This window comes from Atractosteus spatula, chromosome 18, assembly GCF_055471065.1.
Source record: "Atractosteus spatula isolate fAtrSpa1 chromosome 18, fAtrSpa1.hap1, whole genome shotgun sequence".
NCBI classification, from domain to species: domain Eukaryota; kingdom Metazoa; phylum Chordata; class Actinopteri; order Semionotiformes; family Lepisosteidae; genus Atractosteus; species Atractosteus spatula.
In genome coordinates this window covers 11,416,017-11,488,105 of record NC_142723.1, presented here as the reverse complement: position 1 = coordinate 11,488,105, position 72,089 = coordinate 11,416,017, and the positions used below count along the sequence as shown (strand labels likewise).

The 72,089-nt window shown below is 38.1% G+C and overlaps 1 long non-coding RNA gene and 2 pseudogenes across 2 annotated transcripts; all 3 read left to right on the top strand.

The window, feature by feature from the left end:
• Nucleotides 1-54,450: 54,450 nt before the first annotated feature.
• Nucleotides 54,451-62,858, top strand: LOC148818562 (uncharacterized). 2 transcript variants are annotated; one of them, XR_016094384.1, is made up of 3 exons: nt 54,451-54,534; nt 57,577-61,889; nt 62,349-62,858. It is a non-coding gene; the product is annotated as an uncharacterized LOC148818562 (long non-coding RNA). The 2 variants fall into 2 exon arrangements; XR_016094383.1 differs by having other exon boundaries at nt 54,467-54,534; nt 57,266-61,889.
• A 4,950-nt stretch (nt 62,859-67,808) lies between these two features.
• On the top strand, nt 67,809-69,633 carry LOC148818561 (uncharacterized; annotated as a pseudogene).
• A 156-nt stretch (nt 69,634-69,789) lies between these two features.
• Nucleotides 69,790-71,061, top strand: LOC148818560 (uncharacterized; annotated as a pseudogene).
• Nucleotides 71,062-72,089: the final 1,028 nt, after the last annotated feature.

The window sequence follows — 72,089 nt, the reverse complement described above, 5'->3', positions numbered from 1 at the left end:
GATCATGTAATTTGTTACATAACTTCTCTTTTTTATCACAAAGTGCACTTCACCATAGAAAATACTGAGACACTTACAGCTTATAGGATGTGATTTCCATGTTGCACAGGGTGACAACTGCGTCAGAGACAGAATGTGGCCAATTAATGAGGAATGCATTGTTAGTGGTACAGTACAAAGTTGAAGAAGGAATTTGTTTGCACAGGTGGAATGACAACAAACCACTTTATTTTTATTGACTGTGAGGGAATTTCACTACTATAAAGAAGATTTATGATCTGATATTAAAGACAGTAGCCCGTATGGAGTTGCTGTAAATTTTGCTAATGGGGAACACTCCACTGGTTGTAATGAAGATATCAGGGGAAGCTATAATCCACAGGCCCTGGTGGATTTGGAAGGTTATTAGATAGCAAGGGAAGAACATATTTATTCTGTTTGAACCAAGGGGAACTGAAACATTTATAGGAAACTGTAAGAAAACTAAATTATTACCTTAATTAATTTGAAGTTATGTAGTAATTACACCTTAGTGTTCACAGTGTTCAATCTGGAGGGATTATTCCCCAGGTAAATGCTGTAGATGTTTAGGGTTAGTAACTGTGCTGTGGTCTCCTACTGCATCCAATTATGCATCATTGTGCTTTCCCACAATGAACCATGGGAATACTGTGGTGAACTCTTAGAAACATTACTACAGTCTATTATGGTAGTTGCTAAAGTCCTAGGAAACTATAAAACATCCAAATCAAAACCACAGTATACTGAGGTGAATCTTCCAAGATAAAGTTTCACAAGTAATTGTATTGATGTACCATTTACCAAAGAGCTCATTTGGGTATTTGTTTTTCCAAGATGGAAAGAACGCAGTTGCAGCTTTAAGCAACAACAAAAAAGATGACCTTTTCCATATTTTTCATTTCAAATGCCTGAGCATCACAATGTCTTTACACACAGAGCCGCTGAAAGTACGATAAGCTACAGTATATGCTGAATTTGTACAGTGTGTTCTGTTCCCGTCTTCCTGGGGCTCTCAAATTCCAGCAAATGCCCTATTTGCTGGAATTAAATAGGTTTTAAACAGGCTTGGGACTATAACTCACATACAGCCCTTTTCAAAAAGTCAGAAGATAAATGCAATTGCAGCATCTGAATCCCCCCCCCCACCCTAAAGTTCCAAATCAAATCTGCCTCATAACCCTTAGCGTAACGCATTCCTAAATCACTGAAAGCAGTGACACCTGCACATTAGAAGCTGGGCCCACACACTGTGGCTTCCTTTTGTCTCACAAAATTGATTTTCTTCCACATTAAGTTGTTTTATTTGCTGCCACAGGCGAACATCAGAAGTGGCTCCGCTCACACCCGGCAGAGTGGAGTGGGTGCAGATATGAATTTGAAAATGGCCTCGGTTTTTCCTTTTAACAAGATCTGTGCACTCTAGCGCAAAAAGCAAGAGTGGTGGCGATTCTCTATTACTCAAATTGACCTTTGTGTCTTAGCTTAATATCCTCCCGTTGTTTCTGTTTCAGCCTTTAATTTTGTACTGTGAAGTGTCTCTGCTCAATGATTCATATAGTCCCTTAGGCAAAGTGTACTGTAATTGGGTTTTAACTTCCTGGAATGCCAAAGTACGAATTGAAATTCTCCAAACTACTTTCCTAATTCAATATGAACTGTAATAATGGCATTTATTAAAGGTGGGGAAGTTTACAGCTTTGCAGTACTGTAATCACATTTCTGGGCCCATCTGAAATAATTCCTAAGGCTGGGAGTTTGCATTGATATGCATCTGCCATGGCATCACTGGAATTCACATGCAAATCACCACATTGCTGCTCTGAACACACTGAAGCTTCCACCTGCAGATTTTCAGAACCATTTTTTTCCTTTTTGTTAAGGGAGAATATATCAAGCATAACAGAGAAGTATGTAATTAGATTCTATAAGACCACAGGTTTGTGCATTTGCTATTCAGTGAAAATTTCCACATAAGCAGGTTGCCTACATTCGACTTAGAAGGCTAAAGTCAAGCTCCCTAAATAACAATCTAAACAAAAAAAAACATTGTTATATATCAAAAAGGGTGAGTTGTAGCAGCTCATGCTACTTTATAGGAGTTGCTCATTATTTTTTAACTTTTTCCTTTCCTTTCCTATTAGGTATAATCTTAATCCTTCAATGTTCTTGTTGTTCCTGTTCTAAGCAATGGAAGCAGCCAAGCAGGTGGCCTGAAAACTATAAAGTTGTAGTGTACCAGGCATTTTCTTCCGACTAACATGCTATGGAAAAGGGATACAATGAAAGCTTACTTCACAAGAGGAATAATTGCTGGTGCATGTGTCTCTGATCCACTGTTGAAGGCAACAGCAAACCTGACTAATTTGTCAATTCAGACAGCCTCAAGGGTCTACAGGCAGTGTTGGCAGTTGGAAAAGGCACCAACTAGAAGTGTAGCTTAGGGTACAATAAGCTACTGAGCTGAAGGAACAGATGGCAGGTTTCATGCTGTGCAAAAAGACTACTGAGCAGTTCCATTTCTCTGTACACACTGGCGACCATCCAGTGAAATTAATACTGTGACATGTTGAAGCTGTAATCAACCACTTCAGTCTAAGAGTTGTTTTCTAATATTTTGGTAGGGCAGCATTCAGCTTCAAGTAACACAACAACTGTTTCAAACTTCCCTCAGCCAAGTAGTCCTGATAAAGCCATCTTTCTCACAGGGAGCAGAATGAAGCTATAAGCCTACTGTATGTACATATACTGTAACTAACACTTCAGGACACATTCACACCCTTATTTTGTTTGAAAGATATTTTTGTCCAAACAAAGAAAAAAGCATCACTTGAGAAACAAAAAGTCTTAAGACTAATAAACAGTTTCATACTTGTTTATTTGTTGTGCAATTGGAATACAACTGAAGTGCAAACAAACAAACAAATGCCACCAAACTTTTCCCAGTGTCTCTATGTACAGTATAATGATCCATGAAGGTACAATTTATGTAACTTTGACAGAAATGTTATTTGTACCAAATGTTATCTTTAAACTAAATATAAATATAAATTTTCAGCCAATATACTGTATTTACGCTTCTAGTGTTATACAGTTCCATATTCACTTGTTTGTTCTTACTTTGAAATCACCCAACACCTAGTTTCAAATCATTTCTTCAGAATTAGTTTTCAAACTTCCCATAAACTTCCTTGAACTTTGGGAATTTTTTTTGGGGGGGATTGCGAATTGTTTCTCCCTTACCAGTCAGTGGAATGGCGTCTCCCACAGTCTAACACTGCAATAAAGCAGGTCCAGGTTTTTGGACTTTATCCCATTACAACGGCTCAGGTCTCTCACAGGTCCCTACCTAACAGCAGCTGTTACAGCAAATAGACCTGCCTGTAAGAATGTGCTATCCTTTGGAACGAGCACTGTGAGAGGCATCTGCTGTTTTTCACACTGCCTGCAGGAGAGTTAACATCAGTGAGTGACTTGGCTCTCGTGGACAATACTGCATGCTTAAAGGCTCCTGATGAGTTGCAGGGGTGGCTGCCATTGTCCAAATCAAGTTCACCAAACCTGAAGTGCTTGTTCAATTGGGTGCCACTGCCAGGTGATTTTCAGTCACAGTAGGTCAGTGATTGCATTTCTACACCTCAGTTCATTTTGTGTAGCTGTCTGGCTTTGTTAAGGTGTTGTGTGCTTTTTAATAACCCGCTGACTGTATGTTAAGTATATTAGACTTTCAAAAATCAGATAGAGTATATGTGAGTACTACAGAACACGTCTAAAAGCAATTGTTCACTTAGTCTATGCAATTAATATTAAAGATTGTCTTAATAACAACACAATTAAATAGCAACACAACTTTGTTAATGGAATGGATAAAGAATAAAGGAATGTGTTTATACTGCATTTTTGAATACTAGTAAGATACCGTCTTTATTTATTTGCTTCACCTCATGTCAGTTTCACATTTAAGTTTAGTGACTTGTGGTGCTTTTGTCACGAAAAGGCAACCCACCTCTGTGAAAGTGAGTGTTCCCTGCAAAGAACCGATGACCTGCCTTTAGGTAAATGCCTGCTGGGTTAGGATCTGCCTCAATGAGAACCTTTAAGGATAAATCATATATGCAGAAAGCAGAAAATGGATTTTCTTCTTATTGAGGTCAGCAGACAAACCTATTTATTTTTAAATAACACAGGAACAATCATGCAAAATTCAATATAATATAAATTCAATATAATGAATATAAAATATAATGTATATAGACCCACAGGTTGCACAAGCTGGCTTGGGCATCTTCCACACTGTCTGTCTGAGAGCTGCTGAGCAGCTGCTATTGCTGGTGTGTGAACTTTTCCATTGATTTTAGACTTTGCCATATGCACAGTACATTTTTTCCATGGTGATAGGATTATATTGATTCAATTTTTCACAGCAAATCTGAAGAGCTAAGCCCAATGTAAAACCTTAATGTTTAATTCTAGCTAATTGTTTGTTATGTAGGTTCTTTTTTCCACTTCATATGCATGTTGTGTTTGAATTACACACTGAGATACTGAGGTTTTATAATTGAACCACTTGGGCTCTGGCGTTTCTTATGTATTCAGCTTTCAAGAGAAATTTACACTTTTCACTACATGATAAACATAGAGAACATTCTTCATGAACCTTCTGCTCTCTCACCCCAAAATTGCCTGTTGTGCTGCCTCTCCAGGCTAAGGATTCTTCCTAAATCATTGATTCTGAACTGATAGCTCATAACTGATAGTCATAACTAATCTGGCAGATTGCATATGCTCATGTGAAAGCTGGAATGTTTACACTTTATCTGCAGTTTTCCAACAATTTGACCAGTTTTAAGACATACTTCCATCCATCCATTGAGTATTAGGGTGAGCGGTCAGTCCAACGTAGGTCAGAACCTGTTCAACTTGTTCAACACTGATGCAGCCTGTGGCACAAGGGAAATTTAACCCTCTGCTCATATGAATCTATAGTTAAATAATTAAATATACAAGTGTTAAATTAGTTGTCACATCTACTACCCAGCACTTATACTTCAACTGTTTTGCAATTATATAAATCATTTTTAGTGTGAATGAAGAAGTGTTCAAAATATTTTTGGCCTTTAACCTTTAAAATAAAGCTAGCAGGAGTGATAAACGTTCAAATCTGAATCGGATTCTTGGTCCACTGCATTCATTCAGTCATTTCACAGAAAATTAAGCATACCCCATGCTACCTAAGCCTAGTGTGCTCTGAAATGACTCCAGTACATTTTAAGTCTGTTACCTGTTTCAGAGGTAGTTTTCCCCTCAAGCATTATTTGTTTCTCAAGTGATGCTTTTTTCTTTGCTTGGAGAAAAATAAAAAGGGCAGACAAATCATGCACCCAGACAACACTATGGGCATGTTGTTCTCAACCTCCATAATCCATTGGAACAAAACAATGGACTTCCACGCAGAAGACCAAGGAGTTTCAGAATTTCAGAGTGAGGATACTTCAGCAATTGGGGAGTTTCCTTCCTGAAGGACCCAGTTTCTCTTTGTTAGTCCAAGGACATCATCAAGGAGACCTTTTATACAAGGGAACCCTGATAACATGTGAATATATTAATCCGATTCTCTGTGAGGAAATATATCTTGCTTCTGACAAGTAGCCAGACAAAGTATAAATATTAAAGAAGTCTCTGAAGAAAGCTTTCATGTGGTCTGTAGCTGTATGGAGTCCACTCATGGTCTTAGCTATTATAAGGTTTAGTAGCAATTACTTGGGGTTAAGAAAGGTTAATAAGTTCAGCCCCAACCAGTGCAATTGAATTAAACAATGTCTCTTTACTGCCTGCTCTGGCTGGATGGCCCTGGTATGTCCAATCAAGAAGTGACAAAACACTTTTGTGTTACTACCAAAATGTTAGTAGTCTGACCTGTCTCTCAATTCTCTGACTGACAAGAGCTATTAAGGTGAGTGATGCTTACAGTAGAGCTGTAGAAGCCTGCTCCAAGGCATACATATTTATAACAGCACTGAGGTCTTACTTCTGTGTCTGAGGTAGATATTGAAAGGTGTTTGAATGTCAAGTGAAAGGGAAATACAAGTTTATTGATGCAAAGTTTTTTTCTTTAATGTTATGTTTCTGGCTATGGACTAGGTTGTTTCAAAAGCACCTACCTGTACAATGTATTTTTTGGACTTCCTTCAAAAGGAAGCCATTATACCCTCATTGAAGAGCAAGAGGGTTGAGGACTGAGCTTGGCCTCCTCTGAAATAGTCTGCTAAGACACCTGGTCCCTCACCTTATCCAGACTAGAATCATATGGTCTTCAAATGACTGCGGAGCTCTTCCATTTGAAATAGTGCTTTTCAACTCTTTGTACAGTATGCCTTCACTTGGGGAATCTCAGGTGGAATCATAAACAGGTAATCTGTATGTGTGGGTTACTGGACTATACAGTAACAGGCTATACAGTAACCTAATGTCTGCTCAGGGGCCTGGACCATTTTTTTTGTCTTCTGTGAGACCCAGGAGCTAGCAAACTTGAAGTCTTGCTATGTAATAATAATAATTGCTTACACTTATGTAGCGCTTTTCTGGACACTCCACTTAAATTACTTTACAGGTAATGGGGACTCCCCTCCACCACCACCAATGTGCAGTTCCACCTGGATGATGCAACAGCAGCCATAGTGCACCAGTACACTCCCCACACATCAGCTCTCAGTTGGGAGGCGAACAGAGTGATGACACCAATTTATAGATGGGGATTATTAGGAGGCCATGATTGGTTAAGGACAATGAGAAATTTGGCCAGGATGCTGGGGCTACACCCCTACTCTTTTCAAGAAACACCCTGGGATTTTTAATGATCACAGAGAGTCAAGACCTCAGTTCTATGTCTCATCTGAAGGACAGCACCTTTTTACGGTATATTGTCCCCATCGTAGACTGCAGGGTGAGCGCCCCCTGCTGGCTCTGCTAACAGCTCCTACAGCAGCATCCTTAGTTTTTCCAATGAGGTCTCCCATCCAGGTACTGACCAGGTCCACACCAGTTTAGCTTCAGTGGGCTGCCAGTTGTGAATTGCAGGGTGATATGGTTGCTGGCTATGTGCAGTATATATGTTCTTAGTTTACATTAGGAAGAATATCCAATGACATGCTTGGTCTCAAATCGCGGTCAATTTGAATTCTTAAGCAATGCTTCAATATGCAGTGGAGCTCTGGGTCTTACTGTGTTTGAAAAAATCAACTTGGTTACAACAGTACTTGTTAAAACCTCTATATCTTTTGAATAGACTGATGATTCCATTAGCTTTCCTAAACATTCTTTGAAGTCTGACAAGTGAAAAGCTGTTTTTCCTTTCTGCTGAGCAGTGATTGTCAAACCTGGACTGCCTCCCATCCCTTTGCATTATGTTACGATTGATCTCTTAATCAGGGTTATAGATCTTTAATTGATTAAGATTTTTTTCTTAAGATGTTGGATGAGGTTACAAAATAGCACCATCCCTGAAAAAACATTTTTTGAGAGTCACGCCTACAGACCTCATTCAAGAGTGTGGGATATTAGTTCCTGGAGAACTCAGACATGGAGAACACAGACCTTTGTTTGGTGAAAATGTGCCTAGACAGAATTAATTGGTCAAGAGCTAGTATGATCAGTTTAATTAGAAATAAGGAAGTGGATTTAATTAGTAAGCTGAAGAGATAAAGGATGGAACTTTGCTTTAAAGATATCTTTAAGATGATGTTTTTGCAGCAACACTACTTGAGCAGGGTATTTTGTAATCCAAAATAAATTATTCTCAGTGACTAAGAGCTCTGTTGGGACACAAACAGGGACAGGGACAGGACCAACACCAATTGTTGGAGAAGGCTTATAGAACTGGCAGTGCCAGACTGCCCAAAACATCATCTGTCCTATTGAAATCTTGACTGGTCTCAGCAGCTGGAACAAGCTGGATGTGGAGTTCTGTCTGGCCTCTGACTCAGTGGATGTACAGTATGTTGGGAGGGTAGACACTAGATACAGTATGCATATTACTTCCACAATGATTCCCTGTTAAGACCAATTCTCATGTGATTAATCTTCCCAAAATGAGCTAAGGGTGCATGGAGCATCATTTATCATCACCCTGAGAACACAAATAATTCCTGAATCTGTTGAATAAGCAAATATGCAATATATGTGAATTTGACCAATTGTTTTGCTTTGAAAAACAATATGTACGCTAACCAAAATATTAGGAACCCTCCACCAAAAGAATGGTGTCTTTCAGTGGTAAGAAATATGTTTGGCTTGAGGTGAATAAGACTGACTTCTACATCTTCTGTGACTGGATCAATATGCAGATCTCAGTCCTGCTAAGAAATGGTGCAGCCAGATAATAGTGCCAGAAATATTGCAGCCAGGAAAGTTCCATTCAGTCCCCCACGCTGTTATGCCAAACACATTGATAGAGGTTCCCTGTAATTTAGACAGTGAGTGGATGACCAGTTCAGTCAGCTTTTTTCAGTTCAGTTAGCTAAAGTAAATTGTGTGCCTCTGTAGAAATAGCATAAATAAGGGGGGGGTAAATTCTGAGGATCTGGTGAGAGATGTGTAAACAGATTTTATAAACAGCAGCAAAGAATTAGATGCGACAGATAGAGTTTCATAATGATCTCTAAGCTTCTGTGTTGGACTCCAGCAAAGTCACTGACTATATTACAGGGGAAGCTCCTATTGACAATTTGGTTGACGTAAGATGTTACCTCTACCATGTAGAGGCGAGCAATTAATATTGCAATGAAAGTTTAATTGCTTTCCTGCTTAATCAGTGCAGTAAGACGGATTTTGTGCTGAAATCAACAGTGAAATCATTTGCGTCATTGAAGTCAGATATGTATCCTCCATTGCACTGTTAAAAGGAATACACTCTAATAGGCACACAATGTTTAAATATGCAGCTTGGATCCCCAGAATTACCAATTTCAAAGCCTAGTGCTGCATCTCTTTTCCTTTTAGTCTCCAGTGACATGTAGGCAAATGTCTTAGAAAAGCAATTGTATCAAAGCTCTTGTCTTAGTGCGAGCCCCAAGGGGAGCTCAAGGAATATCTAATTAAACCCAGGAACCTAAAAGAGTGGAAACACTACTGCACAAAATCTCCAGGTTACTTTGTTTGCAAATGGGGAGCAGCTGGTGGCTGGATTTGCTATACAGCTGTTCCTTCCCCTTCTTAACTGTTCCTTCCCTTTCTTCCATTCGAAACCTTGCACATTCTAACTGGGTATTGCTTGCAAGATCTACAAACAGTGCCAGTTAGATTTCACTGCTGGTATTGACATAGTTACCAGATATCTGTGATAAATATCTTTAATGTTAGAGTGTAGTAGATAGTGACTGTTCTTCTTGGTTTGTAAACCGAATTTATGAAGAATTTATGGAGCATACCAAAACATTAAGTCTTCCATTAGATAGCTTAAAGTCATAGTTCTTGGTGGCATTACAAATCTCCATGTGGTATGACGGTATAATTGTTCTTATCATCCCATTGGATTTTGAGCAAGTCCTCTCCTAGTGTTTCAAGGAGACTGCTGTCCGTGGTGCTGAATTTCCTCCACTTCGCTGCTACAGTGGAGCAGTAAAGCTCATTGCTAGAATGCCCATCTCTTCTCAATTGCAATTTTTAATGTTTTGCTGGTAGCGTATTTCAACAAGATCCCACAGATTCATTCCTTCTTACCATAGTCATCATTTTCCTCAGTGTCATTCCCTGTTGTAATTTCTAAAAACTAATGGTGTTCAATAGTTGCCTTTATACAGCACCTCTCAATTAGTTGGATTTATAAAATGGATTAGATTGAGGTATAATTCTTTCTCTTCTTCCTTGCTGATAGCAGATGCGAGCTCCCCCTCCCCCTCTCTTCCCCTCTCTCTCATTTTCAAACTTTATAAGTGAATCGTATCAGATTCATCTTTAGCAGAGTCTGTATATACCATGAATCATCTGAAATTGACCACGAATTGCAGTTTTGCCACAGTCCAGGGAAGAGAAAACTGGCAAGGGAAATGAGTGATTTCAGCTGTTTCTAGAAGCTCATCTGATACTGCACTGAAATGTGCACTTACGAGGCTCTAAAACTGTGGAATAAATTGTTCTTCTCCAATAAAAACTATAATATCAATTTTGCTATATTGGATCTTTCGTAGGGAGATCTAGTGGGGAATTATTTTAAACTGCTTTCTCTCTGCATGTTTCAGTCTAAACAGGAAAGTTCAAAGCTGTAAGAATAGCTTGTGTACTGTGGGAATTTGACAAGTACAAATAATATATAGTACCTTTGATTTTGGTCCTGCACCTTTTATCATAACATCATTTAGTTAATTTGATGTCGTTGACAGGACTTTTGGACAGTGTTGTACAGCGGTTAGTGCTACGGCTTCACAGCTCCTGGGTCCTAGGTTCAATTCCAGACTGGGGTGCCATCTGTGTGATGTGACAGAAGAAGAATTGATAAGGACTTTGAACAGTAAGACAAGTTCAAGCCTTACTGTTCAAAATCTTGCATTCTACGTATGCCAAATAATCAGGCATTAGAAAAACAGACTGTGTATATGCTACCTTAGGGAAACAGTTAATTACACTGTATGCCTGACATTAAAGGATGTTACTGTATATTTCAGACTTGTATGCTTACACATACAATATTAGTGCCAAATGATGAAAAACATTTCAAATGCTGCAATGATTAAAAAAAATGAGTTTCTTCCTTTGATTCTTGTGTTACCAGTGATCATTCTAACTTCACTACATTCTGCATTCCTAAGTCCTAATACAGTGTTTCTCACTGCTCTAGTATTGTGATATGCTGTATGTTTGTGCTGGTGCCCCTCACAGTTGAACCTAATATCCATGTAAGACTCATATATTTGTGTAGTTGTGTAGTAAATAAATATTATCATGAGGCTGCCTGGGAAACGGAATGGTGGTGATGATGATTGCAGTGTGTTTCTCCAGTGTGTGACAATGGAACTCTTTCCATCCGTCTGGTGCTTCGCGATTACCAGAGTTCGTTTGTTTCAAAAGAGGAAGACCACATCCCCTTTCCGATTGTCCTCTGAGGGCAAAGTCATCACATCCGGGCCAATTTAGTCCTGCAAAATCCAATTGTAAAAACAGCTCATGGTTTGGGTGCAGATTAGTTATGTTTGTGGCTACAGCTCAATATTATCATCAAAATACTACTTCTGTGTCTGTATATGTATCCCCCTGCCAGCTGCCCTCTGAACTCTTTTCATGTCTAGGTTTGAGCTGCCAATACCATGAAAACAGCAACAAACATGGGTTTAAAAAATCAGACCGTGTATGGTTCTGAGACCATATTGATTTTTTCCCCTCGTCTCAGGCTCACTTTCAATAGTACTTTATTTATTTAAAATGGTTTTCAAGAATTAATGAGGTGTTTGGACATCACTGTGTGCATTTATATTGTATCTTTATCTCTGTTTTTGACACAAAACTTGCACAGTTAAGGTGCACGAATCAGGATTGTTGTTATTCACCGACTCAGCTCAAAAAGAACTTGAAGATGAAGAGAATGCTTTTGAGCCAAGCTGGCAGATTCTCTTGTGTTAGTTTTCACTTGGCATTGCCCACTGCTTGCTTTCACATGGTTTCTACACGGCCCAAACAGAGGAGCCTGCAGTGAATTGGCACACCTACCATCCATTTCAGTGCCCCTGTCTGTGCCCTTTGCATGAAACCCGCTGACTGATCAATGATGCTCTCATTGGCTTGTCACAATTTATTCTCTTTCCTTCTGATTCCTTCCCCTCTTCCCCTCCCACAACAACAGAAAAATCCAAAGAAAAGTGCCATGAAAGAAATTTTAACTTTTGTCAATCTAATGTTTTCTATCATTTCAGCCAATGCAAGAGATGCTGCCCAGCAATATATCTCTACGTTCCTTGACAGCCAGAGGATTATATTAGTTCTTTTCACAAGTTGATGTGCACCCATACTATTGTGTTCTGCACAGAAAAGAATTTCTCTTCTCTGACTTATAGTGGTTAAATTAATGTAGAGGTAGTGTTTTCAAGGCTGCAGAAAACAGCATTTTAAGAAAACAAACACCTTATATTACTGAAGACTCTTGGTTGTTTCCATTTTGACTCAAAACGAATGAAAATTTACTGTTAAACAAAAAAAATTGCGCTACCATTTTTTCAGCACTCCACAACGATGAATGGTGGCAAGATGAGCCCATTTTCAAACTATGTTTTTATGAACTAATGCAGATAAGTTAACAAGCTCACAGCTTATCTCCTCTTACATTAGTCAGCTCCATTTTCCTAATTTTGCCCAGTTTTATTCTTCACATTTACAAGGTTTTCTGGCCATAACTCAAATGTTTTTTAAATAGATAGTAGAAGACCAGTACTGGAGCAATCATGTTTCCACCTATCTACGATTCATGACTGTACAGTACATACTGTATAATACATTTTAAGGATTTTTTTTCCTTTTTTTGTATTTGTTCCCACTTGAAAAGAAAGTCATTTTTTTTCAGAATTTGTAATTGAGTGCACATTGACTGATATTACATTTCAAAGCTTTGGTGTGACAAAGAGTTGTGCCGTTTTCTTATGAGGCCACATGCCAGCTGCACTGCTATTTGGCTTGATAATGACATTCCTTTTGGAACAGCCCAGCTAAAGGGGCACATTCTGATCTTAATGGAATAGGTACAGTATATCATTAAAAAACTTTTCCTGCAGTACTTACGAATAGCCATAACTGATCCAGGCCAGCAAAAAAATGTGATCCATTCATTTAAAACCAATTACCGTTTTTCTAAAAGTTTTGTATTGCACATTTAATACAGATGCCCTGGTGATTTCACTTCTACTGAATTCTATATTTTGTATAAAAGAAGAATTTGTGATGCAATTCAACAGTTCATTAATGAGAAAAACAGCCTTCTTTTCACTTACTGAATTCTGCATTTAAATCCCATTTCTTGTTAAATTACAGATGATTTATTTTTTATACACTTTTCTTCCTTAAATCATTTCCCGTACTGAGAATGTTCCTCTGTGGTCGAGCTCTTGCATTTAGAGTTGTCGGGACCATCTTTTAAATTCCTCCTATCTCTGCCTTCTGATTATGCAGGCTGGATTTATGTTTTACATGCAGTGCATCAGTAATAGCTATAAAAGGAAATGAAGCTTCAAACTAATTGACTGGGATAACCATACCACGCATGTATTAATTCATTAACGAGCTGCTTGCAAACTTAAATACAACTGTCCAGAGAACTCTTTGAAAATCAATTAATGCTGAATCTCATGTGGGACAGCAATACCATTTCTACTGGAGTATATAGCCAAGACAGGGTTACAGGTTGTCTTTACATAATTCATCAAGCAGCAATGAAAAAGATATATTCTCTAGTGAATCTGCCATTGATTTACTGTAGCAGAATGGCCCTGAATCTCTAATAAGCTTTCTATTTTGGCCCTTTTTTAAAGTGAAAAATTTCCTTTTTGCTCTGAAGCTGAAGAGGGAATCTGAAGCAACTAATTTCTTTTGAGTGGTATTGTAAAATATTTGAATCTACACAGCTGAAGATTTTTTTTACCTTCCATGTACTGTAATGATTTTTTAAAAAACTATTAAAAAAAAGTTTTTTTTCAGTGTGGCACAAAAACGTATTCTTCTCTGTACACTACATTAATCATTACTGTCAGCTTACTCAACAGTAAAAGTACTATTATTCATCTCAGAATGTGATCTTGTAATTTATTATGCAGTATGATGTAAACTTTAAAGTCTGAATGTTACTCTCTTTAGGGTAAATAAGTCAGGAAACATTCAGCAATGCTTCTGTGACATAATATTCACATTTCATGCTTTTCTACACATAGTTGGTACAGTGGGTACAAAGTTTTGACTCAACTTTAACTTAAAGTCATTCTCTGATTAAATATACATTTTCAGTTTGGTCTAGGATAGTGCAGAAACCAGTGCTTAAATAAACCACAACTCCAGATACCACTCAGATGGCACCTATACGACCAGGCAGCACAGGACTGTAAACTAGCTGGGAGAAAAGTAGGAAGACAAGGTGAATGAATGACTTGGAAATGGCTTGAGATGTAGAAGGAAAGCTCTGCATTAAGGACAGTGCTTAATCAGCACATGCAATGCACCTACAGTATGTTGCTGCAGAAATCAGCTCACCCTGAAGGCATGGCAAATTGCTTTAAAGTGCTTTTAAAGCCAGTTATTTGGCTCTGCAGATCTTAAATATTGTCAGAGCATAGGAACAAATACTGTCATAAGAGCTGAGAAGCACCCAGATGGTCACTGAGGATTGTAAAATTTGTATGCCAGAACTACCAGGTAGCAATACACATACAAAGCTTTGTCTCCATTAATGCCTATGGACATGGATAAATATGCTTCAATCTACAGAATTCCTAATCCGATCTGTACTAGCAACTACAGTATATCTCCCTGTAACTCACAACTGGAAACACACTGATGCTCAGCAGGAGTGAGACTGGCCAGTACCTGTATGAGAGACCTCCTGGGAAAAAGGATGCTGCTGGAAGAGGTGTTAGTGGGGCCAGCAGGGGGTGCTCACCCTGCAGTCTGTGTGGGTTCTAATGCCCCCTCATAGTAATGGGTACACTATACTGTAAAAAAAAAAGATGCAGTACTTCATACATGAAACCAAGGTCCTGACTCTCTGTAGTCATTAATCATGGCCTCCTAATAATCCCCATTAATGAAATAGCATCATTACTTTGTTCTCCTCCCCACTGATAGCTGCTGTGTGGTGAGCATACTGGTGCACGTTACCTGCTGTTGCATCATCCAGGTTGAGGCTACAAATTGTTGTTGGTGGAGGGGAGTCCCCATTACCTGTAAAGCGCTATCAGTGTAAAAAAATAATAATCTATATAAGTGTAAGAATGATTATTATCTGTTCAAAACCTAAACTGTGTAAAAGCAATCCAGATATTTTCTTGCAGTAATGTAACTGCATAAAATCCTCATCTGAATCTAGGCATCATGGCAGTGGTGTGACTATAACACCTTCTTTGTTATACAACATTGTAGAACACATGCCGGGTGGAGGACCAACTCTGGGGTGCCACTAGGTGGCATGATATTATCATCGCTAATAGACAGCACCACCTAGTGACTCACAAGAGTTGGTCCTCCACCCCACATACACCAGGAGAAGATTTAGATTTAAGGATTTAAGCAACCTTCAGAAACAAGGCATTCTCTGTGTGCAGGAATTATAGCTGAAGAGTTGTCTATTTGCTGGCTGTTTCACTACAAGTGAGGTATCTGTGGAGAAATATGAAAAACCCATTTTCACAAAACACTTTGGATTAGCTTGTCAAGAGCAATGAAAATGCACTGTATTAGTCTTCAACGGCCAACAAATTCTTCAGAAATAAACTGTCAAACAAGGAACTATTAAAACTTCATAATCAGTATTGTTTCCTGGGCATTCTAGACATCTAATGGTAGAGAAGTACTGTATTTGCATTGTAATATACGTACAGTTATTTATATGTTTATTGTATAATGAGGATTATCATTAACTGCAGGACTATGGGGAAAAAAACCCCACAATAGACATTATTGTCACTTGTGGGGCTGCATATACTCGCTTGCTCGTTCTGCACATCCACACTGTAAATGATGCATGGCCCCGCTCAAGCATCGTGACAGATGTTAAAATTTACACACTGCTTACAACTCCAGGAGTGTTTTCATTACTGGAAGCGCGGGCAGGCCCTGCAGATGCTGACCCAAGCGTGAAACTATTCCTCCCCTGACGGCAACCCCCGCGGCCGCCCTCCCGCGGGAGCTGCCGAGCACATTCGGTGACTGTTTGGTCTCGCCGTATGCAAAACACTTGCGGGTGCTGGTGTCACAGGTTGATGGTCAGCGTCAGCCACGCTCCCTGTGTGCTGTGACCCGTTTGTCAGGGAGGGCACAAACTGCATAAGAAGAAATACCCTGAACCAAGGGTGACATCCGGACGGAAATGTGGGGAAATATACGAGAGACAAAAGACTAATATTTAGGGTTCTGATATTCTAAAATAGTGCATTTGTGAAAGAAGTGCAATTTCACAAAGAGAAAAAAAAGTTTTAAATATATAATATTAAATATGTAATAGCAAGCACAAGTGAATGTTCTTTCACTAAAGTGAGCTCCTCGCTACATTTTACACTTGCTCACGACAAATACCAGCTCCACAAATAGCTACAAATATAAAGTCATTTTAGAAGCATCGTAAAATATTAATAATAATGCAAAACGGGGGGAATGATCGTGCAAAACGTAAGGGGATTGAGCTGATATCGCTCTGGGGAGAAAAGCCGGTATAATCTACAGACACAAAGAGGCAGCCAGTACCGGGCCGCTGAAACACCCAGTTGGTCGGGTAGAGAAGGACAAGAATTAAAACTGTACATTAAAAGGGTCATTCTTCCGTGAAGGAAGGCGTGCTGAGCTAGAATATATAAATACATTATTTTAAAATTGAAATGCTTTATTTAATCCCCTGCCAACTTGCTAGAACAGACACAGGAGAGAACGATGCACCTGAAGTACTTTGCCATTGTATATAATAGATATATAACACGATTTGGTGTGTTATGATGTTATGGCACGATTTCAGATCAGAAACGCAGAATTCACATCTGCCAATCAAAGCATCGCGCCCGCTTCCAGGACCTTCCCGAGCACACACTGTTCATCTGTACAACAGGTGCGCTCGGCAAGATTGCGGCGGGATGAGTTTCTTTGGCTTTAGGTGTGGTTCCATTTTTTAACTTCTTATTTTAATTATTCGAGCAATGTTAGATATTAGAGTGTTTACGTTTTTCTGCTCTTGGTATTGTTTTTATTTTGTAAATTTGCAGTTTAGGACGCCAAAATAAGCAAGCAGTTGAGTCCGTCTGAGCGTGCGCTTCGAGTTTTAAAAGTTTAAATTACATTTTTCGTTTACTCGCTTTTAAACTTACGTCTCTTTTCATCTGATAACCATAAAATTACTGTTTCTTTGGGCTACTTTCCGTTAGCTAAAACAAGCTTTAATTTGCCCCCAGCTGTTTATTTGATAGTTTTCGGAAGTCGGATCTGTCTTAACTTGATTAGGCTTGTCTAAAACTTTGACCTCCCAAAGTAAACCATACTGTAATGGTGCAAGAAAGCCTACTAAACCGTATATTTGTTTTTTTTTTCAGTGTTTTTTGCATGGATTGCAAGAACAAGAGAATGTTGTATTTTTAATCGGTAAGTAATGTTTCTTCTATATATTTTTATTCTTAATGCATCATGTCTCGTGTATTGCAGCAACATGATTTAAGAGTAAACAACGCGTAAAACAATTTCTTTAGGGTTTAGACAATGTCTCAATTTTTAAGGTATGAACGGGTAATGCTAAACATTTTGTATGTTTTATTTGTAGCTCTAAAATATGAATAGGAAAGTAACTCGCCTGAATTCTTAAAATGCTTCGGCTATCTTTTCATTGTTACTTAAAATTCGAGACGGGTCTTAAAATATACAATATCAATTTTTAGTGCCTATAACTTCAGTCTAATGAAGAAAGATCGAAGATGTACAGCAGATGGCAATTGATCATTAGTGCTAAATCGCTATGTGTCAAATTTGGTGCCAACAAAGGTTTCCTTTCTTAAAACTGGCGCAGGTGGACTTTGCCATTTCTTTGACTTTAGTTTCTTCTGAATTTATTTTTGGTCTAATGCTATTAAATATCACAATATGTACATTTAATAAACGTTTAATGTAAAAAAATGCATGGATTTTTAAAATTTTATACAACCTAAGAGATGTTTATTCAAATCCCACCTTTGGTCGATTCTTTCGGTTCTGTGCTCCCAGCCATCAGCTCTCCGAAGACACAATTTCCAATCCGACATCAGCGACTGAACTCTTCATACCTTGGCATGTTTTTCATAACTTTGCGTGGTGCTTTATTTTAAAGTTAGTTTTAGCAATTATGTATTTATGATGTTTTTCAATGTTTAATTTACCATATGAAATGTTTTAGTGAACTCCAATATTACCACTAATAAATATTACTACCATGTTTGTTAACTGTAAGTGCTTTGTGTTTTGCAATAAAAGTTCTTTCACCCTGAATTGTCTTTTACATTTTCAAGGAAATGTCTCAACCCCGTAAGTTTATTGACTGGAGAATCCTGAATTTCTGAACTGTGCAGTACAGTTTTTAAGAAACAATGCGATAGGTTGTTCTTTCTCTTTACGCCTTTGACCGCCAAAGGGCACCCTATCACATTTTTTTCTTGGAAACTGCAGAGGCCACACTCTTTTTAAGAGACCCCAGATTTTCCTGACAGAAAGTCGTGTGGGGCCACTCAGTGCCAGGGATGAACGGGTTGGTGATGGCTTTGGTTACTCTGGGCAGTCTTCTGGACTTGTCCTTCAACCCTCAATTGGTGGAACCTAATAATTGATGGTATCGCAAAATTTTACAAATTAGGAATTAAGTACAAAATCTTGAACTTTGTGAAAGTACTGTATGGGCCCCATGTTATTGCTAACGATTGTATGACCACAGGTGAGAGCGAACGTTCACGTGAATTGTGACATGAAGCAGCCTTTCCTGCTCACTAGTCACCAGAATGACTAATGTTATGCAATGTAAATGTCCCAATGTGATCTACATGCAGAGTTAAAAAGTAGTATTGGTCGGCAAAACTGTCTTGAAGTCGAGAGCAATATTTCTATTGGTTTAAAACAGATGTATTCACAAGCCTGCTTGTTTACAATGTAATAGGCCGGTTCACGTTACCAGAAGTTTTGTTGCCTCATTCTGAATCACAGACATTGACGGCAATATGGCACTGTGTATAACTGGAAATGTCGTCTATTTTGTGATGTGAGGTGGAGGCTTTACACGTTACTGTGTACATTTTACTTTCATCATGGTTTGAAATGCACTCTTCAGTGTCGTTTCTTTCTAACCCTGAAATATAGAAATAGCCTAGCAGTTCCCCGTTAAAAAGGGGCTAGCCTGTGCAGTTTCCAAGAAAAAATAAAAGATGTCCCCTCTCGGTCAAAGACATAAAGGGAAAAAAACAACGTATAGCATTGTTTCTTAGAAACTGCAAAAAACAGGGCTGTTTCAAGAGGGAAGGACTACTAATTTCTGAAAAAAGCACGTTAAAAAAGACAAAACACTTTGCAATTACAGGTAATTTATTGAATGAAAAGTGCATACAAATCATACAACCTCACGTCACACATACACAGATTAAAATGCGGAAATTATGTTGTGCTTTAACTTGGAATATTTCTGTTTTTCAAAATGTCGTAAAGATTGCATAAGGAAGGATTCTAAAGACAAGTGAAAATGCAATGTCTTTATTCTGATAAAACTGCGATATGTCATCATTCCTACAGTAATTTGAATCAAATATACTGTAACATTTTCACATAAAATGTTGTAGGAGCATTTTAAAGGAAACGGGAGGATTACATTTGCATAAGTGTCATTTAGTTCCCAAGGATAAAAGTAACACAACTTGTTTTATACCATAGGATTCATAGAGTTGGAATATATAACATCATTAGTAGAATTATGTCTATAAAATGTGAACAAAAAAGTGTGTGATGCGTGAAAAATGTGATAAAAAAAGTGCGATCTTACCACAGACATGGGCAAAACACCTCCAAACAACCTTCTTTGATGCAGCACCTGGCGAACAGGTGAATGGGACGTGGCTTAAGTGAAGTGACATTTGAATGGGTGGGGTTATGGGGGGACAGAACAAGTAGTTTTCTTCTTAGCGCCATCTTGAGGCTCATGAGATTTTTTTTCAGTGGCTTTAAGGTTAATTGCTTGGGATTTTCTTCACATTTTTCATATCAGATCCTTATCCAAACTCCAACTGATACAATGTTATGAATGAGATAATTTAGAAATATACAGGACTGCTGTTTGATGGGAAGTTTTTATCACAACATATATTTCTGTTATCTGCTTTAACTAAGCTCTGCACAGAGATATGGTGACTATTCATCTTTCAAATGACATCATTCACTGCTCAGTTTAGAACCTCTGTTGTTACTATTTATCATGCAGCTTTTGACAAGTTAATATACTTTACAAGGTATTAACACAAATTGTTAGAACTGGTAGTTGTATTTGGATGAATAGGAACTCCTTAAACTCCAGACATCATTATCAATGAAAACACAATGTAAATAAGTCAGTGCTGGTGATCTTACAGCTGGCCCGTCAGATGACAAGTGTAATGAAACGGACCACATTAGCCCAAACGTCTGTAATACATTCAATGAGAAAAAAATACATTTTAATATAACTTTGCAAAATGTTAGCACCTGCAATCTTCAGAATATCAGACTACTCCTTCTGTGAGGGGTACAATATGTATCTATGACAGTTACATATTATTGTAGATATTCAAATTTTTTTAAATGTTAAAAAACATTGGTGGACGGTTTATACCATGATGTGCTGTCTTCAAAGGGGTCAGCACTGGTGAAACTCCTGCTGATGGTGACTTGTGATACTGTAATACATGTTTTCTTTGTTATTTGCAATGTGTTTCACCCTGTTGTGTAGTATAATGCATTTGTCAAGTCACTATAAAATAATAGGCCACATTTTAGCCAATTACTTTACTATTGTTATTAATATTAAAGAGATTTCTCATGCATAAAAGTAGCTACTTTAGAAAATGGGATCAGCCAAGTAAGGATATTTTTTATGTGAAAAGGACCAAGCTATTAAACAAACAGATCTGCCCTAAAATGTTCTACCACAAATTTTAGCCTAGTAGAACACAATTTGGACTAACTTGGTACTCCTTTCTTTAATGTATTTAAAGCTGTGGCTGTATGAACAAGGCTGCTTTAAATATATGAATGAAAGGAAAACTAGGTTCTTACAGAAAATGCAAGGGGATTGTAGAGCAAATTGTTTTGGTGTCTCTCTGTCTGCCTCAGATGAGGATCATCCTGCCATAATTCTGGCTGCATTCCTGGTGGCTCTGCAGGCCACACAATGCGGTGATCTGATTAATGTTGAGGCCGCTGAGTGACACCTGTCTGCTTTCCACCTTAATCTCTTCAAAGGTCTGTGTAGTAGGTCTCAAGGCCTTTGCAGACACCAGGAGTTATGGCTGCGGGCTATTCTCTGGACAGTACCTCTCTCTGTTCTGTGGAACACTGCAGCAGATACCATGTAGCCAAGTGGCATCTCCAATGAGCAGTCATGGCGCTGATCTGGTCTTGTTTCTGCTGACTGTCTGTGGACCTTAAGACAATATGCCTGCTGATGACTCTGGTTCTCTCTTCAGAGAGTTACCTGACGTTGTACAGTTACAGCACAACTAGTCACGACTGTACTGTGAGCTGTAATATATAATTTAATGACTAATCCACACTCTCAGTTTAGTTCACATGTAAATACTAATAAATATGATAAAGACAAGGAAGTCTTTCAAATATGTCATCTTCATATTTCATTGTCTTTTAGGCGAACTAGACCTGAACCTGAATTAGAGCTTTCTGGGCCAAACTTATTGTGAAGAGTTTGTAATCTTGTTTTAGAACTACATAACACTTTTGAGTTAGAAAATCCACAGATCAAGAGAATAAAGAGCATTTAAATACTTTGATCAGTTCCTTTTTGCTTTTTTTTCTTGACAGTAGATAGCAAACAAAATACATGGTATATACAAGTATACTGTATATCCATAAATCATTTTCCTGCTTAGGGGCTGCAGAAAACTAGATGCTGGAAACAAAGGTTGCAATCATGATGCAGGACACACCCATGCACAGTGCAGAGATCTGCACTCCACTCAAAGTGCTTTACAGGTAATGTGGACTTCCCTCCGCTGCCACCAATGTGCAGCCCCCACATGGATGATGTGACAGTACACATCAGCTATCAGTGGGGAGGAGAACAGAGTGATGAAGCTTATTTAGGGATTATTAGAAGACCATGATTGGTAAAAGCCAGGGGGAAATTTAGCCAAGACACTGGAGTAATACCCCTACTATTTTTGAAACATGCTGGAATTTTAATGACCACAGAGAGGTAGGACTTCATTGTATGTCTCCTGTTTTTTACAGTATAGTGTCCTGATCACTATACTGGGACTTTAAGACCCACATAGACCGCCTCATTAACACATCTTCCAGCAGCACTCTTTGTTTTTCCCAGAATGTCCCTCATCTAGGTACTGACCAGGCTCACAACTGCTTAGCTTTAGTGGGTTTCCTGTTGTGAGTTGCGGGGTGATATGGCTGCTGGCAATCCCCGCACAGAATGTATCCCAGTGCAGAATCTAACCCAGGACCCAGCAAATCACCATGCCTCCATGATGTCTCAGTTCCTTTACTTAACCCCCAAATCCTCTTGAATTGTGCACCTGTCTTTCAGCTGTCAGAACCCAGCTCTTTCAGCATGATCAGCTGCAATGTGCCAGCCCTCAGCAGACAGCCTTGCATCATTCATTCATGTTACAGCTCAGCTCCAACCGCCTCATTAACCTTTTTCAAACACCTCCAAAAGAAACATACTTTTAAATCACCTTGGACATGATTCCCATTTCAATCAGATCTCTTTGCTCACAAAAATAAGCGATGAAAAAAGAGGCCCATTTTACATCCTCCAAAGGGTGTGGTCTCACAAAACATTAAGCTATAGGAGCATTATTGATTGAATTTACTTCAGCAGTGATGGAAAATAAAATGTAGAATTCATTACTGCTGTTCACAGAAGACCCAAACATTGCGCTGTTTTCTCAGGAAGCATCAAGCCCACTACACTTAAATGCCAGTAACCATATGTTAACACTACTAAGAGCTCAGTGGAGTGACATCACTATAACACACTTATTATACACTATAATCTCTGTTATAACCACCACATTTTAGAATACAGCAGCTTAATTTTCCCATGTCCACTCTGGATATACGTTTAACTTTTCTGAAGAAAAGATCTTGTAGTCTAAGTATTACGCATGAATGAACATAATGATTTATTCTGTGTCTTTATACAACAGAAAACGAATTATCTATTTATGCAGTGCAAATAGCTTCCAGATATCCAAACAAAAGGCTGAAAGACAGATTTACACATTTTAAGTCCTAAACTGAAAAGCCGCTGTCGATTAAAGTGCTTAACACCCTGGTAACAATCTCATTGTCATTTCTTTCAGCATTAAACTATCCTATGGATTTCCTCACTACCCAAGGGGAACCCCAGTTGCTACCAGGGCATTAGAATTATCCTCCCCTCAGCAAATTCCAACACTTCACTCTCATGTAAGAGCACAAACCACCTTCAAAGCTTCAAGATTAAGAGATGTGAACATTGCAGCCGAAAACAGAAACACTTTGAAATCTTTTACATTTGTTTTTCAAAAAAGTAAAAGTATGGTAAATCAAGTTTAATACAAAGACTGCCACTACATGCACAAATGTAGCTGCTTTAGTTTACAATGGAAAATGTGTTTTATAGTTGCAACAGTATGTTTATCTCCAACAATTTCCTGATTTTTTTTTGACAAAGCAGTCAAAATAAGGGACTCAGGTGATTTTAATTTTTTTGGGACAACATTTTGACTGCCAAACCGGTTCTGTTTATTTTATTGTGAATATTGTGAATGGATATGTTTATTTTTTTTATTTAGAATCACAGAGTGTGTTTCAATTTTATTCCTCCTCAATGTAGGATTACCAGTTGCTAATCAGCCCTGGAACACTATTGTACCCAAAAAAGAGGGATGAGGTTCATAAATTCACTTTGCTAAAATATGTATTATCAGATCCTTTCACTCTATGTACATTGTAAGCGCCACAGTCCACAGCAAAGTTAGCACCAATACAAGGAATGAGGGAACTCTCACTGACAGAGCTACACACTTATAGGAAACCAGCAATTCACAGAATTTACATAAGAAATGTTACAAACAATAGGAGACAATTTGGCCTCTCTCATCTATCTTACTTGGTTGCAAATAGCTAGTTAATACAAGAATCTAATCCAGCCCTTATTTAAAAGAAAACCCGTTTAAAACAGTACCTCCTGTTTTTAGTTTTGAATGCACTTCCCTCTCGTTTCCATTTGTGTCTTCTGATTTGTTTTTCACTGTCACAAGAACTCAGTGGGTTTTCTTTGTCAACGCTAGTAATGATTTTTAAATAATCAAATTGTGTCTCTTTGTGGTCGTTTCTGCTGCACAGCATGCTCGTGCTGACCCTGCCTCCCTGGTCCAAATTGTCCAGCACCACCTGGAGAATCTAGGGCAGGGAGACCCTAAGACAATATTCAGATTACCACCTGGGCTCAACCTACACTCCAAGCAAGCTCCTTTAGTATGTGAGTGTTTGAAATTCTTAGTACTGAATGCCTGCTTTTGGTAAAAAATGTTTGACTTTTTTAGTTCAGATTATTTGAACAGCAGCAGCAACAACAAGTAAAATATCATACAACTTAAAAAAAACAAGTTAGATAAGCAAGTTCTTTTGTCTCAAAGTACAGTGGAAAAATTGGTAGTGAGGTCATAAAGAGTTAAAAAAGTTTTTAGCAAGTTTAGTCTATGTTTCTAGTTCAGTAAATACCGTGGCCTTGAGGTCCTGGGCATTCTGCCTAGTTCCCAAGTGCGTGACACCTGCACTCGTTTGTCTCATTTCGGTACTTGTACTCTTATGGATTGAGCTCTGCTGCTTAGCAACCTTAATGATAAGAACTTTGTTACCTGCTCATTATGCTATATACTGTACAGTACAGTATATGCTGGAAAGATCCACTGCAGTTTGAGCTCCACTTTGCTATCCTACTAAGTGTTTGCTCCTTGTGTACACAATAAAGACTCATTTCTCTGACGGATTCAACAGTAGCAACAATAAATATGATTCTTACTTGCCATCTTTGGTACCCTGTCAGGATATTTTCCTATTTTACCAATAATACACTCCCATTATTAACAAAGCTTAACAAAACCTCATAATGAGTGAGCCTAGACTGCATGACATCATTGAGCTGCTATTTTAAGACAATCTATGGTATAAATAGGATCATTTTACATTATTGATTGAATGATAAAAATAGCTAATATTCAATTATCTTGCCTTGAATGACAGGCATTTGCAGTAAGGGACAGAAATAATTGAGTTGGTCACATCAGTAAATCTGCTCATTGCAATTCTACTGGGACTTCAGAATTCTATGTTTACCAAGTAAATTAAAGATAATTGGATGTAGCTGAGTTGTTCATTAAGGATGATTGTATGTCTTTCCCTAATTCACACTATTAATTTGTTTTACAATTGTCTGTTTTAACATGAAGACCTAATTGAACACAAAAATATCAAAATTAGTAATTTTCTAAATAATTAGTGCAAACGTATTTACAGTAACACTGTGTTGAATGAAAAGTATTGTTTTGAGACTCAGCAGGTAAAGCTTTGGACAGACAGCAAACAGAGCTATGAAGAATACTGAACAATGTTGTGCATCCCCTATGATCCAAGGCTCTGATACCTCTGTAAATGCATTTTGTATTTATTTGTATGTATGATTATAGGGATTGTATGGACCCTTCTTTTTAATGTAAAATAAACCAGAGTTACATTAAGAAGATACATCCATGTTCTAAACAGCTTTATCCAGTACAGGCTCGTAAGGGGAGCTGGAAACCTTACCTGGCAAGCAACGGGCATAAGCCAGGAAATACCCTGTACAGGATGCCAATCCATTGCAGGGCACACACAGACTCAAACACCAGGTTCATTTTTTACAGAAGCCAATTAACCAGCATGTGTTTAGACTATGGGGGAAAGTAGGAGTACCTGGTGGAAACCCCAGACAAACATGGGGAAAAGATACAAACTCCACTCAGATAGCATCCCAGGGATTGAACCCAGGGCACCAGCACTGCCAGGCAGAAATGCTGACCACTGCGCCACCTGCTGCTCGATGTGGAATCATTCTGTTGAATGAATGAAGTCTCTCAGTGGCAGACAATGAACAGTTTTCTTGAAGGAAAACTTCTCAGATTTTCAGTTTCAAAAGCAATGGGACTCTATGAAAGCTACATTATACCCTCCACATGTTCAGATATTAGGGGATCTCTGAAGAGAAGTTAAGCATTGTTAAATTATTTACCTTTATAATTATCTGTATGGGGGTGACATACCCTGCTAGGAGTGAGCACCTTAAAGTCCATGTGTTTCTTTTCATGCATTAGTTTAAGTTGTATAAATAGTTTAATAAAGATTACATTAATTACTGATTTATCATCAGTGATCATGAATTGATTACCCAGTGAACCCTTTGCCATTTCTGCATGTTGTATTACATTTGGAGCCACTTGACATGCGGTATTTATGACTGAGGTATAACCCTAGAAAATGATTGAAGCAGGCTGTTGGGAAGCTGGATCACTGCTCTGACATATCATTATATTTGCTGGCAGAAACACAGGCCTCATGTGATAAAGGCACAGAGAGGTGCTAGAGAGAAGTACAGGGTACATTTACACATTATTAAAATGACTAAAATGGAATTGAATTCTTGGCAAGCACCTGAAGAGAGGAAAATGTTTCACACTAGCTTTGTGACCTCTGGACGATGTAGAGCTACAGCACACATCTCTTTAAAACACCCACCTCTTTTTTTCTAGAGGCTAAAATTGTAAGGATTCACACTGAACCCGATTTTGTCATGGTTACTCTAAAACAGGTTTTGGTTCTAATGGACAGGATCTGCCAAATCCGCCATGTCTGACTTAATGGGGTTCTAACGTCAGTCTCTGTAGGGACTCAACCTGTCAGTGTAGACCCTGGAAAAAGACAGTTTGTCTTAATATATAAACATCAATGTCAGTAAGCTGTAGGGAACATGTTTTCATGAAGTGAGCACAAACAGACTTTTAAGTACAGCCAAGGTAATATCTTAAGTCACAAAATGCCTGATTCAACCGCAGCTGAGAATGGCTAACCTTCATTGCAGAAAGGCCAGACAGGGGGTGCAAGTGTGGAGATGCAACCTCTTAACATTGGTCCTAGAGCACCATCAGGTCATCAAATAGGAAGGGAGTGCGCAGTTCAAATAAGCAATGGAGAGCAATAAGATTAATAACAACTCTCCCATAATGGGGAGAACTGAGCCAGCAACATGTGATAGATTTTAAGGACAAAGCGGAATACAGGCCGGAAATTGTCTTTCATCATGTAAAGGTTAGACATTATTGAATTTGTGTGCAAGAGTACACAGATAATAGCCTGAGACAATGTGAAAGAAGGGGAACATTGGACACATGTTACAGCTGTCTGCAGCAGGTATGGATTTTCATGCAACCACCCCATTTTCAGGAAACAGATACCATCTCCCGATGCCCTTGTCCGCCGTATGAACAGCCCCACTTAAAATGCCTAGTTCTTTCTCTGCATAAAATGTGTTTTCTTTATTAGGGTTTTATTTCCTGGGAGATCCATACAGTATATGCTTTAGATTACAGCCTCACCCCAACCTCCCTTAAACTGGACACAGGAAATAGGCAGTTTCATTTATTATGGTTTCTTATTGCTGATTGTGGTGGAAAACATTGTTTACACTTTGAAGGTGTTCTAAGGTTATCATTTTGGAAACAATGCAGGCTATGGTAACTGGACTCTAATATCCCATGCCGACTTTAGTAAATGTGTATTTTAATAGTATTGACTAGTAGTGTATCTTAGTACTGTATGTTTTAAAATATACACCTGTATATTTATACACTTTTAAAACAAGAGATTAGTGAATGAACACACTAACTCCTGAAATACCTAACCGAAAAACAGCAATCATCACTATTTACTTTAATTCCATGGTAATACTGTTTTGAAAACAAGACACAAGAGAGATATTTTACAGACATCTTGTCAGAACTAAATACCTTTTCTAGTTCAAAGTACAGTTTGGAGGTATCCTTCCTTTGAAACTAAATTCAGAAACTGCCAGTAGAGAGGGTTCCAAGTTTATTAAGATGGATTGCTAGGGTGATATCTGAACTTACCAGTTCCACAGTATAGTTACTGCTGCATCTGTTGGAAAAAAAAACACTTTTGTTCGAAATCCTAATGCTTAAAATCACAAGAGCTAATTCATGCTTTTTATTTTACTAATCTCCCGTTCCATCTGTGATGGTAATCACCAGGTTTTAGAGCTCTAGCTGCAGCAATTCTGCCTGATTCACATCCAAAGCAGGATGCTTGAGAAATAACTAGACAATGTTAGAAATCACACCGGACTGCCATGAGTTTGGAATACTAATGAAACTAGGAAGGAATTAAAAAAAGACAGGTGTACATTAAAATATGCCTAAGGGTCCCTAACACATACTGGTCAAGGCATGTGCAGTTCACAAACATGAGCTGTGAAAGGACAGCACATGGCTAAGATTGCTTAGATTTTCTTGGCTCACATGCACAGTGAAAATTAATAACATTAAAAGAAATTCCAAACCAATATTAGATCTGCCATGTACATATGAAAAATGCCTCAGGAAGTAGGACCGGTCGAAACAATATTAAAACTCCAAATTGCATCCGAACATCCGAAACTATATGAAACATTTATCTTAGACGGTTTTTCATAATTAATGATGTTGGTGGTTAGCGTTTAATTGGCTCTTAATTACATAATTTTTATCTTTCAATCTTATTGGGATTTAATAATCCTGTCAGATAGTATAATAACACCTTAATTAAAGGGAATTTAGTTTTCAGACTGAAGACAGAGATATGGTTATGATTTGCTAATTAGGCTATGTCTGCCACAGGCAAATTTTCCTTCCATCCTAAAACAATGGGCTTAGACGAGTCAGAAGCACTGCTGGGAAAGCGTTTCAAAAGTTCCCAACGAACATCTCTCAAAGGGCGTTCTAGTTTGTTTACAGTTACATTTCTGCTAAATAAAGTCATTTTCAGTTATTTGGAATGATAAAGTATAGAATGAAATTATTGATTACCCTTTTTAATGAAAATTTCTAAAAAGCTTTGCTTTATCAATGAAATATTCTAAAAATCACAAATAAGTAAATGTTCTGCATTTTACATTAGCATTTGCATGAATGTTGGATACATTAATATTGTATAGGTTGTGGTAAGTGTCCAACACTGTCTTAATGCTCAGTGCTGGGATTCAGTCACTTATCTGCTCTTGACTTCTTCTAAAAAGACCAGTCCTAGATTGAAGGTGCAGTACAGTACCTTCTGAGTGGAGAAAACTCACCAGCACCACTATACACAGAGGGAGTGCACCGTCTGAGCCTTTTTTCACTAGTATACTGTATCTCAAAACAGGAGCAGTGCTGGCCCCTATGTGGCTTAAATCCCACTTACAGCACAGGGAAGACAAAAACAAATCATGTCATTGTAATCTGTGACAGCTGCGATCAACACACCTAACACAAATGCAGAATTTCTAAAAAATATATACCTTGCTCTTTGTTTCCACATGAATGACCTGCTTTTTTTTGTCCTTAAATCTTATTGTAAAAAACACAGTTATCACAATGGCTGTTTCTGTCAGGTAACAGGTCTTCCAGTTAAGTACCCGTAGATCACACTAGTTTCATTAGATGGTAAATGTGCCTTACTTGTCACCACTAAGAGTTTTCTGTTGCTCAAAGCAAGACGTAGGTCCTGACAGCTCTCCTACCACTGAGACGCTGTGTGCACTGAAACAGCCTAAAACTGCCACCCTTAATGCATTAGGAGCAATAAAGTGAAGGTAATTTCCCAAAAATAAAACTCTGAACTTGGAACCCATCTAGCTGGTGTGGAAACATTGCCCGAACTCCTCCATAATATTTCCAATCTGCTAATGAAAACATGTCCGGAGGAAACTGAAATAAATCTCTCTGCTGTCCTTGATGCCTTATCTGTCCTTGTACAGTATATTAATGGTGTCCTTAGTTATAATGCCTCTCCTGTTTATAAGGCCATCATTGCCACTCTAAGTCATTACTGCAGTCGATTACGGGTCCCTAGGTATTAAAAAGCATTTTCTGATAATTACTAGCAAAGCTGTGATAAGAACAAACTCCAAGCAATAAAGTCAATTATCATTAGAAAAATTCAGAACCTCAACTAAGAGACTCAAATTGCTTTTACTCAGGCACGCCTGGATAGAATTACGCTTTGGAGAGTCTTTAAAGTTTCCTCATATGGCATTTGCCTTTGACTTAGGAGCCTCTTTAACAGGTCTTAAATATGCCTTCAAACGCTTATTAAATTATTACATTAAGAATTTGATTACTGAAAAGCTTTATAGAAGTTAAAGAGTGAGCAATGTATGTGTATACAGTATGTATTTTATTTCCTTCAATGCTTCCAAAATAAAACAGTTTGAGCATAATCTGAAGGGATGAAAGAGAAATCACCAGACAGGAAACAATAACACCAGTGAAATGCTTAATATTCTCTCGGTCAATGACTGTGAATATGAAGCAAATGCGACAGATAATTTTGTGATACAGATACAGATAATTTTGTGGACAAAACAGACAGAATATTTGTTGAATGCATGTTTTAGAGTGAAATAATTACAATAAAATTAATATAAATTAATAATAACATTGACCTATCAAACATAAAATAATGGAAACCCAATGTCCTCACAGAAGTCGCTTCACAACTAGCAGAAATGTAGGAATGTAGAATGTTTTCCAAGAAAGAAAAATGTTCTTATTACTATTTAATTTATCATAGAGGAGAATGCATCTTTAAGACAATTGCATCAGCACATGTACGAAACTGTTTTTGTTTTGGGAAAAATGTACAATTCTTTGGGACATGTTAAAGAATTGCAATAAATTGCTGGTAGAAATTAGCATTGATTTCCTACATAATTGCTTATTAAGTGATTACTATCAATTAATGTTTAACAAGAAAGAAACTTGCTTTTAATGTTAAGGTGAAAAGACTGTCTATCTTAGTTTCTTTCCAATTATTTACTTTTATGGAGTGAAATGTCTCCTCGAGTATGTTTAGAGCCATATCTTATCACAGTAAATGTAGGAAATATTATAAGTTGAGTTTTTTCATCTAGTATTGTAATTATTTTTGTTGCACTCCCATTGATCTTGTCATTTATTAAATGTTTATTGGAAGTCATAAGCCATCACTTAACATTAGTTAACATACAATTATATATCAATTTAGTATTAAATTATGCGATTAAAAAAATGGATTGTCATTAATTCTTGGAAGCATCCTTCCTGCACACCTGCAACATTCAAACAGAGACCTTTGCTTCAGCATCCAGTGATGGGCAAGCAAGGATTGTAGAACAAACAATAGTCCTTTCTCTAGGTTCATCACGGTAGTTTAACATAGTACTGTGGCTCTTTCCTTCAGATTTTTTCTCTGCTTTGGAACAAGGCCTTTTCACACTTGTCTGAAGCAGTGGGTTGAAAGCAAAACACATTCCTGGCAGGATCAGTTCAGATATGGTTGTGTTTACTGACCACTTAATTGCTCATTTTCCATAACAAGACAATCGTATTGTGGACGTGTGCTAAAAAATTACAAGAATATTAAAGCCAAGCTGACTGATCTTATTTAAAACGGCGTCTGGCTTGAGACATCCAGGAGCGGATGTCTTCTATCCTGACACCCGATGCTTGTAAATGTATTGCTTTAACGATCCCAGGAAATGTCAGAGTACACTGCAAAAAAAGCTGATCTGGCAAGCAGTTCTTTGACTCAATTTATACATATATTTATCTGGTGGAGGTTCGGTAATTGCTAGTTTATTTCATTGTTAAAGAACCCTTTTTTTGTATATGTTTAGGAATTTGTAGTGTCTGTTTCGATAAAAGTTAGTACAGAAGTGGGGGTAAAGTTAAAAGGTTGCTGTCAAGGCCTGTTTGGGTGAGATGCCAGTTGCCATGTGACAGTTACCAGAAGGTGTTATTGACAGCTGTGTGAAGCAATTAAATTTTCCCTCAAGGCAAACTGGAGTACAATCACAGTATATTACTCACACAACAGTGCAGTGCACACAAGAAAAAAAAAATACCAGGCTGTTTTATGCTTTTGTACATTGTGTTTTTTATCTTGTGCACTTTTGTTTTCAAGATGATCTGTCAGCAAAAAAGAATCCCACACCTTGAGCACAACCTAGTGTTTGAGAAGATGAGACTTGAAAGAGCCATCAGTTGTGAAAATTCTTGAAGTTGCCTCTTCCTTGATGTTTGGGATGAGCAGAGAAAGATCAAAGCTGGAATTGATTTTGCCAGACCTATTAACTTAGTGTGAGCATGATGGCTAAGATCTCAAAAATTGTTACTTGGGATATTCAGAGAAAAACTTTCAGGGCAAAATGTATGCCATTCCTAGGCTGCCAATGTGTTAATATTATCTGGTCTTAATACAATTGTTAGGAATTGCAAACTTATTTCTTTCAGTGGATTTCTATTTGTGTGCGTGATTTGGAACTGTGTTTCAGTGAAAGCTAAAGTGCCAACTTGTTATTAGGTTTTTAGGTTCCCAAAAGTAATACATAATGACTTGATGATGTAATGGAAATTGTAATTCATCAATTTCCCTACGGGATTAATAAAGTATTATCTATCTATCTAATGGGAACAAGTTGAATGGGCAAAATAAACAGTTTTTGTTTAGAACCTTTCCTTGTTGTCTTCAAGAACTTTGTTTAGCTCTATTATTTTGACAAAAACGTCGGTAACCAACTAGTTTAATTAGGTTACTATTATCTGTAAACCTTTCTTGTTGATTTTCTTTTGAGCTCTGAGCTCTAAATGAAAAGACTCTAGATAACCTTTGTTATCCATATTGTAGTTGAAAGCTGTGAACTACATTAATTACAGTACCACTAGCTTTTAAATGAACATTTAGGCTTGCCTAAGATAGGGCAAAACCAAAAAACATCTTGCTGTGTGTACTGTAATAGTTCTTACTTTATTTTAACTCCAATTATAATTTAAAAAAGCAAGATGTATTAAATCAAATATTTATTCATCTGCAATGCTTGCTTGCCACATACATCAGTTCAGACCAGTTTTGTAGTTGTTACTGAGACACATTCGTATGCCAGGTGGATTTTTTGTAAACTGAAAGAAACATTGAGGTTTACTGTGTGTTTCTGTACAAACTGGTCTGCTACAGTATCATCTGTTCTTGAGAATGCATACCATTGTTATGTAACAAAGGAGCACTTAACTTGAATGTTTGGCTTAAATTTAATTTTATACATTTGTATATTATTTTTGGAAGAAGTACAGTAAAAATAAAAACTATTCGGTTTATTTCAGCAACACAAAGGAATACTCCATTGAAGAAGCTTTTAAATAAATCAGATTTACTGCTCTGATGGCTGATCTCAGCTTCAGCAGATTTATCTTTTTTTGTTAATATGTGAAGATAAAATGATTTAAAAGGGTAAGTCTTTGTATAAAGGTCAGGAATTAGCTCCATCATGAACTGATCTGGGGGTTGCTTTGAGAGTTTAGGAAACCAATATGGATTGTCTCACTTGTTGTTGTTCCATTGAAACCATCATTTTAATTGTCAGTGGTTGTTCGTGTGCAGCATTTAATACATTAGTTTGAAAAGGTTCCTTTCGCAGTTTACAGTAACTTACTGTACAGTACAAAAATAAACTTTGCATTGGTTTTTGCTCAATGGCTGCCATGGAGATCATAATAATTTTACAGCTTATTATAACTGAGATTTCATTATTTTATCCCAGGACCAATAAAATAGAATGTACTGTATGCAAATTACACTTTTGTCAATCTAATTTTTAAATCTTTTAGAAATGCTACAGCTCCCCGTGTGTCCCATTCTTATTCTTTTGGCAGAACTATGATTATTAGGTTTGTGTTCCAGTGACTCTACTTTTTGCTTTCTATTCAACCCCTGTCTTTGCAGCTGGCTGTAGACTCTCTCTGCTGTGATAGTGTGGTGCAGGAGACAATGAGCTACACTAATGTTGTGCACTTAGCAGCCTAAATAAATGACTATTAAGCACAAAATCTAACTGTAACATTAATCACTCACCTGTAAGATTAAAGGGCCCAGTTTGTGCTGTATGCTGTTATGAGATTAGTTTTCTATCTTTTATTAAAATCTAAATTCTCTCCAAAAGACTATTATAGTATATTACTCTTATAGTGTTTTGTTGCTTTGTAGGGTTCTGACATTGTGTATTTTCCTATTTTTTCCTATTTAAACAGACATAAAACTCATAGAAGCTCTCTTTTTAGAAGAGAAAGTGAAAAGTACTTACAAAAATAATCAACTATCACTGATCCAACAGATCTAAAACCAATCTTAGCATAAGATTGTGACATCTGTCCAGATGTTCACTGAAACACTGCAACATGTACTTGCAGAAGATGAACACATCTTTTCCTATGAATACTTCAGTAATAAAGTATGCCCGAGCTGATGTCTAGAAACTGATGTATAGTTCTATATGCAGTACAGCTGGAAACATTTCATGGTCAAAGCACAAATAATTGACAATGCTGGAATAAGCTGGGGGGCAGCACAGTGGTGCAGTGGCTATCACTGCTGACGCTGGGGCCCTGGGTTCAATTCCAGACCTGGGGTGCAACTCTCCCTGTGGGTGGTGTCCATGTCTGTATCTGCCCTGCGATGGACTGGCATCCCATCCAGGGTGTATCCTGCCTTGCACCCATTGCTTGATGGGATAGGCTCTGGCTCCCCTGCGACCATGTGTTGGATAAAGCAGTTAGAAAATGGATGGATGGGTGGAATCAGCTGGGGAAAGAAGTGGTTGAAGCAGCAGCTTGGCTTAGTAAAGCAGAACCAACATCATGTCTGGGGACAGCCTCTCCAGATGGGGCATCATCCCTCTTTCACCACTATTTGTACCATCTAAACATTCCCAGCTCTTTATATTCTGCTGCCATAACTTCACGTTCTTCCCTCTTCCTTTTAAAAAATTTAATTCCATATAATTTGTTTTTATTCTGCACCACCCAATTTGGAATCGCTGATTGTTTGAGGCAACAACTTTTGCATGGCCCAAGCCCCATTCACACTCCCATGTGTCAGGGTAATTCATCTTTGGACATGCTGCAAGCTGTCCTCCACGACAGCTGGCCCTGACTGGAAGATCTCTCTGTCTTTTTATTTAATGTCTTCAGGTGTCTGATGGGTCACTGAGCTGCTTTTTAATACAATACAACCAAAAGCAGGAAGGACCCTGAGTGACAAATGACCCCCACTGCCCTGCCAATTGTGTGCTGCTGTTTGGGAGATCACTGCTATCCTGTAATGTGAACAGGGCTTGAAACTTTGATGTGCAGGCTAGAGGCCCCACCTGAGCATACACTCATTTCTGGCTGAGCCCTTTCAGTGGATCTTTCAATAAAAAACCCAAACAGCCTACTTGTGCAGCTCTCTATTGCACTTTTGTTTACAAAACACAAAACAAAGCTAATTAAAGCTGAGAGTGCCAATTACAGGCTCTAAGAAACTAAAATACAAAACCTCTGCTAAGAACATTGAAACACTATTCACGTTAATTAAGTTTTCCGCACAAATGAAGAGAACTAATATTAATTCATATTGCTTTCTGACAATTTGATGAATACAGTTTTTTAGTGTGACTGCTGTGTGCAAGATTTGTAGTTGGGAAACCCTTGCTTATTAATGTTAAAAGTATCAATACTTGCACACGCACTCAGTCATACAAATGGCGAAGCAATGCATTTAATAAGGTAAATAATTTTATTTACAAATGATATCTTTCTGAGCTAGGCAGGTGGAATTTATTAAATCATTGGGGTTATTTATGGAAACAATTACCCCACTCCTGCAGTTTTCTGGATTTTTGTACTTATCAGGAACTTTATAAATGTATTTATTTAAACATGTAATTAGAAACATTAATGCTTTACATTGGAATAAACTGTTCCTCTTATAGAAATAATGTTTTCCCTCTGATTTCTTCTAAACATAGTTTGATATTTTTAAAGTGAAGTGAAATAGATGAATCCACTCTGTCATTGTGAGGTTCTGTGAGTAGCTGAACAGAAGAAAATGAAACATTGTGTACTTCTCTTTTTTGCGTTTTTGCTGTACATATCTCACTCCCACCACCCTCAGCTCAGTGTATATATAAAGGTTGGCGTCACTTGCTAACTTCAACAGTCGTTTCTGGGGTATTTTCTTCTTGCAACTTGGTATGATCTACAAAGTAAACAAACCATCTTCAGTAACTCTGCTCAAGAGCTCAGCTCGTAATAATAAACATACTTGGGGTTAATCAAACTTGTTTTATAGCTAACTATACACACACATTTGCTGCAGTGGCCCAGGAAGAAACCACTTGGCTTCCTGGTGGGGCCCTTTGGAATTATCTGGCACAATGAAAAACCTTGGAATTGCTTCCAAGTGACTTTGTCTGTCAGGCAGCCCACATCAACAAATCCTTGAGAACGCAGATTAATCACTGTGGCTTGTCTGCCAGTTTCATGTTTGCAGTCATGAGAAATAAAGCTGTTGCAAAGTCTATTTAGTCTATTTAAGGGATCGTGGGATTGTGTCTGCTCCTCACATGTAAAATAATGGATTGAATCATGCAGTAAATGAGAATGGAGGAGGAGAGGGGTGTGAGTTAAGAGGGCACTGGTAAATTCTTGGGCGTAAAAAACATGATGTCAGGATTGATTGAGTGAAGGCTGCCAACTTTCTGAATGTGAGGCGAGACACTAAACATTGCCTGATGAGGATACTATCCAGCAGACTTTCACTGATTTTGTGCTTCACTTATCTGATCCCCAATCAGCCGGATGTCATTGAAGCATCATGTGATGGATCACAACCTTTTGAAAATAAACTGTGTAGTGTAGAGCCTTGTTTATCTTCATCAGGATCAGTTAGGGATGTATGATAGGTTCGTACAGTATTGTTCTCACAATACCAAATTCCAAGCTTCAGGAATTTTAAACAAGTGACCCCACTAGTCAATGCACTAGCTTGCTTGCATAGAGTGTTCTGTGGTATGAACTATGTCGGATGAGAACAAGGAGGTCCTGGCTGTCAGGAACAGGCCAAGGGTCTACTTGAGGTCAGAGATGGAATTGATGTACAGTAGGACATCAGGCACGGACGATTAATGAGTCAGATTTAAATACATTAGGAGCACTGGTAATACACCAGTGGCCTGACTTTTGTGTTTGTCTTCTCTTCCAACCTTTACATTTTATGAATGCCTTTTGTGGTTGCGATTTCATTTAAACCAGCTAAACTGCAAGATTATCTCCGAACTGTACCATGTTATTAGAGTGATGTGAAATGAATGTTCAAAAGGGATTTTCAGCTTCCCCATCTGTCTATAATTGGGCAAAGGAAGCTCTGATTCAAATGAAAATCTGACGGTCTAAGGATATAATATCCAGTTGGGGGTTCCATTTTTTACAAGTTTCTTGAAGATTAATTTGAAGCATCCAACATTTAAGATAATTAGAATCCAGAGACTGCTTTAATATCTGTTCTTTATAGCAGGAGAAGTTCTTGGATGCTCCTTATAGATACAGTAAAAGCACAGAAGCCTAAATTTACAACTCTGACAGGTGGAAATTAGTATGCAAAAAAAAGAGAATAAACTCTGCTCCCCTGACATTCTATTTGTAGGCAGAGGTAGTGCATTAAGGAGGAAGCATTTGGAGGTCTACTGTCTCTAGCACATCTTTACTCAGAGCAGTATAAAGCAGCAATATTTTTGATAAGCAGTGATTTAGTAATGTGGTGTGAAGCAGTCTCAGCTGTATTTGCGGTCAGTAAGGAGTAAGGAGTAGAAATCGTCTTTGTGATTCCACTACAGTCATATCAAAGGTGTTAACAGGGCATGGAAGGTGTTAGATAAGCCAGTATAAGCCATTAATATAACAGGGACTCTGTGAAAAATCATAAGCAGTCAGGACCTCCTGCATGTGGGAAAATCTCAACAGGTTGCACTGATATACGTCACAACTAACAGTACATGCAAAATGTGTGCTGTTGTGCTTTTTTGGTAAATGTAAAAATGTCACAGCACATGTGATTAATACAATTTTCAGTGAAAAGTCTCTACAGTGTATATTCATACTTATTAGAAGGACTAATTAAAAAATATATTTGTCTCATTCTTGTGTTTTGGATCACTGATTTGTAAAGTTTGGCTAACTACACTTTATGCACATCTTTACTGAAATCTAGATGATATCATTCAATGTATTTTTTTAACCTCAGAGTTAGGATAGAAAGGCACAAGAAGGCTTGGTTATTGACTTTGGACTTTGCATCTTTAAGCACTGACCTTCATTTCAAATCCTGCAATGATGCTGTTAAATAAAAGGTTTATTAAAACATATGGGAAAAAAACACTTAAGCCATCAGAACATGTTTGAAATATATATCAATTGACATACAGTAGCATGCTGAAAATTCCTTCTATATTTAGCACAATTACTTTCTGGAACGTCTGTGAAAAGAACACAAAGCAAACCTTACACACCAACCAAACTGAAAATGTTCCCATTATTTCAATGTTATAATGTTCTTGGAGATGTCAATTGACAATAACTTGGTTGAGATGTTTTAAAAACGACTCCCATTTTCAGTATTTATAGGAACATGAAGGAGATGTATTTTCTGATTTATTTTTCAGCCCTTAAGGATAATGACTTAAGTGCATTAAACTCAGAAGAACAGATGTTAAAAGAATGCATAATAGAAGTATAATAATCTTAGTAGCTGGCACGCATATCCAAAAAGGGAAGTCTCACAAGAACTGCTGACATCTTACATTAATTAAGGTGCCTTTGTAAAATGTGTGCGTAGATATCTTTTTCCCCTGTCATCTGCTAGTTTCTCTTGAGAATGCTGCTCAACAGAAATGTTTTAAAAGTGGTAACTTGTTGTTTCTAGTGTACTGATGTGAAGTAACCACAAGACCCGTGCAATAGTATACCATGAAAAAAGCAGAGTGAAATTTAACAAAGTACAGTGAAATAATGGTAACTCATGGAGAAGTAGAGTGAATGCAGGGTTAAAGCAGCTTAGTGATCAGACTTGCTGAGGTGTAGTAAGTAAGGGAATGGATGAGGGCATTTCTACACTGATGATTTAAAACAAAGTTATTTGCTCTTTACAGCATTTACAATATTCTAATGTTTCTTTGCCTTAATGCTATGTTTCCATACAAATAAAATCATAAATGTTTCCGTCACAAACAAATCTTGTAGGATTCATGTAGAATTCAGGGATGACATTTTTACAAATTATTGTGCAAGAGTCTCACTGCAAAACCTTTCCTTTGTCTCTGATCTTCCTTTGTCTTCCCTTTGGAATTTATGTCAGAATGCTTAAGAATATTTGCAGGAAGAGACTTAAGTTTCCTTTAGCCACCCAACTCCCCCACCCACCCACACACACACCCACACACCACTGCTAACACTGTAGCAACACACTTTAAACACTATACCAGTAGTTCCCATCACGTAGTGCAAAAAATGTTAATGATTTGTAATGTTTGTTTTGTTGTGCTGTTTTTTTGTATGTTGCTCTTACTAAGAATTAAAGAGGTGCAACTATTGTAACTCTCAATTTATGTCTAAATTGGAAAAGTGGTAAACCCAGCAAGCCTGAACAGGAAGAAAGCAAGGGTTTGAGGAGGAGCTGAAGGGATCAGTACAGGTAACTCTAATCTGTACTTTAGACTAACCTGTGAGATACATTCATCTAGTGAGTAGTGATCATGATGGAAACACTCCCAGCCCATGCTACTGAGAGCTCTTCCGAACCATTACAGAAGGGGGATTTCAGGCTTAATGACACAGATATGCTTACATTAGCAGACAACCACAACTGCCATTTCCTTCCCATTGGTTTCCACCTTTGCTGTTGGTGAAAAATGTATCACCTGTTCATTTCAAGTTGCAAATTTATTTGGTTTTTAAGCATAATACTAAGAGCTGGTTTAAAGTTGGCAAACACACTGCATCTCTGTGAATATAAAGGTGTTTATCAGACAAATAATAAATAATACAGATGCCTGTTTTTTTTTTGTGGCACAGTAACCACTGATTCCCAAGATAAATACGGCAAAACCACCTGTCTGAAATCCTTGGATGCTACTCTGTTTGTTACAGATATGTTAAAGACATTGGCATGATTGTTTAATTCACATACTGTATTACAATGTTTCCTTTAGTATGCAGCATTTATGCGTTTTGCTTTCTTTTGTGCAGGTAGATTTTTTTCCGCAAATTGACCCTGTTAGTTCAAAAACTCTAACGTAAGGCATGTCTGAGTCAGTGTAAAACAGTCCAAGTTTTGTCGATCATGAAGTAAATAGTGAGGTTTCACATGTCAGCACTGTAAATGCAAATATATAAATCTCCTGGAGCTCTTGCATTTTAAATCACAATTCCCCTGTGAGATTTGACTGCAGTAAATCGGTGTGATAGTTTTGCAGTTTCTCTGTGATTTTTCTACCTTTCATTTTATCACAATTTTCCAAGCATTGCGCCATCTGCTCTCATATTCACTGCCTTACTATACTTTCAGTGTTTTCACTATGATACATCCCCAAAATCTGTTTTAAGGGCTTACTCACCTTTCACATCTTGAATCTTGTCAATTCTCAGACAGCCAAGCATTTTTAAAAAGACCCGTCATTTAAGATCCCAAACATTTGACATTTTTTATTCAGAGTAACGTGGAAAGGATATTTTTGCAGGTTAATTGCTTACAATTAAGTTTAAATGAACTTGCTTTAATAGTTAAGTACTAAGTCAATGGTAGAGACAGTATTTGAACTGGGAGCCTCCTGTAACAAATCCCTTTCTTTAACAACATTAAAACCCCATTGACTTTACCTGAAATTACATGGGGAACCTTTATCACAGTGGGTAAACAGAGGTGTACATTGGTCTTTATCCTTCTGTTAGCTACACAAAGGCCTGTATCCCTGGCTTGTCCTCCACTAATCTTAGTTCTTCCTGTATCTCTTAGGCAGTGTGCATTGTGGAGGTGTTTATGATTCAAGCTCTGGCAGTTTCATATGCAGGTGGTGTGGCGCTCTTATTGTACCATATGGAAAATCTGCACTTTCATTGTCCATTCAGAAAGGATAGACAAGGTGATGCTTTGCGACAGAAAACAAAACACTCACCTTCGTCCCTGTAGCTTGTATGAAACCGCTGGGGTAAAATTAACGAGCAAGACCGAGCAACCATCTGTTCTGGACGTTTGTTTTTTGACAAATTAATTTAGGAAAATGTTTACCTTTCTTAACAGACAGGCTTGGCCACAGGGGAATGTCAGTGCCGAGGCATGTTTTACAATGCCTCCCAATGCCAGCATCACTTTTAGTAAACAGCTATTTATTATGAGCAGCTGGGTGTGAGGAAGCAGAGACAGCAATGCTGAATGTTAGAAGACACAGCACCAGACACAGACAGAGTGCTTTTATTCCATACGCTCTATTCTTCACATTTTCTCTCTTTAGTACAAAGAAGATCTGAGATGAAGAGCATAACTTGTAATTATCATATATATACTAGACAGTCGCAGCTGGGAGGGGGACATTGGATATTCTACCACAAATAATAACTTATTTTAAATAAGTATACTATAGTATATTTCGAAGTATGTCTGAAGTATCTGTCTACGTGCCCTGTCTCTGTTCTTGAGTCTGCATGTGTGCGCTGTTTATTTGTTTCCTAAAGCCATGGCTTCGCAATGAGTGGAATCAATAAGAATTTTGTTTGGGAAGAAAATATACAGATTTTTTTCTCTTGAACACATCTCACACGGAAGAGCGAAATGGCCATCAGCTTCCCATTGGTTCCACACAATGGAGTTAGCAACCATGTGCATTTTCTTATTCTTTTTTTTACAAACTCGCTGTAATCCCATTTTTTTTCAAGGTGATGTTTTATTTAAAATTACAAGGTCTGCTGCCTTTGGTGAGATGCATTATATTTTGAATGCCATGGAGTTCCAAATACACACACATCAGCTGGCAAAGCGAAGACTGTGGTTGAAAGAGGAAAATGATCTTTCCTCCACTCCCCCCTTTAGACCAGAGTGTCAATTCAGTCAGTGACCTGGCACGCTGGTTGTGTACCATGTGCTTCAACGCAGCCTTGGCTAGAAAGTTAATTGAATTCTGAGCAACATAATTCACGGCATGCCCTCGGCTCAGAAAAGCAAGGCAAGCCTTGATGTGCATTATTTTACGTGAAAAATAATGCATTGACTTTCAAGAGTTGTTTAAAAAGAGGTGTCCAAGTCCATGTTCATTATGGTTAGTTAATGAGTACACTGGGAAAGCGAAGATTCCCAGAGGAGAACTGCAAGAGCTTAATGGACCTAACAAGGTCATAGCAATAGTGCCCATGTCTTGAGAAGCTGAATGCTATTTAAAACATGACTAGTTTACAGGGGTCATTTTTCTTGTTTATTGCACCATAATATGAAAGGCAGCTGCGAAGTTGCGTTGAAGTGCACTTTTTGCCGGAGAAGAGAAAATGTTTTTTGTCTAACTGAGCAATCACATGCTCTGCATTTTAAGTGATAGCTCTTGCTTTAGAATACACATTTATTCAGAGCATGGGCCTTGGGGAGGTCATTATAAAGCCACATTAACCTATTTTTCCCCCAAAATTACTTTTAAACTTTCTAACACTGTATTTTGTATTATTTATTGTTCCCTTAATGAAACCGTTTAATTAATTGTCTCACATTTTACCTACACATAGCTTAGTTATGATATAATAAAGTCTTTTTCTGATATGAATGAGTCTTGATAGATTATTTTTGTCTTTGAAACCTCACAATGACTGCCAATAATCCTGAAGAATGATGGGATTCTCTCTCACACCTTATTTTTTTTAGGAGTGTACTGTATGTCAGTGATAAAGACACCAAATTCATTTCTGAGGTGGTAAAGACTGTCATTTTTCAACAAAGTCCCTTGGCACACATACTTCTGCCATCCTTTAAAAAAAACTATGGATGCCCTTACAATAAAATAATGTTGGTTTGCCCTTGAACCATTCCTGAACTTGCATTTGAACTCTGTTGTTGTCTGAAGATGACTCTGCCTTTGGATATGTTCCTTCACTGTGTGGTATTTTTTACCCTGTGGGCATGGCATCATTCCACGCACCCACAAATGGGGAAGGCTACAGTTCAGTGCAAGTGTGGTTTGTAACTCCTGTTGCATCCGCAATACACTCCAACCGTTCATCTGCTTAGTGTACTAATTGGGAAACTCTGTAAAGTCAGATGACAGCAGTGTCTAAATGGTGGTGAAGGAACAGCTCAGTAACCAGCCAACATAATTTTGTCAGGAGGGCATTTGTGATGTGGTGGGGAATATACTGTTTGTGGATGAGCAATTGAGTGATGTTAGTAGATGACAGTTTCCCCCACCTGCGTTTGGTGGATAAATCACAAATTCATTTAAAATATTGATTTACTCCCGTAAGTATATATTAAAAAGTAGTTCTGTGGCACTTTAAGTGCTATGAAGAAATAACTTTTTGTTTCTTCTTGTCTTCAGGGCATGCTTGAAAAAGTGAATTAAAAAGTCACATAAAAGACCTTCTTCTATTGTATAGTACTTTATTTATCAGTGTACTGTATGGTTTAATTATGATGGTCAGTAATGTGGAGTTAACAGTTTAATTTGGCCCCTTGGCATCCAGAAACCAGTCATGATATCAAAAAAGACTACTGTAAATAATCCTCTGCTTTCACTGCAGTCAGTGGGGAGTTAGATTAGCAAGCATATTTCGAATATTTAGAAAACTAGAAAGTTATACTCTTTTTGAAACTTTTCTTAAATACTAAACAGACAACTTCCTAGATGAGCTGTACTTATGTACTTCCCTCCTAAATCTAGTCAATTGTTCTTTTTAGACTTTGCGCTCTGAACTATGCTTTGAATCACACATTAAACACAGTACTAAAGTGTTTTTCTGTCATTTGCATAACAGTGCTATAATTAGAATTTTCTGATGCTAAGAAATTAACACATTTCTTTATGATATCAAGCCTGGATCAGTCCCTCGATTCCTCATCTTACTTTTGGTTTGTGCTTTATCTCCCTCGTGCTGAGTGCTGCAGCAAGATTGCTACATATTACTCCTGTGTTGGCATCTCTGTATTGGTCACTGGTGAGTTATAGAATTTATTTTTTAAATTATTATATTTTGTATTTAAGACACTGAGTGGTATTACATCAGGCTATTTAAGATTATATGAATGAAACATTCACTCATTAATGTAGATCAAGATACTGTATGTTAATGTCGGGCTGCTTTTTAAGCAAGAAGTTTCCTTATGTTACAGTGACCCCCTGAACCATCAGAACTCTGTCATCTTTTAGAAATTCTCCATCAGATGGTAGTTTCAGGTAACACTTTAAAATGTTTATGTAGCGTAGCCTTTTTAGTTCATAAATTTAATCCAATTTTTTTTTTACATTTTTATTTTTTTAATGTTTTATTCTAGGTCAGCATGGTGGTGCAGTGGTTAGTATTGCCACCTTGCAGCACAGAGGCTGTGGGTTCAGTTCCAGACCTGGGGTGCTACCTGCATTGAATTGTATGTTTTCTCATGTTTGCGTGGGTTTCCTACAGGTTCTGTACAGCCCAAAGACATACTGGTAGGTTAATTGGCTTCTGGGGGAAAATTGGCCCTGGTGTGAGGGTGTGCATGTCTGTGTTTGTGTCTGTGTGTCTGCGTGTCTGCCCTTGATCCCAGCATGTACCCTGCCTTGCGCCTGTTGCTAACTGATATAGGCTCCAGCTCCCCTGTGACTCTGCATTGATTAAAGCAGTTAGAAAATTGATAGATGGATTTTTTACTATAGATTTTACTTACAAACTTACATTTATGTTTTTATGTTATTCTGTACATAAAGTACTTTGAGTTGTGGCAGGCTGAAAAACACTGTATTAATAGTGGTTGTTATAATTCTTCTTCATTGATGCAGGTACTTCTTGGTCTGTGCTATCAGAAGTTTACATCTGACAGCTAAAGTATTTTATTTTAAGCCGTTGCGTTCTGCGAGTGCGCTCCACATAAAGGTAAGACCATTCCACTGGGGAGCTCCTGCCCTACATTGTTCTCTGTACAGGAGAACCTGCTCCACATTTTTCCCCATCTCTCTTTCTTTGATTAGTGTCAACAGGAACTGCTTCTTCCTGCCTCTTTAAGGAAGAAGGAGATGCTTAATTTGTTTGAAGTTTAGAGATTTACTTTATTCCTCGTGCAAGTGCATGAATGTGCTGTCCTTCAAACTACACAAGGAACAGAACAAGCCATCATCTGAATAATAGTTTTTTTAAGTATCGAAGGCTCTACATTACACTTTACACACTCAAAGAGATCAAGCATTTTATAAAATGTGACGTTTATATGGCATGGCCTGCTAATATATTACTTGACTGACATTTTCTTTTCAAATCATATGCAGTACCAGTGTTTGTAGCTGTTGTATTTCTTTGCTTTCCAAGTAGGCTATAGAATCAACACAATAATGGACATTATTAAAGTGGAGTTTGAGAGATTGAAAAGGAGACTGTTCTTGTCAGTGACAACAAAAACATCTTATACTGGTATAGTTAATGACAACTGTTTGATTTCCACCTGGTGTTTGGTCAACACTGAGTCTAGAAAGCGGGTTGAGAAGGCATGGTTTGTTAAACAGTAACATCATCACCCAGTGAGCTGCCCCTTTCCACCATTATATAAAAGCAAGTATCTCTGAAGCTTAATCTAATTTTGCCTTACAACTGTGTCTAATATGTGTTTTTAATCTAAGAAGGTGCAGTTTAGGAACAATTAGGTATTGGAAAAGAAAAGCTTGATAAATATGACAGTTGATACATCCCACAAGCTAAGAGGAGAGACTTCGGCATTATGTCAGCATTGCTGTGATATCTCTGTTGGATTCATTCACCTACAGTGAGGTTGAAATATGGGTCAATTCCTTTGGGAGGTTAGATGCAAACAGTTGAGTATCCAATAATTCACGTCTGCCTGTGCTCTTAACTATCTAAACACAGAGCCTTGACACAATAGTCTGCAGCTACTGTAGAAGAACAGCCTGTATGTCATCCTGCACAAGCCAGCGAAGATACTGATGATGGGTAGAAAGAGTACCAACACACAACCCACACAACACAACCATGGTGCATAATATATAAAACATAGTATAGCCATAGTAAACATCATATTTCAGTAGAAGCCACATTAACGTAAATTGGCTAAACTGTATTAGGTAGAACATGCAGTATGAAAGTGTATTTTTAATAGTATACAGTATTTTTGAAAGGGATTATGACAGTTTGCCTTATTACGGCTAGAATACACATTATGCTTTAAGCTAATCGCCCAAAGATTATTAAAAGTTTAAAATGTCCAACTGCTGCCCTTGGGCAAATTTATCACATTTAACTTCTTTTATTAATTCAACATAATTTAAAGATTTCTTCTTCTGAAATAGTACTGCAGCTCCCGATGGTACTACAGATGTCAATATAATTGTTAAGGATCATTAAGAACATATCAATAATGATATGATAATAACTACTTGATAAGTACTGGATAACACCAGCAAAGGGCCATATTAATTGAAGTGAAACATGAGCCTTTGGTTTCCGTTGTTTGGAGGAAGATCACAGACTGAATAGAAAGTGGAGGGCCAGCTGGAAGGATTGTGAAATATCTGGGAATATCTGGGAAAAACCATCGGACACTGATGATGAAAGAAATAGAGGAGAGATAGTGAGAAATCAGAAGGAACCTGTATAAAAGAAATCCTCACCCAAAAGAGCTAATTGTGCGTTTCTTAATGATAGAAGGAACAGCATACAGTAGCTGACTGTCTTAATCAGTGATATTAGGCAAAGTGAGCCTTGAGCTTCAGAGGCAGTAGTGTTGCTTTCTGTTCAGTTGTTTGACGATTTTGCACTGGCACCATACTTGTTTACACTGTTATTGTTATTGTATTACTGTCTATGGTCTTGTCTTCTGTTCTATTTATATACTGCACCTGAGAGACTAATAAGAATCCCTTTTCACTATACTATGCTCCCGTGTAAGTATAATGACAAATAAAGTTGAAAGTTGAATGTTGGGAAGTTGTTTGCATTTTCTAATTAAAAAGCTGAAGCACTAAACTGCCTTTTTGGATTGTGTCTGCCTCTGCACAGAGTGCAGGCTTGACCATTCATTACTCTAACACAATATATTCCAAAGCTCTGGTCAAATTATAATATCACAGCGCTTCTTCAGATTTCAGAATCTTTTGTTTTCCATTCAGTTTTGCCTGCATTCTGCTCTTTTCTGAGAGAGAGAGAGAACAGAAAAGGCCTAGCATCATTGTGTGGATACAGTAGTTCAGTTAAGAAAGCAATCTCACATTATTTTTGTTAAAGAAAAGCTATTATATCTATCCAAGTGTTCATGCTGACTCAATATTATTATCCATGATTTCACCAGTTTTGTCATCTTGAACATCTTCCTTGATCATTTTTGAGATATTGCTTTCCCATCTCAACATGGTTCTTATCATTTATGAGCATCTGCCATTAAGACTACAGAAACTGTGATCAAGAGGAACGGAAGGGCTGTGACATGCAGTGAGAGATTAAGTGGTGCTTCCAGATGGTACTTAACCCAAACGTTTAAAGGGGGGCAGCAGCCAGTCCAGACTGATCAGTCTTTTATGATGAGATACAGAAGAGTGTGTAGTAAGGCCCCACCCTCCATCTCATCTACATACTGTACTGTAACATTTAAAGAGAAGAAAGGCATTTGTAATATCAGTCATAATAAAAAAATAACATGTCAGGGTGTGGGCTACGCTGAGATGTCTAGACAAGGGAATCGGACATGAGCATGCAGGCTGAATTTAGTGTCCTTGCACGTCAAGCAACATCTTCCTTCAATAAAACAAGCAATAAAATAAAAACAAAATGCTTTCTTTTTTGCTGGAACCTTCAGAGTACCAGTGCACATACAGAGCCCACTGGGCTCTGGGTAAAATTGTTATCTGCTGATGGACTACAGTACGTCTTTTCAAGACAGGGCACCCGGTAAGTCAGTTGTATAAGTTGTGCAGTCTGGGAGGAGTGTGGACAGCTCTTCTTCAGAGCTTTTTGGTGTCATGCTGAAAAATCAATGCATTGTATTTATTTAAGGGTTTTAAATATGACAGTTTATTTGTGGATAGAAAAAAATCTACCTGTAGGTAATTATATACTTATATTCAACCTACTGTAGTCTGGAACTAAACAAAATCTGCAGAAAATAAAAATTGGTTCATTTTGTCATCTGACAGGTTTTCAGCTCCTATTTTTCACATCTCCCACTTTTCATTTAGGAAAGAATATGTAGCCTTAAAATATATTAGTTAGAGCTGACATTTAAAATCTAATGAAATATCTTTTATAATGGGCTATTTTTCTTGTCATTTGAAAGAACATTTGTTCTTCTTGTAAAAAATCTTATTAAATCTAAGCCTTTGACTTGTCCTACAACCAGAAAAATATTAAATTTATCATTTCACATGCAATTTATTTACTTATTGGTCTGAGTGGAAAAGGTTATGTGGGTAAACTGTGCCTCAATTAAAGGCTAGATAAAGTGAATATAGACGTTCTATTCAGTTACAAGATATATCTTTGTCAGTTACACAATGCTTTATAGAGGATCTTGTTGAATTGAGCTGGTGCAGAAAATGTGTGGTGAAATAAGATGAGCAGCAACTGAGTTAACCACATGTTATTTTATTTAAACTGTAATGTTTCAAGTACAAATTGCACTGATGAAGCCACAGATTATTTTTTATTACAGTTTATTATTCTGCCAATGTACTGGAGTACAATGTACTGGAAATACTAAAAATATCTAAGAGTATACACTAATATACCATTAGAAAAGAAATATACATTACAGAAAGAGTACTTTATGAAAAAAGTCCACCAGGACTCTGCAGACGCCCTTGAACTGTCAAATCTTAATGGATTTAATTGGAAAATCATTGACAAATGAAATAGTTCCTACTTCCATATAGAAATTGTTCCACCCTTACTAGCTTTAGGGATTTAGTATGTGAATATGATCCTCTCATTTGTAAACATTTACAAATGCATGCTCATTCTTACACAGATGCATGTGAAGACATCGCCTGTGTGTCAGCAAGAAGATTTTACATAACTCGGCAGAATCTTGTCAAAGTGTCTTCAAGCAAGAAAACAGCAGAGAACACAGTCTCCTTCTGGCGCCACACAGCAGGCTAGTTTGAATGGTAACTTCAAGAGTGAGCTCTGTCATGTGCCTGGCAGTCACGCAGAGAGGAAGAGAAGGATATTGTCTTTTTTTGGATAAAAAATGAAACAAAGGGACAAACTTTCTAATATATCCATATACAAGTATCTACTTATTCAACCATTAGGCACTCTTTCTTTCTGTAATTGTTAATTTTAAAGCCTGACAGAGAAAACAAAATTGATCCATTACAGAAAAGACATTGTTCTATTCAGTTGTGTGAACTCGCTGACTTTCCAAGACTCATGACAGCACTAAATCAGAAACTTTCTTTTTGCACATGCAACATACAGTATTTATTCTATGTAATCATTTCTAAAACTGAACAACAACTTTACAAACAGAATATTTACTTTTTTTCATATTCCTTATTTGTTGAAATGGTAGTTCATGTTAAATGAACTACCATTTCTACCATGAACTACGATTTACAGCTTTAAACGTTGCTTTTTTTAAAACGCTCACATTTTTCTAAATTAACAAACAGAAGGGTTTGTGAAGTACTAAAAACTAAAAAATGAAATTCTCTTATTTTTGCATTCCAGTCCTATATTTTATTTGCCCAACAGGCCTTGAATCTTAGCAATATGGTATTGAATTAGGAAACACTTTAACAGCAAGATGGCATTAATATAATTAAAATAAACTGATTGTGACAAACATATGGGCTTTGGAATTTGGTGCTGTTTAGCAGGCATATGCCAGGATGGCGTGTACTAATATTGGTTGGTGAAAAATATTCTGCTGCTGGAAATAGACCACATAGGAGACATCACAACAACTTGCTGTTCTGACGGGGATATTATTAATCTTCTACTCATACTCAAACTCATAAAAAGGTTTAAATCTACATTAAACTGAGACGTGAACAAAATATAATTTGTAGATTTCATCATAATGTCACGCATTTCAAAAATTGCATTGCCGAGTAACATTTTAGGCATAATTTTATCTTATCTTTAGAAAGTGCTTCTAAGCACAATTGTCAACGACAAGTTAATCAAAGAAATATATATTCCACTCTTTTTGAAGGAGAAGGGCATTTATATCCCAAATCAGAGACATTTATTGCAGTGAGAAGACTTCAGCATTTGGCTTAAGGTGGTGTGGTGCTCTTTGCCTTAATCGCTGTGCTTGTGCTTATATTTGTGTAACACTTCACCATTACAAGAGGGAATTAGGCATTCATTTCATCAGAGTTTGACCTGCTTCATACAAGTGCTTTGATCCCCTGTCAAAAAGAAAGAATTGCTCTTGGTGTAATCTTGCACAATCTACATAAGAAATGTCTGTAACTCTGAGAAAATGTAATCTCCTGAAAGAACCACAGGTGGTACTATGTGATTGTAGATGTCATGCCTCATTCTTAAAGTATTACTCATTTCCTTTAAGGCTCTGAAAGGTCTATTATAAAGGTATTCTGCACTTTCTACAATTGGAATTTTCAGAATGTGACATCAGTATTAGATCTGAATCCCTTTATCTGTATTGTGTTAATTGGCTAGGTAAGTGAGAGTGTCTAGGCCTATACTGGCAGCACATTTAAGGGAACGGTCAGAAGCTCCACTGTAGTCTGCAAAACAAACAGGATGAGCTCTGGCACACTGACCCTCTGTGACCTTTGGATTCCTCTAATCATGAAGCATAACTTACCAAGCTCTCAATTATTCACCCACTAATAAAGAGCATGAGCTGGGTTTAGACCATCGTGAGACAGGTTAGTTTAACCCTACTGATGATGTGTTAATGCAATATAAATCCTGCTCAGTACAAGAAGAACTGGTTCTGTCATGTGGTGTCCGTGTCTGGCTGCAGAGCCAGTGGTGCAAAGCATTCATCGGTGGGATTATGATCGAGTACCTCTAAGTCAGAATCCGCACAAAAGAACTTGACTGAAAGATTTGCTGTTAGAACAGGTCTGTATTAGGCCTATGTCCCTCTACTGCTTCCTGTCCTTCAGGGAACAAGCAGGGTTATCGCCACATATTAAATGCAGGTTCCCAAGAGTAAAGCATTATAAATTTAAAAGGCTCGACTGTTCTAAAACCAGAAGGATGTTATTTGAATAAAGTGATAAGAAACCTGTAAGTTTGCTTTTTAATTAACTTTTATTTAATCTAGTTTGATATTATTTTAATGAATTCCATAATTAATATTTTTCACTAGACCTGCAGAAAAAAAAAACTGACTATACAGTAAGTGTGTTTTTTTGTTCTTACTGGACTGCAAAGCCCAGCAGGACGTCAAAGGAATTGTTCTTATTTTAGGTCAAGCATTTTTTAAAAATTTATAGTTACCAATTGATACCTCACTCATAGAGTATAGCTACTTCTCCTAAAGGCTACTGTATTATTATATTAACTGCATACATGTTAGTATAAACTAGAATAAACTGTGGATGATCGATCCTTGTGGTTCTATGGTTCTAAGGATGGCGCTACAGTACATTAAACATTTTGAACATCCAAGTGTTTTTAAAAACATTTTGACAAAACAGAAGACTTTTCATTAATAGACTAGATGACAGACTAAAGTACCAGACACAAAGGTTTTGGGTGGAATGGATACATCCACCTCTTCCTACTGGTCATAGTAGTGCAATACACACTGTACTGCTACTGCTACTGCTACCTTTTCTTCCCCCAGCCTAGCTGGCTATCACTCTAGACTACTCCTCACATGCCTACCAACAAACCCTTATATATACATTCAAATCACCAATTAACTACAATTGAAAATATACACATTTCATTCAATCAAGCAATTATACAACAACTATTTAAGCATAAACCAGTCTGTTTTGAGGGCATTTTGTCGGCCTCTAGTGGCAGACCCGATGATTATTACAGACCTATCCAAGGAGCGACCTGCCACAAACAGACCATAAGGACATGGAGCCAGACAAACAGCCCTTCAGTGGTGTTAGAGAAAGTGATGAAAAGTACTGTTTCTTGTTTGTCCGCGTCTCTCGGTGCTTTGGTCTGCTGCACTACAGTAACCCCTCGAAGCTGCTGTGTGCCTGCGAGTATGTACTGTAGTGCTGTCTGTTAGAGCTAAAGTGCTCTTCCAGTGGGCCTCAACTCTCTCGTTCCTCTTAGCTCAGCAGTAGGTGCAGAAAGAGAAAAGGGAGGTGGCTCTGAGAGTGTGCATGGTCTATCAGGTTGTTAGAGGTAAAGTCTAGTTGAATTATAAAAAGATTTGGCAATTATGCATAAAAAATTCAAATGTCTGAGGAGAGCATAAAAAAGGCAACATCTAACACTCATATAAGTCTACAAGTCTAACAGGGACAGAAAAGAATGGAGATGGGAGCTTAATAAATCTTTGAAAAAAATTATAAAAGGCATGTTGGACTGCAGGAAGCGAACAGCCTCCCTGTGACTGCTCTGGTGCCTATTGCTTTGGCCAACTGAGACAAATTCCTTTATGTTTATGGTACTGGTGTGCTTTCTAAAGCCAGCGATGGCCATACCTTATCATTTCTGCTTTGTGGTTGCAATGTGTGCCAAATGATCCCTTGATTGAACTAGTTCCTTAATTCTTTACACAAAGGGTTGTGGGAGCCAGGAACAAGATAACCTGTCATGATGTTGAAGCTGATATCATGATTTATTTCAAGACATTATTAATGAGATCCTTGGGTTAATAAGCTTCTACAGTACAAATGATGACTGACTGCCTCTAGTTTACCATGTTTCTTCTTATGTTCTTACCCTTTTACCTTAGTACCTGTTTTTGATCTGCCTTTAGAGCTTGGTCTTTGGTTTCAGAAGGAGCCTACATTTACAGTGTGGATGAATCAGAACTTAAGGAAATATGCAGATGAAGGAAAGGCCATTCATCTTGCTTGTTTGTCCATCTGTGAGAAAACCCAGGACTGGATAGAGGGCTAACGATACATTTTACCATCTAACTAAGAGACGAAAGACTTCAAAATGAGTCCAGGCAACAAATACATCAAAGAAAATATTTCAGTTTTAGTAATGCATATCTGAGGTGAAAAAACAAGCAAAGACGTGAGACATTTTTTTCATTTAAAAAAGCAGCTTTCTGTCTTTTTAACCTTCAACCATATGGAAAATGAATTACAAAAATGAAGAAAGGGAGAATTTGGGTAGCAGACTTTTTCAGTGGGTGCTTATCTCTGCCTGCCCTTGGAAGTGACTGAGTTGCAGAAAGAGGGAGAGAGGGAGGGAGATTGTGGAGTGGAACCATAAAGCTGGAATCTACTAGTGTGGGTGAATTACTGCAAGTTTTTGGAGTCTTATCTGTAGGCCCCTCTAGAACTGGGATAGAGACAAGTGACCTTCTCCGCCACAACTCAAAGATGTGTCTGGTGTGCGTTAGGAGAGCGTTTTAATGGAGTTTTCTCCATCTCACTGCATTCACGTGCTAAGGGAATAAGAAACCTAAAGGCAAACATCCAGCAGTCATAAGCTACATAATAATCCAATAATCCAGTGTGGCTTTTATAGGCCTCGGTGAGTTGCTGAATTTTTCAGAACTGAATGATTTAATTTCCAACTCAAGTGCTCATATCATGAAAGTTCAATTTTGTCACATTCTACGACTAAGTGTCCTTACATGTCATGGTGGGTTTTGCACTGTTACTTACGGGCCAGTGATAATGACATCAAATGGTAGCTAGCAGCTGCTTATATCTAGTCAAATCCAGTCAATGTTGTAATGCTGGGAGGCTCTCTATTGTAACAGCTATTGGAGATAGTAAGGTGATACCTAGCTAAGAGAACAGAATATCTTTAAGGCTTTTGTAAATATCAGCTTCTATGCCTGAATGAAGGGTTTTAATCTGCTAAATACTGCTCTTTCCTATTTTGCAGTAGCATGAAATGGAGCTCTTGCTACATTCTGACCGAGAGAATTCTGAGTTCTATTTTTAGGATTGCGAAGAGTACCACAAGGGAGAATGCCTTAAGTGTGGAACCATGCTACTGTATACTCCTGGAAGAGCATGCGGTGCATTTCGAAATCCTCCTGGTGATATTTAGAGAGGGGTCACAGTCATCGTGATAGTTCGAGGAAAGCCTGAAGGAGAGAGAAATACAAGCCAAAAAACAAAGTGGCATCCAGATTCAGGTATTTCTGAGTCAGTTTTCTTTTAAACGCTTTTTTTAATGTCAATAAATGAAATTTTTGTCCTCCAGATGGGAATAAACTATTCTTTAGAGTAAATATACACTAACAAACAAAAGCTGGAAATTTTTGGTGATCAAAATAAGACTAAAAATAGCTTCTGATTAATTCTGTAATCAGCGTGAGCAAGAAAATCTGTTTTACACATGAATAATAAAATTTAAATAATTTAAATAACTGCTCTGTTCCTCAAGGAAAGAAAACAGTTTTCTTGTCTCACTTATTATGAGAAATTAAGTTTCGCAAATCATTTGCCATTCATGTGTCTTTTGTTAATTAGATTAGAAAGGTTTAGGTTGTGTAGGTAAAGGTGTTTCCTCTAAAGTTAATAATAATGTTTAAATTATTGAGTTGATGATGCTTTGTTGGTTTGCTTATAGGTTTTAATTGACATTTGTTAAATGTTTGGCCTACTATTATTTGTAATTAAAATAATCTTTATCCCATATTGAATCTCAAAATATCCCAATGAGTTTTACAATAAACAAAGCAAAACACAATTATTAGAGACCTGTGAACACACAATTTAATATAATAAATTAAGCATTATTAATAGACGGAGTATCTCTCCAAAGCCTCCCACTCTCACACGGGACAGTCTCCTAGCTTCTTCCACAGTCTCTCAGGGTTTGGAGCTAAAACTGTGTAGGTGTATACATTAACAGATCACTAATGAAGTCTGGAGGCAAACCATTCAAGACTTTAATGGTTTAAACTGATGGATTTTGAATTTTATTATTTCACTTGTAATAGAAGTGTGCACTTCAACAAAAAGTTTGCAAACAATACAAGCATGGATGTAACGAACTTCTTTCTGGACCCTATGCGGATGACACAATCCGAAGAAGTGAGGAAACACTGGGGAAAAAGTCATGCAGGAATACGGGGATGAAAACAGGGGGGTGTGTCCATGCAGTGCTGGTGATCTGGGGAGGTGTGGCCAAGGCAAACAATCCTAGAAAAAGTCCAAAGGAGAATCCAAACGAAAGCAAAAGTCCATGGCCGGGTGATCCATCCAAAACAGGAGATTAAAAACAGGTACAGTACCGGGTTGGAACCGGCAGGGGGAACAGGAACAGGAGCAGAGAGTTAAAAGCATAATGGAGCCAGATGAATCCAGGTCCCGGGCTTGCACGATGTGGAAATCAGATGCAGAGCCTTGATTGGCGACTGCTTCTGGCTTTTAAAGGGCAAAAGGAAGGAGGCTGGACCAAGGGACAGGTGTGGGGAATAAGGCAAACGAGGAAGAGCTGGAGTGCCCTTAAGAGGAGGAGGAGCGATCGTGACAATGGGTCCTCATAGGTTGCACAGTATACTGTTGTACAAGCAGTTTTACAAAATTAAAAAACAAATTCCAGACTATATGTTTCTGATTTAAACAGCTAAAATGAAGTATTCTCAACATGACTAATATTAGTCTTAGTTATGCAGAAAATTGTGCCCTTATTTCTTTTGACATATTGAGAACTGCTGCCCCTGTGTTCAGTTTACTTCATAAGGTTCTAAAGTCCTTGTGCATCATACAGATTCATAGAGATCTTTTATTTTCTTCAAAGGCATTACATGTAGTCAGAGCTGGGTTAATAATCAAGGACAAAATAAAGGATTAGAGGCGTGCACTGACATATTATCACAATGGGACACTTCCAGAGCAGATTCTCATTCACATTCTAGAATCACTAAAATGTGACAGGTAAGCCCTAGTGGGTGATCTGAAGTTAAAGTCAATTATCTTGGAGCTTGATACGGTTACAGGTGACAGTAGGGCTGTAGTATCCTGTGCAACTTGTCAGCCCAATAATCCAGGTGACATTTTTCAGACTTCTAAAATGAGCCTTTCCAAACATTTAAAAAAAATTACTGTATCAAACTTTTCCTTAATTAATATAAATGCTGAGGTCCAGATTAAATAAAAAACTTTGTTGATCAATCAATTCAAAATTAAACCAATTTACTGATCTGCTTTTCTCAGTTTATGAACCCAGTATCTGATGGGCACACAAAAGCCCCTACTGAATGCATACTCTCTGGGCCTTCTGCTCTTCTCTGAGATTCTAGTTCAGATTACAACAGATAGATCCATTTTCCATTAATTAATACATTTAAATTCCTCCAGCTCCAACATCAAATATTAATATGGACTGATCAGTGAAAAGGACAGCCTGATCACTTCACTGAACACAAGGAAATTAGATAAATTAAATTATGGGTATCTAAAAAGGGAAAACATTTCTGAAATAATAAAAAATAGCTCTTCCTTAAAAATTTCTATTATGATGCATCATGGCACTGCCTTCGGACAGTGTAGTCAAGCACAGTGAAGGCATATTCAAAAGTTGCAAACCACGGGGAAAGTAAAGACAACTCAGGTACAACTGCAAAAATAAAATGATAAACCTACCAAAATGAACTTTCATAAGAGCCATGAGAAAATTTTTAATGAAGGGTTGCTGTATTTTAAAAGCACCTTGTACTAGTGAAGAAGAAGGATCAGTTTAGGAAAAATGCAGCAGCCAACTTGCATACTTACTGTATTTCTACCTATTTGTGGGTAACTTTGAAAATCTCATCTGGCACCAGCATTATGGGGCAATCTGACAAGCTTATCTCAGCAGAAACTGATGTTGAGCTCATTGTTCTTGAAGTCTTTCACCACCTACTGTATGTCTTTCAGAATTACTGAGCCATGCCCCTGCCTTTGGCAACTAGCAGAGAAGGAGTTTGCTCTGCTGGCCTCCTGCAACCACTTACACTTACTGGATCAGAGATACTGTGCAGCATTTAAAACTGGAAACAATAAAATATACAGCACTATTTGTGCTTATACTGAAAATGTCCATGTGGCACAGCATCCCTCTCTACCTTATTTTAAAAGATATCTGGATGTCTTTTTAGGCATGTACACTTTTGCTGGGAGGGTGGGCATTTGTAGGTCTGGAAATGGAATTCCATCAATTCTATCCATGCTTGTTTTTTTCAACACAGAATCAATGAAAGCACTGGGGATTTATAGGAAACCTTGAGGAGCCATATCTCTTCTGCTTTGAAGAAAAGGACACTTCCTGTTGTATGGTGATCTTGAAAAGGGTCTTTAAGTGCTGTGGTGCTGTGGTTAAAACAGACATTAGACTGTTCCTGAAACAAAGTCATCATAATCATCTGTTGTGTGAAGTTACACTGATTGCCTTCCCCCTTGCGTGGTGCACAGGACTTTATGATGTGAAATGGTTAATAATCATGAGTGAATAAATGAGACATTGTTTGACATTGTGTACAAAAGTATGGTTATATGTTACGCTAGGGTCCTTCAAAGTTCATGACATTTGCAGTGGCTCAGCTTGCTTGCTTCCTGGTATTTCCTTTGAAGGTTAAGCTGGCCGGTGTGGGTAATTGCATTGTTGCTCCTGCTGATGATCATAACCAATCAATACGAGATCTCCGGCTTCTGTGAGTGAGAGAGTCATATGGAAAAAACCTTCTCTGCTTGACTCTCTTGTCAGCCTAGAAACCCAGTCCCAGTAGAGTGCTGGCCCAGGGAAACTGAATGAAATACAGTTGACTTCCAAAAGGGGTTATATTTCCATTACAGACATGAGGATTCTAACCCATCCAATACAGTCAGAGCTGCTCATATTGTATATTGCTCCAGTGACATGCATTTGTACTGTACACACAATCACACGTGCTCAGAAACTATATGAGAGTTTCTTTCCCAATGCTTTTAGCACAGAATTGCAAGTTAAGCTGGAACTTTTTAATTACTTGAGTTTTTTTGTCCTTTTTAGTTTACCACCTTTCTGCACCACTTGAGTGCAGCTCTTTCAGTATGAGACCATTAAAGTGATGGGGCTTCAAAGCCATTGGTTTTGAAATAGTTTTGCACCGCGTACCGAGAAGGTTCTAATTAGCTCATAATTGGCACTTTTAATTACCCTCTGAAACAGCTCCCTTTAAGCTTTTGTAAGTCTGCATTTCTTTGCTTCATGTTTTATTTCACATCCAGTAGTCACTGGTTCAGTATTTCTTATATTACGAATAGAAGGGGTTACAAATATGTCAAAAGTAGAAGATAACAAATAATTTTAACTAAAGCCTGGAGTTTAACTAAATACCAATTAAAAAATCCAATATTTAAAACTAGAAATACAGTTTTTCTGCTTTAAGAACAATTTTTCTGCAGGCTCAAAGAATTTGGATGGTAGTAACAAGTTTTGTTGGTAACAAAAAGCTCTGTTTTCACATCTTTTTTTTGTTAATTCACAGTTACAGTAATGTTTGTTGGTGCTGTACTTGCCTCCATGCTGGGATAATATTATGTGCATAATAGCCACAACATGTTATTCTAGAAACATATTATTCAGCACCTGATTCTGTCTCTTATAGCACTGTGTAACACTGGTCTAACAAAAAGATGTACAGATCTCTCAGGATCAGACCTATTTATCACTGGATAGAACTCAACCTACCCACACCAATAAAATAAAAACATGATTTTATTCAGACCATATCCTGTGTGTCTTTCACATTATTAGTTGTGCAGGTGCCACTATGAATGAAATATTAACCCTGTTTATCTCTGATAATGTTGTTCATGAAGATATCATAAAATATTTCTACAACTTAGACTTTAAAAAAGTTGTCTTAAAACGATAAACTGAAAAGGAATCAAATGTAGTTTGTGTTAGAAAGATTGGTTAATAAACTTAGAAGGGACATCATTGTCAAATGAGGAGATATTAAGGAACTGTGTCTGTTACATCTCAGCTGGGCACCTTACCTGATTACAACGCCTCTGGTGCTGTCTGACCTACATCTGGAATTGAGTGCAGGTTGGGGATTGATTGATAGAGTGATTTATCAAAATACCTGACTCAAAGCACACTTAAATTCAAACATTTTAATAAAAATGTATAAGGGTATCCCTTTTCATAATAATTTTAATGCCTGCATATAGTATCGCACAAATCAAAACATCTGCAGTAATGCAGAAAAGCTGTAAATACTGTGATACTTACAGCAGGATATTTAGGTTTGACATCCAAAAACAATTTATATATTTTAGCTGCATTTTAGCTGATGAAGTGTGTAGTGTGAGGCAATTTTTTATTTTTACTATGTTTTTATTAAGCTGTAGTTCCCCATCACATATAGAAAATGACATTGAATGTGCCTGCAGGTGTACTACATGCATTTACAAGGATAACTGTTTGCTAGCTTTAGTTATATGATTCTGTGATGAACTGGAAGCGACTTTACACCAGACATACGAAAATTGCTCTTATTGTATCCATGCATCCAGGTTTACGTCCTGGGCAGAGTCTTTTTTCTCTGTGACATCTTTAAATATAACCCTTAAAAGGTGTCAGGTTTGTTTCAGGTATTGCAAGATGAATTTCACAGCAAGGCCTCTTGAAAAGCCATCACACAGACAGTTTGAAACAGTGACATTTTCTTGATGGTACAGTGCCAGAGATGATTTCCTTACTCCTATCGTCTTGTGTTTGCAGGCTCATTTCTACTGATGTCCTAGCTCTAGACAAGACAGTCTCATGTTCTCCAGCAGAACCCAGCATGGCATAGTATCTCTTTGCACGTGCACTGCGGTTTCATACAGCAGATGCCATTACATGTACTTAAAAGCCTCCTTCCGTAGATGGAAGGTAGAAGCTGAATCTTCTTCATTGTCATGTTTCTTCCTTGTCCCCAGCAGGAGCAAGAGAGGGTGGAATTGGAAGGGAATCTTGTTAGTGCTTTGTTTTGCACTCACACAAGTATCCCACAAACACAATTGTCTCTGCTTTTCTCCTCTCATCTCACCTCTTCAGTGCATGGTGAAATTCATGGTGAACAATTCTTGCATTTTACTTATTTAATCCCCAAAGGAGGAGAAAACACAAGAGCAATCACAGAACAAAACCGACCCCATACACATCTTCCAGAGATAGTGTAAGTCCAGTGTCTTACTAAAAAAACAAAGGAGAAAAAGGGGAAGAATACTGTACTTACAGAAGGAAAATGAAACATGACATCATCTGCACTACAGTGTCCCAGGGCCAGAGTGCAGTTGAATGATGAACCTTTCTAGAAGCCAACTGTCATGTAAATATCCCAACTGTACACAAGAAAAAGAAATGGTTCTACCCAGCTATTCAGAAATGTTCTTCACTGCACTCACACCTGGCAATAAAAAAGTCATTTGTAGACTATTGATCATGCTAATTAAGATACAGTACATCAGAGAGTAAGAGAACTTCTGGAGATCGGGGGGTACCAAACAAAGATCTCACATATATCCACATATATCTAGAATAGAATATCTAGAATATATCTAGAATGTTCAAAATGTGTAAACAAGTGCCCATTACTCTGGACGTACAGAGCTGACCTCCCTTAAATGGAGTAGTACAGGACCTGTGAGTTAACTTGAAAAACCCAGTGTGCTAAAATTACAAATGATCTACAAATACAACCCCAGATCTCCTCCCAGTCTGGTATAACGTTCCACTCAATCAGCTCTACATTCCATACTGATACCGGGAGGGGCTTGGTATTGTGAGTCTTAAGTGTATTGTACAGTATGTAAACAGTTCTTGGGTCTTCGATGGCAAGATATTTATCTACATTTTCAATACATTTGAATGTATTGAGGAAAGCCAGAGTTTCCCAAAACACAGGTGAAATGCAAGAGATGTTGCCATAGAATCATAGGATAGGACCCTCTGGTATTCCCATACTGAAGATGTTTAAAATAAATGTGTATTCCATAGGGACTAAAAATGCTGATCTTTAACAAAATAGTATTATTATTTACTACAATATTATCACTTTTTTCATTGTTTCATAAAGTGTATATTTTTGTGTGCATGATTTTGCATGTACTTGAAGTAGTTGAATGTACTTGCAAGACTTCAAAATGTAAAGTTCTGTCTGTGTCTTATGTATGGATAATATTTTTCTCTAGAAAGGAGCTGCAAAGGTTTGCACAGATGAATACTTTCTTAGGGTCCTGCTGCATCATATCGTATGTATTCCATTTGCATCTTGCTTGCAAAGATGCAAAATAAATGCCATGTATTAAGTCAGGGATTAGATGTTTCTCTCTGTTCTGTGCTTACGTTAATCTTTGATGAATGCACTTTGATCTATTATTTATGGTATTACTCGTAATATTAATATGAAATTTTCATCACAGATCGTACATGTCTGACCTATTGCCATACAACTGTTCCTGCTGGCCATATTGTAGCCCCCTTACAAGAAGGCTAACCCTAAAGCGTTGTGCACTGCAAATTGCACAGGTACTGTTGCATTTTAATGAGGTCGGCTGTAGCCAGAGGCTGTGCCTGTTTCTCTATTTTTGTAGCTGTGAATTGAGAGTACAATTTTTTTTTTCAAATTTGACTAATTTTAGATGAAAAAATTATCATAACAGCACATGCGTGGGGGGCACCTTTAAAAGGCAAAATAATATGCAAAATAATTATGATATTAATCACAATCTTGGTGCTTTTCCATCTTCCAGCACTAAGAAGTACAGCTCATTATACCATTTATAATTCAGCACATCAGCAACAAGGCATCCTTCTAACTGCAGGGTAATGGCATGTTACCCAACAGGCAGAGGCTGGGATAATTAACTGTGAGCTATTCAAAAGTTAACGATGAAGAACGAAAACAGAAGTAAAATCCTTTGCTTGTGGGCTGTAAAGAACTGAGGGAGCTCTTACTGTTCATTCCTTTGTTTTTTTCTCTTCAAGATCGATTGTGGAACACAAGCCAGAAGACACAAGTCGAAACTAAAGGGAGAATTTTTATTTTTGAAAGCTAGAGAAACATCTTTACGGTTATGGGAGCATGGAACAAGGTATCCAGACATGTTGCTGAAGCTGAAACCCTAGCTTCTTTCAAGAAATGGATGGGTGATATCCACTGAGCAATTGAGCTACAACATAAGCAAGATGGACTGCATGCCCTCATTTATAACTTTTCTTATGTTCTTAAGTACTCGGTTCCAGCACAACTGTCAACTGGGTGAATGACTCATCTGTTTTTTAGACATTATATGGTAATAACAAATCTGTGCACAAGAAGGTCGATCTGTTCTGATAACTCACTCAGAAAGTGCCATCACCTTCTACTGTATACACACAAAGAGGAAAGGCAGGAACAATGTTTGGAGTAGAGGAACGTAACTTAATTATGTCATCCATCCAGTGAATCCTTCATGCATTTATTCAATTTGTGCAATGTTTTATGCCTTATTAATGCCACCCACAATAAATGTAAAATTTAAATTGTTCTGTTTTATTTTCTAGTAATTTGCAATGGTATGTAGTTTTTGCGTTACACAAATGAACAGAAGACTATACCATAGTCGGTCACAGTCCCAGGAGACACCATTGTCATGCTGAGTGATCCTAACAGTGGTCTAAGGACTCGTCAGCTGTGAAGGTTATTGCAGCTGGTCTTTGCACATTATACACACAGTATTAAATGATTCTGATGTCATTACCATTTGAAGATGATCTGCACTGTGACATTATTGCAGGGTCTAATTAATTGCTGCAAAAAATGCAAGTTTTTTGTTCTGCTGTTTCAGAAATTCTGTAGAAGGACCTTCACTCTTTTCATGTGATTTTAAGTAGAGTTATTCAAGACAGTTCTGCCATCTCACTCATTTTTCTGACACAGTGCCCCAGAAAGAGACTTCACAGACAAGTGAAAACCAATGAGCTAAGACTGATCTGATGCCACTGCACCACTGTTCCACACTACAGCTTACTTCTTCTCAAGCTGCTGTGGGAATCTGAGGAACTGCTGAAGGGTTTCTATCTGTTGAACATCCTATCATCTTGATGCAGTTAAGCCTGCTGCAGATGGGCTTGTAACTATGTTAACTGCCTCTAACAGCACCCCCCCTTAAGTACTGTTACAAATGGGGGGTTACGAAACTGGTGAAAATTAGGATTTGACCGAGAGGTTTAGTCAATAACTGAAATAACTGTTCATAACCCCCAACTTGTAAGTGGAGTAATATACCCGAGCTGCTGGTATAATTAGAGGTACAGTACATGAATTCTTTGTCCTCTGGCACAGCTTTGGTGAGAGGAGTAATAATCCAGGCACACTTGGTTAAACGAATATTTATTACAATGACAAGATACAAGCTACGCTACACACCACGAAAATATAAGATAAGATCACTTTATTAGCCATATTCAATTTCTTGCATTAGGAATTCATCTTTTTGCTTACCCCAGCTTGCTCTCCATGAAACACAGAGAGGGAGAGAAGCTTGGGGTCAGAGCACAGTTTCAGCCATTGTGCAATTCCCCTGGAACAGTTTGGGTTAAGGGCCTTGCTCAGGGACCCAACAGAGTAGGATTCCTCTGCCATCTGTGGGATTTGAACCAGCAACTTTCCAGCCACAGGGATAGATCCTTAGCCACAGTGCCACCACTCCACCGAACACACAAGTTACTCTATGTAGAGTATTTACAAACAAGGAATTTCAGAGGCCTAACATTCTGGTGACCCAGAAAACCCCAGACTGCTACTAAGCATTAATAACTCTTAATGCCTACAAAGGCCACACAAGTGATGAGCTGCCTTCTATCTAAAAACAATGCAACCTGCAACCTGCAGTTAAATCTCTCTCTTGTGTCTCTCTTGTAAATCTCTGCAACACGGATGCCACAGAATAAATGGGTCCATAAAAATGCACTCTAAGCAGGAAAGATGTTTCTAACTGAGGTATCTTTTACCCAGGAAACCCAGGTTTCCTAAAAACACAGAATGGCACGCTCCCTAGCAAGGTTCAAATAGCTCCAGTCAGGTGTGGTTTGGATGATCATGAAGTAAGGGCTCTCACCTGGCGCAAGCTTCAGGTTCCAACTCCTCCTTCATCTTCTTTTTTCCCTGCTTCTTCTCTTCTTCCCTCTCTACTATGTGCTCTCAATGTGATCTTATATTGTATGTGTCTGTACTGCTCCTTGACATTAAGGTTGTCACCACTATACACAACTTTCTTCTATTCTTAATTTTTGTTTGACTTTATTTTGATGTTTATAAAAGAACCAAGTGTGTGGTGTGATTGTGAATATCCTTGAGTCATTTCATTTACATGGAAGAACATGGAAGAACATGTGAAAAGCAAGAATATTCAATATTTTTAATCCTGTGCCCCTGGAGGTCTATTTATTTCTGACTACTTAAGCTCAAGGGTTTACCAAGGTAAACCATCTGTAATTCACTTAAATTTTCAAACTGCATGCAATCTAATTGGCTTTTGTTCTTGGTTATCAAAACCATTCTGAGGTCCCATTTGCCAAACAGACCATTACTGAGTGGAAGTACTGCAGTGTGAGATATTCATGTGAAATGTTTTCTTGTTCATGATTGTGGAGAAAGGATGAATTAGTGTCAAAGATAAAAAACATGGGGACTGTATGACCTTGAAAAAGTGAAGCAAGTGTTGTGGGTGATAGCAGTACAATTTGCTCTTGGAAAGCATATAATATATATATCACATGGAAAACATATACAGTAATATAATATCATATGAACTTACCTGTGGAAATACAGTATAACAGTCTCTATGAGTCTTTGTGTTCTGCTACCACTGGATTCTTAGGGTCCAAGAAAAATGGGGTTCCAGGATGTATGGAAATGGTGACAAAGAGACGCAACCACTAAAGTACCATTTAAAACGCTGTTGTAATTGAAACAATTACAACATTTTCACAGTAAAAAAAAAAGTTTCCTGCTGTGTGAAGTATTCCTTATTTTACACTTGTGGTTAAACAGAGAATAAAAAAAAAATCATCTTAGCACTTTACTTTGAAAAACATGGTGGCAAAGAAAATTAATCACAGAAATTCCTTTAAGACCAAGCTAAATAAAGTATTCAGAGAGTGACAAACATTGTCACTTTAGTTTTAAATCAAGCACGCCTTCGGGTTTCATTAATTCCGCTGTTAATTGTAAGCCAAGAGTTGAATTTCAGAGACAGATGTTCCCCTCAAAGCATGTTTTTGAATTTTTAATAATTTCTTTAAAAAACGACTTTAATACTGCTAGCAAGAGAGTTGGATGCTGCTTCTGGAATAAAACCCCATTAATGCAGGAAGCGGTTAGGGACTCTTATTGAACATCTCAGTGCAATTATTTAGAGAACACATTTTTGCAAGTGTGGCAAAGTCAGCAAAAGTTCTAGCAACAGATGCCAGGCTGCCAGACTGAGTACAACATGCAGCGAAGACAATGAAGGAGTTCTCTTTGGGGGCTGTGTGTAGTGCACTCACTGTCAAAATTTTTGTAGGACTAACAGGGTTAGTAGGATTTTAATGGCATTTTTAAAGACCCTGCACCGGTAATAGGATTGATGTCAAAATAAGATCAAATCAGTAAAAACAATTCACAACCGTCTTTAATAACACATACTTCCTGTTAATTCAGTACTTGTTTCAGTACATGTTGCAAGGGTTTGCACTTTTTTCTGGACTTACAGAGAGAAAAAAGAGCCCTTTCATTCATCTCAAATTGTCATAACCATACACTCAAACAAAAAGTGAAAAGAGGAAAGGCTAGGCTAAGCTAAGCTTGGCCTCCATAAAGACACTTTATGTCTTTAGGTCTTAACCAGAAATAGTTGGTTTGAGCCCAGGCTGTTTCATTAGCCAAGACCAGGGATTGCTTTGTACAGTAATTTATTGTATACGGATATATGATTGGTCAAGCATCACCAGTACTGTGTGGGTTTTAGTCGACCATATTTGCCTGGCACCTGTAAAATTGCAGTGGCAGATGGGCCACATCATGAAAACAGAAGAAAGGTTACAAGTAAAAGGATGCCATTAGGCCCATCTAGCCTTTGGTAGTTAGTATCTAAATAATCCAAGGATCTCACCGAGTCACAGATAGAAAGAATCCAGGTTATCGGCTTCAGCGACATGGCTAGGCAGATTATTCCATGCTCCTACTATCCTTTCTGCTTCAATTGGGTTCAACTTGTGCAACCTTTTTGAAGATAAATGTGTGGTATGGAAAATGACAAATGTTTTTGTGGAAAATTAGAATGACTGTACCTCCCAATCCATGGGATCAAAGAGGTAAATAAGGTTTGGTCAAGTGTTGGTGATTTCATATTTAGACTGTTTCTCTACATTTTTTTTTGCTAATTCTTTTACAGCATGTTATTATGACCTTGGGTTAAAACTTGTGAAGCTTACAGTCCCACAACTCATGTAATATTCTTGTTTTATGATAACTCACTTGTAGCAATTAGATTTTTGCCTGTAAACCTGAATTAGAAAGCTAATAAACAGAAATTATGATAAAAGAAGAGGAGAACAAAACAGAACCTTTGCCTATGTTAAAGGTGTCTGTTGATTTGTGAGCACAATAGTGTGGAATGCTCGTAAATTAACATGCATTTAGTGTTGATCACCAGTCATGAAACTAACAATATATACAGTATACTGTTCTTTACACAGGAATCATGGGGATCTCATTAATGGAGCACTTCATTTGGCTTTCCATTTTTATCTTCTCTGCGCCTGAAGGCTGCTGAGAATCATGAGTGTTCACACCAGAGGGCTGTGCCTTTACATGTGTCAGAGTTAGAGGTGCAAAGTAAGAGAGGCTTGCTCTTTTCAGCAAAGCCAGTTTAACCTTTTACTGTACGCCTTGCCTCCAACCAAGTGAACAGGTGTTTTTTGCTAATGTGTCAAGATGTGCAGTCAGCCTGTCAGCTTCATTTAAGCTACAAGCACAAAATACATTGATACAATGACAGAAAAAATTCCATCTGCAACATTTTGTCGCAGCTTTAACTCAATGCTCCCTGTGCTGGTTTTCACATATGTAAAATATTGTACTGTGTAACTGTGTTTGAAAACAGGCAATAATTTTCAACGTCATGAAGTCAACTTCGAAGGCTCAGGGTGATCCACATCTCCGTACTGTAGTTATTTCTAACTGACACTTTGGAAAACAGCAAGTTATGAAGATCCATTATCTCTTGTCCTTGTTTTGTGTGTACTGATTTTAAAAGCAGTGAAGTATTTTATGAGGCAAGAAACAATATTATTATATTATTATTATATTTTACAATATACAAGGATATTTAAAACACAATTAGCAGCATTTTTCAGCATATGCATGCCAAGGCAGCTACCCACCTGAACTACTTCAGCCTACATCTGCTGCGACCCACTATGCCCTCCTCCAAATCTTTTTCTAGATCTCTTCATCATTCCCTCTCTTCCTCCCTGGGCTACTTCACCCCCTCTCTTACTGAACCAGCATTCCATCTCTTTGCAGCTATCTGTTCCAAGACCAAGCTTTCTAACCACCTTCTATTCCTTTACAGATGTCATCGACATAATATAATTCCTAAAGGATTTCACCTGAAATTTAACACTTTTCTTTTGACTCTGGTACCACTCAGAGTAACACTCAGAGATGTCTACAACAATTTTCTAGGAAACTAATGCATTCTACCATTTTCTCCCACAAGAAACACATTATCCTTTCCGACAACAACAAAGAGGCTAAGGAATTTCTATGGCTGACAGCTCCACATCATCTTCCCTTTATAACTAACCTCATTGGATCTCTCAACTCCAAACTCTAACAGTTTCTCACTACAGAGAAAGATAAAAAACCCAGTCATCTTCTACAGAGGAAAACCATCAACACCCCTACCACCTCCACCAATCCTAACCTTGTTGTCACTATACCTTCTGACCTTTCCCTTTCACAGGATGAGCGATCCCTCCTGAGCAAAGACCTCAGTTTTGTACCAGTTCCTAGGAAGCTGGACATCTCCCAGACCCAAGTCGACCTCAACTGCTTTTACTGCAGGATCCAGCTCAGAGGACATTGTGCTGACATTTCCTCCTCAGAGGCAGCTGACAACAATCTGGTTATTGATGTCATTAACAATATTAATCCTAAACAGAGCTGTTGGACTCCCCCCTCCAGCCGTTTTCCACCAGTCAGTTATTTCATTAACCAATGCACCAATCAAGCTCCCAAGAGACTCTCTATACCCAGTAAACACAGGTCTAACCTAACCCAAGGAGAAATTAAGGTCCTCCAGTCTCTCCGCAACAGAGATGATATCGTCATCAAACCAGCAGACAAAGGAAAACCTGTTGTGGTGTGGCGTAAGGACCTATATATTTTTTAAGCCTCTAGACAACTAATTGACACTTCTGCCTACAGGTCCAACAGGACCCTACCACTGACTACCAAAAGGAAGTGGTATCCATCATCTTCCTCAGGAGGCGAATCGGCTCATCATTGAACATTTTACCTCCTCCACAAAATCCACAAACCGGGCACCCCTGGATGCCCCATCGTATCAGCATGCAACTGTCCAGCTACTTACATCTCAGCCTTTCTCGACAGCCTTATGAGACCACTGGTTGAAGGTCTTCCCTCATACATCAAGGACACCAGCCACGCGCTCCAACTTTTTAATGATTTCCAATTTCAGGGCCCTGATTGCTACATTTTTACCATGGGCATCACATCTCTTTACTCTGTCATTCCCCATAATGATGGTCTCAAGCACATGCTGGACAAACACAGTTGCCGAGTCAATCTTAGTATTCAAATCCAGACTGAAGACCTATTACTTCAGCCTAACCTACTCACACCTTCCATTATAGCCTGCTGCATCCATGGCTGCTGGTGCTACTGTACATGCCATTGTGTGTCTCTATGTTGGCCCACCAGGTAGATACATCTGTTCTGTCGAAACTATCCTATTCTTCTCCCCACATGTCCGGTTGGCGCCCGGGCTAGGCACCATCTGAGTTGGATGCTGCTTCTCTGCCAAGAGGGACATCGTGGATAAAGCTATTGTGTTGGAGGCATTTACTGGTCTACAGAGATCTGCATGGAGTACTAACACACAGAAGACATGATGAATGGATGAATTAATACCCTCATTCATATATTTCCTTTTTTTAAAATTATATAACGTTAGCATGCCCAAAGGGGTTGGGCAACCAGCTGACCTTGGACTCCTAGAGGTGTTTTTTCTCCTTACTAAGGAGTTTTTGGTTCCTCTCCTCCGTTGTCTTCTGTTCTGTATTGACAAAATGTATGGTCACTTGCATTGTTAAGCGCCTTGGGGCAACCTTGTTGTGAAAGGCACTATATAAAAATAAATTGAATTGAATTGAATTGAAACGCACAGTGCTTGATCCACCAACCCACACCCTGGTACACCTTGCAGAATTGGTTCTTACACTGAATATATTCTCATTCAATAACCTTTTTTACCAACAGGTTAGTTGAGTCACCATGGGCACCAGAATGGGACACAGCTATGCCAATATTTTTGTCGGCTGGGTAGAAGAATGCTTCTTCACTTCCTACACTGGCTTTGTCCCTGACCTCTAGAAGCAATACACTGATGACTGTGTTGATGCTGCCACATGCTCCAACGACCAGCTTGAGCACTTTCTGCATCATTTCACCAACTTCCACCCGTCCCTCAAATATACAGTTAACATATCTTCCACTACTCTTCCGTTTCTCGACATCAACTTCTCCATTAACTACCCCTGACTCTCTACTTCGGTCTATTACAAACCCACTGATTCACACAACTATCTCCTGTATAGCTCATTTCACCCCAAACACACTAAAAACTCTCTCCCTTTTTCACAGTTCCTTCGGCTATGACGACTCTGCAATGACGACATCGATTATCAGAAACAAGCCCTCAAAATGTACTCTTTTTTCATTAACAGAAGATACCCCAGCAGTATTATCGACAGGGCCCTTGCCCGAGCCAAAAACACCCCTCGGACCATCAACTCGATGAGGAACTCCCGCTGTAACAACTGCATTCCTCTGGTGCTTCCCTACCCCCCCAACACACTTTCTATCCCCAGGACTATTAACGACAACTTTTCCATCCTACAGGATGATCCTTCCATTGGGGCCCTCTTTTCTGACCACCCCATCATCTCATATCGCCAACCATCTAATCTGCATAACCTTCTTGTTCACAGCTCCCTTGACTGCCCTCAGCAACCATCCACACCAGGCACTTTCCCTTGCAACAGAGCTCACTGTATCACCTGCAAGTACATATCTAAAACCACACTCATTCAAGGCCCCTCAGGACAATTCCGGATAACTCAGATGACATCTTGTACCTCCAGCAACCTTATTTACTGTATCTCTTGCAGTAAATGCCCAACCATCTACATTGGGGAAACAGGAAGGAGACTCAGAGACCGCTTCAGAGAACATGGTAGGGCTGTGAAGATTAAAGATTTCTCCAAGCCTATTATTTCTCATTTCAACTCTGACAGCCATGATCACACTAATCTCTCCGTCTGTGTTCTCAAAGATGGTTTTCCTAACTCCTACATTATAAAGAGTACAGAAAATAAAATTATCCTGGAGCTAGGATCACACCTTCCCTGTTCTCTCAATGATTAATTTTCTTCTAAGTTCTCTCTATTCATTTTAGGTTTCATTTCACACCTCTCTTCACCTATCCGGACTTTACACTACTTGATTGGCTACTCTGTCTGTCCCCTGCTCCCTTTGCTTACTGCCCTGTCTTTCTCACACCTGAAGAAGGCTCCACGGCCAAAACACTGAGTTTTCTTTCTTCTCTTTTCAGCATGGAATAAACCTACTACTTGTTCATTTTTCTGCATAGTTCATTTTGTAATGTGTGCATTCTAATGGCTCAAGAGCTTCTTGATAGGAGCTGGTTAATTTGTTGTGTTTGCATTGCCTTTTAGACAAAATATTTTTGGCAAAGAGTGGATACTTCAGGTGAAAGCATTGTGGCAAAAATAAAAACTAAAGAGAACAATGACTTGTTAAGGGAAGAACGAGTGTGCTCATAATAGTGGAACTGTCACGCCCTCTGCAGCCTGAGGGCACTCCTACTCTGTCCTGTCCCTAGTTTCCTGTCTGCTGCCCTTCCGGTCCCTCTCTTTCCCTTGGGCTATATATTTCCGGGTCTTGCACTCTGCCCTCACTCAGCATTGACGTTCGGATGTCCTGAGACCTGCCTAGCACCAGGTCGCCCCACGTCCGCTACCTGAAGGCATAGGTTTCTATATGGCACTCTTGAACTCTTTGCACTAACGAGCCCGGGCCTTTTTCCCGTTCCGCCGCTACGCATATGGGTCTTTTTCCGCTCTCCTGCTCTCCACGGTTAGTCCCTTTGGACATCCGTGACAGGAACCAGCAGATCCTGAAGCAGAGCTCCCAGTGGTGCGTCTAATTCATGAGGCCTAGAGCTCAAGGAACTGTGCCCTGATTTAGTAAGTGCCAGTACTCCAGAGTATGATATGTACTGTTTTCTGAAGGGCTTTGTAAAAGCAGCAGTGATCCTGCTAACACAGTTAATGTCAACACAATTCAGGTTTTGGAAATATGTAGTGAAGTGTGAATAACTATCACTGGTTTTATTTAAACAAGACTTCTGTGGAATTTTTGGAATATAATTA